Genomic DNA, 72,089 nt, shown 5'->3' on the forward strand with positions numbered 1-72,089 from the left:
ACTGCAGTGTCCATCAGATCCTCTCACAGACTGCAGTGTTCATCAGATCCCCACACAGACTGCAGTGTCCATCGGATCGTCTCTCAGGCTGCAGTATCCATCAGATACTCACACACAAACTGCTGTGTCCAGCAGATCATCACACACGCACTGAAGTGTCAATCAGATCCTCACACAAAGTGCTGTGTCCATCAGATCCTCACACACAGGCTGCAGTGTCCATCAGATCCTCACACACAGACTGCAGTGTCCATCTGATCCTCACACTCAGGCTGCAGTGTCCATCAGATCCTCACACAAAGGTTGCAGTGTCCATCAGATCCTCACACACAGGCTGCAGTGTCCATCAGATCCTCACACACAGACTGCAGTGTCCTTCAGATCCTCACGCACAGACTGCAGTGTCCATCAGATCCTCACACACAGGCTGCAGTGTGCATCAGTTCCTCACACACAGGCTGCAGTGTCCATCAGATCCTCACACACAGACTGTAGTGTCCGTCAGATCCTCACACAGGCTGCAGTGTCCTTCAGATGCTCACACACAAACTGCAGTGTCCATCAGATCCTCACACACAGGCTGCAGTGTCCATCAGATCCTCACACACAGGCTGCAGTTTCCATCAGATCCTCAAGCACAGATTGTAGTGTCCATCAGATCCTCAGACGGGCTGCAGTGTCCATGAGATCCTCACACACAGACTGTAGTGTCAATCAGATCCTGCGACAACCTGCAGGGTCAATCAGATCCTCACACACAGGCTGCAGTGTCCATCGGATCCTCACACACAGGCTGCAGTGTCCATCAGATCCTCACTCATTTGGCAGTGTCCATCACATCCTCACACAGGCTGCAGTGTCCATCAGATCCTCAGACAGACTGCAGTGCCCATCGGATCCCCACACAGGCTACAGCCTCCATCAGATCCTCACACACAGACTGCAGTTTCCATCAGATCCTCACACACACACTGCAATATCCATCAGATCCTCACACAGGGACTGCAGTGTCCATCAGATCCTCACACAGGCTTCAGTGTCCATCAGATCCTCACACACAGACTGCAGTGTCCATCAGATCGTCACACACAGACCGCAGTGTTGATCACATCCTCACAGAGGCTGCACTGTCCATCAGATCCTCACACACAGGCTGCAATGTCCATCAGATTCTCACACACAGGCTGCAGTTTCCATCAGATGCTCAGACACAGAGTGCAGTTTACATCAGATCCTCACACACAGACTGCAGTTTCCATCAGATCCTCAAACACAGGCTGCAGTGTACATCAGATCCTCAAACACTGACTGCAGTGTACATCAGATCCTCACACACAGGCTGCAGATTCCATCAGATCCTCACACACAGAGTGCAGTTTACATCTGATCCTCGCACACAGGCTGCAGTGTCCATCAGTTACTCACACACAGACTGCAGTGTCCATCAGTTCCTCACACACAGACTGCAGTGTCCATCAGATCCTCACACAGGCTGCAGTGTCCATCAGATCCTCACACACAGGCTGCAGTGTCCATCAGGTCCTCACACACAGGCTGCAGTGTCCATCAGATCCTCACACACAGTCTGCAGTGTCCATCAGATCATCACACAGGCTGCAGTGTCCATCAGATCCTCACAAAGGCTGCAGTGTCCATCAGATCCTCACACACAGGCTGCAGTGTCCATCAGATCCACACACACAGGCTGCAGTGTCCATCAGATCCTCACACAAAGACTGCAGTGTCCATCAGATCCTCACATAGGCTGCAGTGTCCAGCAGATCCTCCCACAGTCTGCAGTGTTCATCAGATCCTCACACACAGGCTGCAGTGTCCATCAGATCCTCACACTCAGACTGCAGTGTCCATCAGATCCTCAAACACAGACTGCAGTGTCAATCAGATCCTCACACACAGACTGCAGTGTCCACCAGATCCACACACAGGCTGCAGTGTCCATCAGATCCTCACATACAGAATGCAGTGCCCATCAGATCCTCACACAAAGACTGCAGTGTCCATCAGATCCTCACATAGGCTGCAGTGTCCATCAGATCCTCCCACAGTCTGCAGTGTTCATCAGATCCTCACACACAGGCTGCAGTGTCCATCAGATCCTCACACTCAGACTGCAGTGTCCATCAGATCCTCAAACACAGACTGCAGTGTCAATCAGATCCTCACACACAGACTGCAGTGTCCACCAGATCCACACACAGGCTGCCGTGTTGATCAGATCCACCCACAGACTGTAGTGTCCATCAGATCTTCACACACAGACTGCAGTGTCCATCAGAGCCTCACACAGGATGCAGTGTCCATCAGATCCTCACACACAGACTGCAGTGTCCATCAGATCCTCACACACAGGCTGCAGTGTCCATCAGATCATCACACACAGAATGCAGTGTCCATCAGATCCTCACACACAGACTGCAGTGTCCATCAGATCCTCTCACAGGCTGCCGTGTCCATCAGATCCACCCACAGACTGCAGTGTCCATCAGATCCTCACACAGGCTGCAGTGACCATCAAATTCTTACACACAGACTGCAGCGTCCAACAGATCCTCACACATAGACTGCAGTGTCCATCAGATCCTCACACAGGCTGCATTGTCCATCAGATCCTCACACACAGACTGCAGTGTGCATCAGATTCTTACACACAGACTGCAGTGTGCATCAGATCCTCATACACAGACTTTAGTGTCCATCAGATCCTCAGACACAGGCTGCAGTGTTCATCAGATACTCACACACAGGCTGCAGTGTCCATCAGATCCTCACACACAGGCTGCAGTGTCCATCAGATCATCACACACAGGCTGCAGGGTCCATCAGATCCTCACACAGAGGCTGCAGTGTCCAACAGATCCTCACACACAGACTGCAGTGTCCATCAGATCCTCACACAGGCTGCAGTGTGCATTAGATCCTCACACACAGACTTATGTGTCCATCAGATCCCCACACGCAGACTGCAGTGTCCATCAGATACTCACACAGGCTGCAGTGTCCATCAGATCCTCACACACAGACTGCAGAGTACATCAGATCCTCACACACAGGCTGCAGTGTGCATCAGATCCTCACACAGAGACTGCATTGTCCATCAGATCCTCACACACAGACTGCAGTGTCCATCAGATCCTCAGACTCAGGCTGCAGTGTCCATCAGATCCTCACACACAGACTGCAGTGTCCATCAGATCCTCACAAAGACTGCAGTGTCCATCATATTCTCAGACACAGACTGCAGTGTACATCAGATCCTCACACACAAACTGCAGTGTCCATCAGATCCTACCACAGACTGCAGTGTCCATCAGATCCTCACACACAGTGTGCAGTGTCCATCAGACCCACACACAGAGACTGCAGTGTCTATCAGATACTCACATAGAGACTGCAGTGTCAATCAGATCCTCGCACACAGACTGCAGTGTCCATCTGATCCTCACTCACAGAATGCAGTGTCGATCAGATCCTCACACAGACTACAGTGTCCATCAGATCCTCCCACACAGACTGCAGTATCCATCAGATACTCACACAGACTGGAGTGGCCATCAGATCCTCACACAGACTGCTGTGTCCAGCAGATTCTCACACACAGACTGCACTGTCCATCAGATCCTCACACAGGCTGCAGTGTCCAACAGATCCTCCCATAGACTGCAGTGTCCATCAGATCCTCACACGCATGCTGCAGTGTCCATCACATCCTCACATACAGAATGCAGTGTCCATCAGATCCCCACACACAGGCTGCAGTGTCCATCAGATCCTCACACACAGAATGCAGTGTCAATCAGATCCTCACATAGGCTGCCGTGTTGATCAGATCCACCCACAGACTGCAGTGTCCATCAGATCTTCACACACAGTCTGCAGTGTCCATCAGATCCTCACACAGGCTGCAGTGTCCATCAGATCCTCACACACAGACTGCAGTGTCCATCAGATCCTCACACACAGGCTGCAGTGTCCATCAGATCCTCACACACAGAATGCAGTGTCCATCAGATCCTCACACACAGACTGCAGTGTCCATCAGATCCTCGCACACAGACTGCAGTGTCCATCTGATCCTCTCAGAGGCTACCGTGTCCACCAGATCCTCCCACAGACTGTTGTGTCCATCAGATCCTCTCACAGAGATTGCAGTGTCCATCAGATCCTCACACAGAATGCAGCGTCCATGAGATCTTCACATAGAGACTGCAGTGTCCATCAGATCCCCACACAGGCTGCAGTGTCCATCAGATCCTCACACACAGACTGCAGTGTACATCTGATCCTCACACACAGACTGCAGTGTCCATCAGATCATCCCACGGACTGCAGTGTCCATCAGATCATCCAACAGACTGCAGGGTGCATCAGACCCTCACACACAGGATGCAGTGTCCTCAGATCCTCACATACTGACTGCATTGTCCATCAGATCCTCACAGAAAAGCTGCAGTGTCAATCAGATCCTCACACAGGCTGCAGTGTCCATCAGATCCACACACAGGCTGCTGTGTCCATCAGATCCTCACACACAGACTGCAGTGTCCAACAGAAACTCACACACAGACTGCAGTATCCATCAGATACTCACACAGACTGGAGTGTCCATCAGATCCTCACACAGACTGCTGTGTCCAGCAGATTCTCACACACAGACTGCACTGTCCATCAGATCCTCACACAGGCTGCAGTGTCCAACAGATCCTCCCATAGACTGCAGTGTCCATCAGATCCTCACACGCATGCTGCAGTGTCCATCACATCCTCACATACAGAATGCAGTGTCCATCAGATCCTGACACACAGCCTGCAGTGTCCATCAGATCCTCACACAAGCTGCAGTGTCCAGCAGATCCTCCCACAGACTGCAGTGTCCATCAGATCCTCACACACAGAATGCAGTGTTCATCAGATCCTCACACACAGACTGCAGTGTCCATCAGATCCTCACACACAGACTGCAGTGTCAATCAGATCCTCACATAGGCTGCCGTGTTGATTAGATCCACCCACAGACTGCAGTGTCCATCAGATCTTCACACACAGACTGCAGTGTTCATCAGATCCTCACACAGGCTGCAGTGTCCATCAGATCCTCACACACAGACTGAAGTGTCCATCAGATCCTCACACACAGGCTGCAGTGTCCATCAGATCCTCAGACACAGAATGCAGTGTCCATCAGATCCTCACACACAGACTGCAGTGTCCATCAGATCCTCACACACAGACTGCAGTGTCAATCAGATCCTCACATAGGCTGCCGTGTTGATCAGATCCACCCACAGACTGCAGTGTCCATCAGATCTTCACACACAGACTGCAGTGTCCATCAGATCCTCACACAGGCTGCAGTGTCCATCAGATCCCCACACACAGACTGAAGTGTCCATCAGATCCTCACACACAGGCTGCAGTGACCATCAGATCCTCACACACAGAATGCAGTGTCCATCAGATCCTCACACACAGACTGCAGTGTCCATCAGATCCTCACACACAGACTGCAGTGTCCATCAGATCCTCTCACAGGCTACCGTGTCCATCAGATCCTCCCACAGACTGTTGTGTCCATCAGATCCTCAAACAGAGATTGCAGTGTCCATCAGATCCTCACACACAGACTGCAGAGTACATCAGATCCTCACACACAGGCTGCAGTGTGCATCAGATCCTCACACAGAGACTGCATTGTCCATCAGATCCTCACACACAGACTGCAGTGTCCATCAGATCCTCAGACTCAGGCTGCAGTGTCCATCAGATCCTCACACACAGACTGCAGTGTCCATCAGATCCTCACAAAGACTGCAGTGTCCATCATATTCTCAGACACAGACTGCAGTGTACATCAGATCCTCACACACAAACTGCAGTGTCCATCAGATCCTCCCACAGACTGCAGTGTCCATCAGATCCTCACACACAGTGTGCAGTGTCCATCAGACCCACACACAGAGACTGCAGTGTCTATCAGATACTCACATAGAGACTGCAGTGTCAATCAGATCCTCGCACACAGACTGCAGTGTCCATCTGATCCTCACTCACAGAATGCAGTGTCGATCAGATCCTCACACAGACTACAGTGTCCATCAGATCCTCCCACACAGACTGCAGTATCCATCAGATACTCACACAGACTGGAGTGGCCATCAGATCCTCACACAGACTGCTGTGTCCAGCAGATTCTCACACACAGACTGCACTGTCCATCAGATCCTCACACAGGCTGCAGTGTCCAACAGATCCTCCCATAGACTGCAGTGTCCATCAGATCCTCACACGCATGCTGCAGTGTCCATCACATCCTCACATACAGAATGCAGTGTCCATCAGATCCCCACACACAGGCTGCAGTGTCCATCAGATCCTCACACACAGAATGCAGTGTCAATCAGATCCTCACATAGGCTGCCGTGTTGATCAGATCCACCCACAGACTGCAGTGTCCATCAGATCTTCACACACAGTCTGCAGTGTCCATCAGATCCTCACACAGGCTGCAGTGTCCATCAGATCCTCACACACAGACTGCAGTGTCCATCAGATCCTCACACACAGGCTGCAGTGTCCATCAGATCCTCACACACAGAATGCAGTGTCCATCAGATCCTCACACACAGACTGCAGTGTCCATCAGATCCTCGCACACAGACTGCAGTGTCCATCTGATCCTCTCAGAGGCTACCGTGTCCACCAGATCCTCCCACAGACTGTTGTGTCCATCAGATCCTCACACAGAGATTGCAGTGTCCATCAGATCCTCACACAGAATGCAGCGTCCATGAGATCTTCACATAGAGACTGCTGTGTCCATCAGATCCCCACACAGGCTGCAGTGTCCATCAGATCCTCACACACAGACTGCAGTGTACATCTGATCCTCACACACAGACTGCAGTGTCCATCAGATCATCCCACGGACTGCAGTGTCCATCAGATCATCCAACAGACTGCAGGGTGCATCAGACCCTCACACACAGGATGCAGTGTCCATCAGATCCTCACATACTGACTGCATTGTCCATCAGATCCTCACAGAAAAGCTGCAGTGTCAATCAGATCCTCACACAGGCTGCAGTGTCCATCAGATCCACACACAGGCTGCTGTGTCCATCAGATCCTCACACACAGACTGCAGTGTCCAACAGATCCTCACACACAGACTGCAGTATCCATCAGATCCTCACACAGACTGGAGTGTCCATCAGATCCTCACACAGACTGCTGTGTCCAGCAGATTCTCACACACAGACTGCACTGTCCATCAGATCCTCACACAGGCTGCAGTGTCCAACAGATCCTCCCATAGACTGCAGTGTCCATCAGATCCTCACACGCATGCTGCAGTGTCCATCACATCCTCACATACAGAATGCAGTGTCCATCAGATCCTGACACACAGCCTGCAGTGTCCATCAGATCCTCACACAAGCTGCAGTGTCCAGCAGATCCTCCCACAGACTGCAGTGTCCATCAGATCCTCACACACAGAATGCAGTGTTCATCAGATCCTCACACACAGACTGCAGTGTCCATCAGATCCTCACACACAGACTGCAGTGTCAATCAGATCCTCACATAGGCTGCCGTGTTGATTAGATCCACCCACAGACTGCAGTGTCCATCAGATCTTCACACACAGACTGCAGTGTTCATCAGATCCTCACACAGGCTGCAGTGTCCATCAGATCCTCACACACAGACTGAAGTGTCCATCAGATCCTCACACACAGGCTGCAGTGTCCATCAGATCCTCAGACACAGAATGCAGTGTCCATCAGATCCTCACACACAGACTGCAGTGTCCATCAGATCCTCACACACAGACTGCAGTGTCAATCAGATCCTCACATAGGCTGCCGTGTTGATCAGATCCACCCACAGACTGCAGTGTCCATCAGATCTTCACACACAGACTGCAGTGTCCATCAGATCCTCACACAGGCTGCAGTGTCCATCAGATCCTCACACACAGACTGAAGTGTCCATCAGATCCTCACACACAGGCTGCAGTGACCATCAGATCCTCACACACAGAATGCAGTGTCCATCAGATCCTCACACACAGACTGCAGTGTCCATCAGATCCTCACACACAGACTGCAGTGTCCATCAGATCCTCTCACAGGCTACCGTGTCCATCAGATCCTCCCACAGACTGTTGTGTCCATCAGATCCTCAAACAGAGATTGCAGTGTCCATCAGATCCTCACACAGACTGCAGTGTCCATGAGATCTTGACACAGAGACTGCAGTGTCCATCAGATCCCCACACACAGACTGCAGTGTACATCTGATCCTCACACACAGACTGCAGTGTCCATCAGATCATCCCACAGACTGCAGTGTCCATCAGATCATCCCACAGACTGCAGGATGCATCAGACCCTCACACACAGGATGCAGTGTCCATCAGATCCTCACCCACTGACTGCATTGTCCATCAGATCCTCACAGAAAAGCTGCAGTGTCAATCAGATCCGCACACAGGCTGCAGTGTCCATCAGATCCACACACAGGCTGCTGTGTCCATCAGATACTCACACACAGACAGCAGTGTCCATCAGAACCTCACACACAGGCTGCAGTGTCGATCAGATCCGCACACAGGCTGCAGTGTCCATCAGATACTCACACACAGACTGCAGTGTCCATCAGATCCTCACACAGGCTGCAGTGTCCATCAGATCCTCACACACAGACTGAAGTGTCCATCAGATCCTCACACACAGGCTGCAGTGACCATCAGATCCTCACACACAGAATGCAGTGTCCATCAGATCCTCACACACAGACTGCAGTGTCCATCAGATCCTCACACACAGACTGCAGTGTCCATCAGATCCTCTCACAGGCTACCGTGTCCATCAGATCCTCCCACAGACTGTTGTGTCCATCAGATCCTCAAACAGAGATTGCAGTGTCCATCAGATCCTCACACACAGACTGCAGAGTACATCAGATCCTCACACACAGGCTGCAGTGTGCATCAGATCCTCACACAGAGACTGCATTGTCCATCAGATCCTCACACACAGACTGCAGTGTCCATCAGATCCTCAGACTCAGGCTGCAGTGTCCATCAGATCCTCACACACAGACTGCAGTGTCCATCAGATCCTCACAAAGACTGCAGTGTCCATCATATTCTCAGACACAGACTGCAGTGTACATCAGATCCTCACACACAAACTGCAGTGTCCATCAGATCCTCCCACAGACTGCAGTGTCCATCAGATCCTCACACACAGTGTGCAGTGTCCATCAGACCCACACACAGAGACTGCAGTGTCTATCAGATACTCACATAGAGACTGCAGTGTCAATCAGATCCTCGCACACAGACTGCAGTGTCCATCTGATCCTCACTCACAGAATGCAGTGTCGATCAGATCCTCACACAGACTACAGTGTCCATCAGATCCTCCCACACAGACTGCAGTATCCATCAGATACTCACACAGACTGGAGTGGCCATCAGATCCTCACACAGACTGCTGTGTCCAGCAGATTCTCACACACAGACTGCACTGTCCATCAGATCCTCACACAGGCTGCAGTGTCCAACAGATCCTCCCATAGACTGCAGTGTCCATCAGATCCTCACACGCATGCTGCAGTGTCCATCACATCCTCACATACAGAATGCAGTGTCCATCAGATCCCCACACACAGGCTGCAGTGTCCATCAGATCCTCACACACAGAATGCAGTGTCAATCAGATCCTCACATAGGCTGCCGTGTTGATCAGATCCACCCACAGACTGCAGTGTCCATCAGATCTTCACACACAGTCTGCAGTGTCCATCAGATCCTCACACAGGCTGCAGTGTCCATCAGATCCTCACACACAGACTGCAGTGTCCATCAGATCCTCACACACAGGCTGCAGTGTCCATCAGATCCTCACACACAGAATGCAGTGTCCATCAGATCCTCACACACAGACTGCAGTGTCCATCAGATCCTCGCACACAGACTGCAGTGTCCATCTGATCCTCTCAGAGGCTACCGTGTCCACCAGATCCTCCCACAGACTGTTGTGTCCATCAGATCCTCACACAGAGATTGCAGTGTCCATCAGATCCTCACACAGAATGCAGCGTCCATGAGATCTTCACATAGAGACTGCTGTGTCCATCAGATCCCCACACAGGCTGCAGTGTCCATCAGATCCTCACACACAGACTGCAGTGTACATCTGATCCTCACACACAGACTGCAGTGTCCATCAGATCATCCCACGGACTGCAGTGTCCATCAGATCATCCAACAGACTGCAGGGTGCATCAGACCCTCACACACAGGATGCAGTGTCCATCAGATCCTCACATACTGACTGCATTGTCCATCAGATCCTCACAGAAAAGCTGCAGTGTCAATCAGATCCTCACACAGGCTGCAGTGTCCATCAGATCCACACACAGGCTGCTGTGTCCATCAGATCCTCACACACAGACTGCAGTGTCCAACAGATCCTCACACACAGACTGCAGTATCCATCAGATCCTCACACAGACTGGAGTGTCCATCAGATCCTCACACAGACTGCTGTGTCCAGCAGATTCTCACACACAGACTGCACTGTCCATCAGATCCTCACACAGGCTGCAGTGTCCAACAGATCCTCCCATAGACTGCAGTGTCCATCAGATCCTCACACGCATGCTGCAGTGTCCATCACATCCTCACATACAGAATGCAGTGTCCATCAGATCCTGACACACAGCCTGCAGTGTCCATCAGATCCTCACACAAGCTGCAGTGTCCAGCAGATCCTCCCACAGACTGCAGTGTCCATCAGATCCTCACACACAGAATGCAGTGTTCATCAGATCCTCACACACAGACTGCAGTGTCCATCAGATCCTCACACACAGACTGCAGTGTCAATCAGATCCTCACATAGGCTGCCGTGTTGATTAGATCCACCCACAGACTGCAGTGTCCATCAGATCTTCACACACAGACTGCAGTGTTCATCAGATCCTCACACAGGCTGCAGTGTCCATCAGATCCTCACACACAGACTGAAGTGTCCATCAGATCCTCACACACAGGCTGCAGTGTCCATCAGATCCTCAGACACAGAATGCAGTGTCCATCAGATCCTCACACACAGACTGCAGTGTCCATCAGATCCTCACACACAGACTGCAGTGTCAATCAGATCCTCACATAGGCTGCCGTGTTGATCAGATCCACCCACAGACTGCAGTGTCCATCAGATCTTCACACACAGACTGCAGTGTCCATCAGATCCTCACACAGGCTGCAGTGTCCATCAGATCCTCACACACAGACTGAAGTGTCCATCAGATCCTCACACAGTGACTGCAGTGTATATCAGATCCTCACACACACACTGCAGTGTCCATCAGTTCCTCACACAGGGACTGCAGTGCCAATCTGATCCTCACACTCAAACTGCAGATTCCATCAGATCCTCACACACATACTACAGTGTACATCAGAGCCACACACTCTCACTGTAGTGTCCATCAGATCCTCACACAGTGACTGCAGTGTATATCAGATCCTCACACACACACTGCAGTGTCCATCAGTTCCTCACACAGGGACTGCAGTGCCAATCTGATCCTCACACACAAACTGCAGATTCCATCAGATCCTCACACACATACTACAGTGTACATCAGAGCCACACACTCTCACTGTAGTGTCCATTAGTTCCTCACACACAGACTGCAGTGTCCATCAGATCCTCACACAGGGACTCAGTGTCCATCAGTTCCTCACACAGGGACTGCAGTGCCAAGCTGATCCTCACACACAAACTGCAGATTCCATCAGATCCTCACACACATACTACAGTGTACATCAGAGCCACACACTCTCACTGTAGTGTCCATTAGTTCCTCACACACAGACTGCAGTGTCCATCAGATCCTCACACAGGGACTCAGTGTCCATCAGTTCCTCACACACAGACTGCAGGATCCATCAGATCCTCACACACAGACTGCAGTGTACATCAGATCCTCACACAGACTGCAGTGTCCATCAGATCCTCACAGAGGCTGTAGTGTCCAACAGATCCTCACACAGACTGCAGTGTCCATCAGATCCTCACGCACAGGCTGCAGTGTCCATCAGATCCTAACACTGGCTGCAGTGTCCATCAGATCCTCACACAGACTGCAGTGCCCATCAGATCCTCACACAGGCTGCAGTGTCCATCAGATCCTCACACACAGGCTGCAGTGTCCATGCGATCCTCACACACAGGCTGCAGTGTCCATCAGATACTCTCCCACAGGCTGCAGTTTCCATCAGATTATCTCACACAGTCTGCAGTGTCCATCAGATCCTCACACAGGCTGCAGTTTCCATCAGATCCTCAAACAGGCTGCAGTGTCCATCAGAACTTCAGACACATGCTGCTGTGTCCTGCAGATCCTCGCAGACAGACTGCAGTGTCCATCAGATACTCACACACAGTCTTCAGTGTGCATCAGATCCTCACACACAGGCTGCATTGTCCATCAGATGCTTACACAGACTGCAGTGTCCATCACATCCTCACACACAGGCTGCAGTGTCCATCAGATCCTCACACAGGGACTCAGTGTCCATCAGTTCCTCACACACAGACTGCAGTGTCCATCAGATCATCCCACAGACTGCAGTGTCCATCAGATCATCCCACAGACTGCAGGATGCATCAGACCCTCACACACAGGATGCAGTGTCCATCAGATCCTCACCCACTGACTGCATTGTCCATCAGATCCTCACAGAAAAGCTGCAGTGTCAATCAGATCCGCACACAGGCTGCAGTGTCCATCAGATCCACACACAGGCTGCTGTGTCCATCAGATACTCACACACAGACAGCAGTGTCCATCAGAACCTCACACACAGGCTGCAGTGTCGATCAGATCCGCACACAGGCTGCAGTGTCCATCAGATACTCACACACAGACTGCTGTTTCCATCAGATACACACACAGAATGCAGTGTCCATCAGATCCTCGCACACAGGCTGCAGTGTCCATCAGATCCTCACACAGGCTGCAGTGTGCATCAGAGCCTCACACACAGTCTGCAGTGTCCAACAGATCCACACACAGACTGCAGTGTCCATCAGATCCTCCAACAGACTGCAGGGTCCATCAGATCCTCACACACAGGCTGCAGTGTCCATCAGATCCTTACACAGACTGCAGTGTCCATCAGATCCTCCCACAGACTGCAGGGTCCATCAGATCCTCACACAGGGACTGAAGTGTCCATCTGATCCTCACACACAGACTGCAGATTCCATCAGATCCTCACACACATACTACAGTGTACATCAGAGCCTCACACACTCACTGTAGTGTCCATTAGTTCCTCACACACAGACTGCAGTGTCCATCAGATCCTCACACAGGGACTCAGTGTCCATCAGTTCCTCACACACAGACTGCAGGATCCATCAGATCCTCACACACAGACTGGAGTGTACATCAGATCCTCACACAGACTGCAGTGTCCATCAGATCCTCACAGAGGCTGCAGTGTCCAACAGATCCTCACACACAGGCTGCAGTGTCCTTCAGATCCTCACACAGTGACTGCAGTGTATATCAGATCCTCACACACACACTGCAGTGTCCATCAGTTCCTCACACAGGGACTGCAGTGCCAATCTGATCCTCACACACAAACTGCAGATTCCATCAGATCCTCACACACATACTACAGTGTACATCAGAGCCACACACTCTCACTGTAGTGTCCATCAGTTCCTCACACACAGACTGCAGTGTCCATCAGATCCTCACACAGGGACTCAGTGTCCATCAGTTCCTCACACACAGACTGCAGGATCCATCAGATCCTCACACACAGACTGGAGTGTACATCAGATCCTCACACAGACTGCAGTGTCCATCAGATCCTCACAGAGGCTGCAGTGTCCAACAGATCCTCACACACAGGCTGCAGTGTCCCTCAGATCCTCACACACAGGCTGCAGTGTCCATCAGATCCTCACACAGTGACTGCAGTGCCAATCTGATCCTCACACACAAACTGCAGATTCCATCAGATCCTCACACACATACTACAGTGTACATCAGAGCCACACACTCTCACTGTAGTGTCCATCAGATCCTCACACAGTGACTGCAGTGTATATCAGATCCTCACACACACACTGCAGTGTCCATCAGTTCCTCACACAGGGACTGCAGTGCCAATCTGATCCTCACACACAAACTGCAGATTCCATCAGATCCTCACACACATACTACAGTGTACATCAGAGCCACACACTCTCACTGTAGTGTCCATTAGTTCCTCACACACAGACTGCAGTGTCCATCAGATCCTCACACAGGGACTCAGTGTCCATCAGTTCCTCACACAGGGACTGCAGTGCCAATCTGATCCTCACACACAAACTGCAGATTCCATCAGATCCTCACACACATACTACAGTGTACATCAGAGCCACACACTCTCACTGTAGTGTCCATTAGTTCCTCACACACAGACTGCAGTGTCCATCAGATCCTCACACAGGGACTCAGTGTCCATCAGTTCCTCACACAGGGACTGCAGTGCCAAGCTGATCCTCACACACAAACTGCAGATTCCATCAGATCCTCACACACATACTACAGTGTACATCAGAGCCACACACTCTCACTGTAGTGTCCATTAGTTCCTCACACACAGACTGCAGTGTCCATCAGATCCTCACACAGGGACTCAGTGTCCATCAGTTCCTCACACACAGACTGCAGGATCCATCAGATCCTCACACACAGACTGCAGTGTACATCAGATCCTCACACAGACTGCAGTGTCCATCAGATCCTCACCGAGGCTGTAGTGTCCAACAGATCCTCACACAGACTGCAGTGTCCATCAGATCCTCACGCACAGGCTGCAGTGTCCATCAGATCCTAACACTGGCTGCAGTGTCCATCAGATCCTCACACAGACTGCAGTGCCCATCAGATCCTCACACAGGCTGCAGTGTCCATCAGATCCTCACACACAGGCTGCAGTGTCCATGCGATCCTCACACACAGGCTGCAGTGTCCATCAGATACTCTCCCACAGGCTGCAGTTTCCATCAGATTATCTCACACAGTCTGCAGTGTCCATCAGATCCTCACACAGGCTGCAGTTTCCATCAGATCCTCAAACAGGCTGCAGTGTCCATCAGAACTTCAGACACATGCTGCTGTGTCCTGCAGATCCTCGCAGACAGACTGCAGTGTCCATCAGATACTCACACACAGTCTTCAGTGTGCATCAGATCCTCACACACAGGCTGCATTGTCCATCAGATGCTTACACAGACTGCAGTGTCCATCACATCCTCACACACAGGCTGCAGTGTCCATCAGATCCTCACACACAGGCTGCAGTGTCCATCAGATCCTCACACACAGATTGCAGTGCCCAACAGATCCTCACAAACAGACTGCAGTGTAAATCAGATCTTCACACACAGACTGCAGTGTCCATCAGATCCTCGCACACAGACTGCAGTGTCCATCAGATCCTCACACACAGGCTGCAGTGTCCAACAGATCCTCTCACAGACTGCAGTGTCCATCAGATCCACACATACAGGCTGCAGTGTCCATCAGATCCTCACACACAGAATGCAGTGCCCATCAGATCCTCGCACACAGACTGCAGTGTCCATCAGATCCTCACACACAGGCTGCAGTGTCCAACAGATCCTCTCGCAGACTGCAGTGTCCATCAGATCCTCACACACAGGCTGCAGTGTCCATCAGATCCTCACACACAGGCTGCAGTGTCTATCAGATCCTCACACACAGACTGTAGTGTCCATCAGTTCCTCTGACAGGCTGCAGTGTCCATGAGATCCTCACACACAGACTGTAGTGTCAATAAGATCCTGCCACAGACTGCAGGGTCCATCAGATCCTCACACACAGGCTGCAGTGTCCATCAGAACCTCACACACAGGCTGCAGTGTCCATCAGATCCTCACACACAGACTGTAGTGTCCATCAGATCCTCAGACAGGCTGCAGTGACCATGAGATCCTCACACACAGACTGTAGTGTCAATCTGATCCTGCTTCACACTGCAGGGTCCATCAGATCGTCAGACGCAGGCTGCAGTGTCCATCAGATCCTCACACACAGGCTGCAGTGTCCATCAGATCCTCACACACCGGCTGCAGTGTCCTTCAGATCCTCACACAGGTGGCAGTGTCCATCACATCCTCACACAGGCTGCAGTGTCCATCAGATCCTCACACAGACTGCAGTGCCCATCATATCCTCTCACAGGCTACAGCCTCCATCAGATCCTCACACACAGAATGCAGTGTACATCAGATCCTCACACACAGACTGCAATGTCCATCAGATCCTCACACAGGGACTGCACTGTCCATTAGATCCTCACACAGGCTGCAGTGTCCATCAGATCCTCACACACAGACTGCAGTGTCGATCAGATCCTCACACACAGACTGCAGTGTCGAATTGATCCTCACAGAGGCTGCAGTGTCCATCAGATCCTCACACACAGCCTGCAGTGTCCATCAGATTCTCACACACAGGCTGCAGTGTCCATCAGATGCTCACGCACAGACTGCAGTGTCCATCAGATCCTCACACACAGGCTGCAGTGTCCATCAGTTCCTCACACACTGACTGCAGTGTCCATCAGATCCTCACACAGGGACTGCAGAGTCTATTGGATACTCATACAGGCTGCAGTGTCCATCACATCCTCACACACAGACTGCAGTTTACATCAGATCCTCGCACACAGGCTGCAGTGTCCATCAGTTCCTCACACACTGACTGCAGTGTCCATCAGATCCTCACACAGACTGCAGTGTCCATCAGATCCTCACACTCAGGCTGCAGTGTCCATCAGATCCTCACACACAGGCTGCAGTGTCCATCAGATCCTCACACACAGGCTGCAGTGTGCATCAGATCCTCACACACAGGCTGCAGTGTCCATCAGATCCTCACACACAGACTGCAGTGTCCATCAGATCCTCACGCACAGACTGCAGTGTCCATCAGATCCTCACACACAGGCTGCAGTGTGCATCAGATCCTCACACACAGGCTGCAGTGTCCATCAGATCCTCACACAGAGACTGCAGTGTCTATCAGATACTCACACAGGCTGCAGTGTCCATCAGATCCTCACACAGGCTGCAGTGTCCATCAGATCCTCACACACGGGCTGCAGTGTCCATCAGATACTCATACACAGGCTGCAGTGTCCATCAGATCATCACACAGAGATGCAGTGTCTATCAGGTCCTCACACAGGATGCAGTGTCCATCAGATCCTCACACAGGCTGCAGTGTCCATCAGAACCTCACACACTGGCTGCAGTGTCCATCAGATCCTCACACACAAACTGCAGTGTCCGTCAGATCCTCACACACAGACTGCAGTGTCCATCAGATACTCACAAAGGCTGCAGGGTCCAACAGATCCTCACACAGGCTGCAGATTCCAACAGATCCTCACACACAGACTGCAGTGTCCAGCTGATCCTCACACTCAGAATGCAGTGTCCATCAGATTCCAAAACACACAGACTGCAGTGTCCATCAGATCCTCACACACAGGCTGAAGTGTCCATCAGATCGTCGCACACAGACTGCAGTGTCCATCAAATCCTCACACAGACTGCAGTGTCCATCAGATCCTCGCAAACTGACTGCAGTTTCCATCAGATCCTCACACAGGCTGCAGTGACCATCAGATCCTCACACACAGACTGCAGTGTCCATCAGATCCTCACGCACAGACTGCAGAGTCCATCAGATCCTCACAGACAGAATTTAGTGTCCATCAGACTCTCACACACAGACTGCAGAGTCCATCAGATCCTCATACACATACTGCAGTGTCCATCAGTTCCTCCCACAGACTGCCGTGTCCATCTGATCCTCACACAGAGACTGCAGCGTCCATCAGATCGTCACACACGCTGCAGTGTCCATCAGATCCTCTCACAGGATGCAGTGCCTATCAGATCCTCACACGCACACTGCAGTGTCCATCAGATCCTCACACAGAGACTGCAGTGTCTATCAGATACTGACACATACACTGCAGTGTCCATCAGAACCTCACACACAGACTGCAGTGTCCGTCAGATCATCACACACAGACGGCAGTGTCCATCAGATCATCACACAGGCTGCAGGGTCCATCAGATCTTCACACAGCCTGCAGTGTCCATCAGATCCTCACACACAGACTGCAGTGTCCATTAGATCCACACACAGGCTGCAGTATCCATCAGATCCTCCCACAGAATGCAGTGTCCATCAGATCCTCAGACAATGGCTGCAGTGTCCATCAGATCCTCACACACAGACTGCAGTGCCCATCAGATCCTCACACACAGACTGCAGTGTCCATCAGATCCTCACACACAGACTGCAGTATCCAACAGATCCTCACACACAGACTGCAGTGTCCATCAGATCCTCACACATAGGCTGCAGTGTCCAACAGATCCTCTCACAGACTGCAGTGTCCATCAGATCCTCACACAGACTGCAGTGCTCATCAGATCCCCACACAGACTGCAGTGTCCATCGGATCCTCTCAAAGGCTGCAGTGTCCATCCGATACTCACACACAAACTGCTGTGTCCATCAGATCATCACACACGCAATGAAGTGTCCATCAGATCCTCACACAAAGTGCTGTGTCCATCAGATCGTCACACACAGGCTGCAGTGTCCATCCGATCCTCACACACAGACTGCAGTGTCCGTCAGATCCTCACACACAGGCTGCAGTGTCCATCAGTTCCTCACACACAGGCTGCAGTGTGCATCAGATCCTCACACACAGGCTGCAGTGTCCAACAGATCCTCACACAAAGACTGCAGTGTCCATCAGATCCTCACGCACAGACAGCAGTGTCCATCAGATTCTCACACACAGGCTGCAGTGTGCATCACATCCTCACACACAGGCTGCAGTGTCCATCAGATCCTCACACAGAGACTGCAGTGTCTATCAGATACCGACACAGGCTGCAGTGTCCATCAGATCCTCACACACAGGCTGCAGTGTCCATCAGATACTCACACAGAGATGCAATGTCTATCAGGTCCTCACACAGGCTGCAGTGTCCATCAGATCCTCACACAGGCTGCAGTGTCCATCAGAACCTCACACACTGGTTGCAGTGTCCATCAGATCCTCACACACAGACTGCAGTGTCCATCAGATCCTCACACACAGACTGCAGTGTCCATCAGATTCTCACAAAGGCTGCAGGGTCCATCAGATCCTCACACAGGCTGCAGATTCCAACAGATCCTCACACACAGACTGCAGTGTCCGGCTGATCCTCACACTCAGACCGCAGTGTCCATCAGATCCCCACACACAGACTTCAGTGTCCATCAGATCCTCACACACAGGCTGCATTGTCCATCACATCCTCACACAGACTGCAGGGTCCATCACATCCTCATACAACGACTGCAGTGTCCATCAGAGCCTCACACACAGACTGCATTGTCCATCAGATCGTCACACACAGACTGCAGTGTCCATCAATATCCTCACACAGACTGCAGTGTCCATCAGATCCTCACATACAGACTGCAGTTTCCATCAGATCCTCACACAGGCTGCAGTGTCCATCAGATCCTCACACACAGGCTGCAGTGTCCATCAGATCCTCACACACAGGCTGCAGTGACCATCAGATCCTCACATACAGACTGCAGTGTCCATCAGATCCTCACACACAGACTGCAGTGTCCATCAGATCCTCTCAGACAGAATGTAGTGTCCATCAGACTCTCACACACAGACTGCAGAGTCCATCAGATCCTCATACACATACTGCAGTGTCCATCAGTTCCTCCCACAGCCTGCCGTGTCCATCTGATACTTACAAAGAGACTGCAGCGTCCATCAGATCGTCACACATGCTGCAGTGTCCATCAGATCCTCTCACAGGCTGCAGTGACTATCAGATCCTCACACACACACTGCAGTGTCCATCAGATCCTCACACAGAGACTGCAGTGTCTATCAGATACTGACACACACACTGCAGTGTCCATCAGAACCTCACACACTGACTGCAGTGTCCATCAGATCCTCACACAGACTGCAGTGTCCATCAGATCCTCACACTCAGGCTGCAGTGTCCATCAGATCCTCACACACAGGCTGCAGTGTCCATCAGATCCTCACACACAGGCTGCAGTGTGCATCAGATCCTCACACACAGGCTGCAGTGTCCATCAGATCCTCACACACAGACTGCAGTGTCCATCAGATCCTCACGCACAGACTGCAGTATCCATCAGATCCTCACACACAGGCTGCAGTGTGCATCAGATCCTCACACACAGGCTGCAGTGTCCATCAGATCCTCACACAGAGACTGCAGTGTCTATCAGATACTCACACAGGCTGCAGTGTCCATCAGATCCTCACACAGGCTGCAGTGTCCATCAGATCCTCACACACGGGCTGCAGTGTCCATCAGATACTCATACACAGGCTGCAGTGTCCATCAGATCATCACACAGAGATGCAGTGTCTATCAGGTCCTCACACAGGCTGCAGTGTCCATCAGATCCTCACACAGGCTGCAGTGTCCATCAGAACCTCACACACTGGCTGCAGTGTCCATCAGATCCTCACACACAAACTGCAGTGTCCGTCAGATCCTCACACACAGACTGCAGTGTCCATCAGATACTCACAAAGGCTGCAGGGTCCAACAGATCCTCACACAGGCTGCAGATTCCAACAGATCCTCACACACAGACTGCAGTGTCCAGCTGATCCTCACACTCAGACTGCAGTGTCCATCAGATCCCAACACACAGACTGCAGTGTCCATCAGATCCTCACACACAGGCTGAAGTGTCCATCAGATCGTCGCACACAGACTGCAGTGTCCATCAAATCCTCACACAGACTGCAGTGTCCATCAGATCCTCGCAAACAGACTGCAGTTTCCATCAGATCCTCACACAGGCTGCAGTGACCATCAGATCCTAACACACAGACTGCAGTGTCCATCAGATCCTCACGCACAGACTGCAGAGTCCATCAGATCCTCACAGACAGAATTTAGTGTCCATCAGACTCTCACACACAGACTGCAGAGTCCATCAGATCCTCATACACATACTGCAGTGTCCATCAGTTCCTCCCACAGACTGCCGTGTCCATCTGATCCTCACACAGAGACTGCAGCGTCCATCAGATCGTCACACACGCTGCAGTGTCCATCAGATCCTCTCACAGGATGCAGTGCCTATCAGATCCTCACACGCACACTGCAGTGTCCATCAGATCCTCACACAGAGACTGCAGTGTCTATCAGATACTGACACATACACTGCAGTGTCCATCAGAACCTCACACACAGACTGCAGTGTCCGTCAGATCATCACACACAGACGGCAGTGTCCATCAGATCATCACACAGGCTGCAGGGTCCATCAGATCTTCACACAGCCTGCAGTGTCCATCAGATCCTCACACACAGACTGCAGTGTCCATCAGATCCACACACAGGCTGCAGTATCCATCAGATCCTCCCACAGAATGCAGTGTCCATCAGATCCTCAGACAATGGCTGCAGTGTCCATCAGATCCTCACACACAGACTGCAGTGCCCATCAGATCCTCACACACAGACTGCAGTGTCCATCAGTTCCTCACACACAGACTGCAGTATCCAACTGATCCTCACACACAGACTGCAGTGTCCATCAGATCCTCACACATAGGCTGCAGTGTCCAACAGATCCTCTCACAGACTGCAGTGTCCATCAGATCCTCACACAGACTGCAGTGCTCATCAGATCCCCACACAGACTGCAGTGTCCATCGGATCCTCTCAAAGGCTGCAGTGTCCATCCGATACTCACACACAAACTGCTGTGTCCATCAGATCATCACACACGCAATGAAGTGTCCATCAGATCCTCACACAAAGTGCTGTGTCCATCAGATCGTCACACACAGGCTGCAGTGTCCATCCGATCCTCACACACAGACTGCAGTGTCCGTCAGATCCTCACACACAGGCTGCAGTGTCCATCAGTTCCTCACACACAGGCTGCAGTGTGCATCAGATCCTCACACACAGGCTGCAGTGTCCAACAGATCCTCACACAAAGACTGCAGTGTCCATCAGATCCTCACGCACAGACAGCAGTGTCCATCAGATTCTCACACACAGGCTGCAGTGTGCATCACATCCTCACACACAGGCTGCAGTGTCCATCAGATCCTCACACAGAGACTGCAGTGTCTATCAGATAACGACACAGGCTGCAGTGTCCATCAGATCCTCACACACAGGCTGCAGTGTCCATCAGATACTCACACAGAGATGCAATGTCTATCAGGTCCTCACACAGGCTGCAGTGTCCATCAGATCGTCACACAGGCTGCAGTGTCCATCAGAACCTCACACACTGGTTGCAGTGTCCATCAGATCCTCACACACAGACTGCAGTGTCCATCAGATCCTCACACACAGACTGCAGTGTCCATCAGATTCTCACAAAGGCTGCAGGGTCCATCAGATCCGCACACAGGCTGCAGATTCCAACAGATCCTCACACACAGACTGCAGTGTCCGGCTGATCCTCACACTCAGACCGCAGTGTCCATCAGATCCCCACACACAGACTTCAGTGTCCATCAGATCCTCACACACAGGCTGCATTGTCCATCACATCCTCACACAGACTGCAGGGTCCATCACATCCTCATACAACGACTGCAGTGTCCATCAGATCCTCACACACAGACTGCATTGTCCATCAGATCGTCACACACAGACTGCAGTGTCCATCAATATCCTCACACAGACTGCAGTGTCCATCAGATCCTCACATACAGACTGCAGTTTCCATCAGATCCTCACACAGGCTGCAGTGTCCATCAGATCCTCACACACAGGCTGCAGTGTCCATCAGATCCTCACACACAGGCTGCAGTGACCATCAGATCCTCACACACAGACTGCAGTGTCCATCAGATCCTCACACACAGACTGCAGTGTCCATCAGATCCTCTCAGACAGAATGTAGTGTCCATCAGACTCTCACACACAGACTGCAGAGTCCATCAGATCCTCATACACATACTGCAGTGTCCATCAGTTCCTCCCACAGCCTGCCGTGTCCATCTGATACTTACAAAGAGACTGCAGCGTCCATCAGATCGTCACACATGCTGCAGTGTCCATCAGATCCTCTCACAGGCTGCAGTGCCTATCACATCCTCACACACACACTGCAGTGTCCATCAGATCCTCACACAGAGACTGCAGTGTCTATCAGATACTGACACACACACTGCAGTGTCCATCAGAACCTCACACACAGACTGCAGTGACCGTCAGATCCTCACACACAGACAGCAGTGTCCATCAGATCATCACACAGGCTGCAGGGTCCATCAGATCTTCACACAGCCTGCAGTGTCCATCAGATCCTCACACACAGACTGCAGTGTCCATCAGATCCACACACAGGCTGCAGTATCCATCAGATACTCCCACAGAATGCAGTGTCCATCAGATCCTCACACAATGGCTGCAGTGTCCATCAGATCCTCACACACAGGCTGCAGTGTCCATCAGATCCTCCCACAGTCTGCAGTGTCCAACAGATCCTCACACACAGACTGCAGTGTCCTTCAGATCCTCACACAGACTGCAGTGTCCATGAGATCTTCACACACAGACTGCAGTGTCCATCGGATCCTCACACACAGACTGCAGTGTACATCAGATCGTCACACACAGACTGCAGTGTCCAACAGATCATCCCACAGACAGCAGTGTCCATCTGATCCTCCCACAGAATGCAGGTTAAATCAGAACCTCACACACAGGCTGCAGTGTCCATCAGATCCTCACACACTGACTGCAGTGTCCAGCAGTTCATCCCACAGACTGCAGTGTCCATCTGATCCTCCCACAAACTGCCGGGACCATCAGACCCTCACACACAGTCTGCAGTGTCCATCACATCCTCACACACAGACTGCAATGTCCATCAGATCCACGCACAGGCTGCAGTGTCCATCAGATCCTCACACGCAGACTGCAGTGTCCATCAGATCCAAACACAGACTGCAGTGTGCATCAGATCTTCGCACACAGGCTGCAGTGTCCATCAGATCCACACACAGGCTGCAGTGTCCATCAGACCCTCACACAGGGACTGCAGTGTCCATCAGATCCTCACACACAGACTGCAGGTTCCATCAGATCCTCACACACAGACTACAGTGTACATCAGTTCCTCACACATACACTGCAGTGTCCATCAGTTCCTCAAACACTGACTGCAGTGTCCATCAGATCCTCACACAGTGACTAGGTGTCCATCAGATCCACACACACAGGCTGCAGTGTCCATCAGATCCTCACACACAGGCTGAACTGTCCATCAGATCCTCACACACAGACTGCAGCATCCATCAGATCCTCACACACAGGCAGCAGTGTCCATCAGATCCTCACACAGAGACTGCAGTGTCCATCATATTCTCACACAGGCTGCTGTGTCCATCCGATCCTCACAAACAGACTTCAGTGTCCATCAGATCCTCCCACAGACTGCCTTGTCCATCAGATCCTCACACAGAGACTGCAGTGTCTATCAGATACTGACACAGGCTGCAGTGTCCATCAGATCCTCACACAGGCTGCAGTGTCCATCAGATCCTCACACAGAGACTGCAGTGTCTATCAGATACTGACACATACACTGCAGTGTCCATCAGAACCTCACACACAGACTGCAGTGTCCGTCAGATCATCACACACAGACGGCAGTGTCCATCAGATCATCACACAGGCTGCAGGGTCCATCAGATCTTCACACAGCCTGCAGTGTCCATCAGATCCTCACACACAGACTGCAGTGTCCATCAGATCCACACACAGGCTGCAGTATCCATCAGATCCTCCCACAGAATGCAGTGTCCATCAGATCCTCAGACAATGGCTGCAGTGTCCATCAGATCCTCACACACAGACTGCAGTGCCCATCAGATCCTCACACACAGACTGCAGTGTCCATCAGATCCTCACACACAGACTGCAGTATCCAACTGATCCTCACACACAGACTGCAGTGTCCATCAGATCCTCACACATAGGCTGCAGTGTCCAACAGATCCTCTCACAGACTGCAGTGTCCATCAGATCCTCACACAGACTGCAGTGCTCATCAGATCCCCACACAGGCTGCAGTGTCCATCGGATCCTCTCAAAGGCTGCAGTGTCCATCCGATACTCACACACAAACTGCTGTGTCCATCAGATCATCACACACGCAATGAAGTGTCCATCAGATCCTCACACAAAGTGCTGTGTCCATCAGATCGTCACACACAGGCTGCAGTGTCCATCCGATCCTCACACACAGACTGCCGTGTCCGTCAGATCCTCACACACAGGCTGCAGTGTCCATCAGTTCCTCACACACAGGCTGCAGTGTGCATCAGATCCTCACACACAGGCTGCAGTGTCCAACAGATCCTCACACAAAGACTGCAGTGTCCATCAGATCCTCACGCACAGACAGCAGTGTCCATCAGATTCTCACACACAGGCTGCAGTGTGCATCACATCCTCACACACAGGCTGCAGTGTCCATCAGATCCTCACACAGAGACTGCAGTGTCTATCAGATACCGACACAGGCTGCAGTGTCCATCAGATCCTCACACACAGGCTGCAGTGTCCATCAGATACTCACACAGAGATGCAATGTCTATCAGGTCCTCACACAGGCTGCAGTGTCCATCAGATCCTCACACAGGCTGCAGTGTCCATCAGAACCTCACACACTGGTTGCAGTGTCCATCAGATCCTCACACACAGACTGCAGTGTCCATCAGATCCTCACACACAGACTGCAGTGTCCATCAGATTCTCACAAAGGCTGCAGGGTCCATCAGATCCGCACACAGGCTGCAGATTCCAACAGATCCTCACACACAGACTGCAGTGTCCGGCTGATCCTCACACTCAGACCGCAGTGTCCATCAGATCCCCACACACAGACTTCAGTGTCCATCAGATCCTCACACACAGGCTGCATTGTCCATCACATCCTCACACAGACTGCAGGGTCCATCACATCCTCATACAACGACTGCAGTGTCCATCAGATCCTCACACACAGACTGCATTGTCCATCAGATCGTCACACACAGACTGCAGTGTCCATCAATATCCTCACACAGACTGCAGTGTCCATCAGATCCTCACATACAGACTGCAGTTTCCATCAGATCCTCACACAGGCTGCAGTGTCCATCAGATCCTCACACACAGGCTGCAGTGTCCATCAGATCCTCACACACAGGCTGCAGTGACCATCAGATCCTCACACACAGACTGCAGTGTCCATCAGATCCTCACACACAGACTGCAGTGTCCATCAGATCCTCTCAGACAGAATGTAGTGTCCATCAGACTCTCACACACAGACTGCAGAGTCCATCAGATCCTCATACACATACTGCAGTGTCCATCAGTTCCTCCCACAGCCTGCCGTGTCCATCTGATACTTACAAAGAGACTGCAGCGTCCATCAGATCGTCACACATGCTGCAGTGTCCATCAGATCCTCTCACAGGCTGCAGTGCCTATCAGATCCTCACACACACACTGCAGTGTCCATCAGATCCTCACACAGAGACTGCAGTGTCTATCAGATACTGACACACACACTGCAGTGTCCATCTGAACCTCACACACTGACTGCAGTGATTGTCAGATCCTCACACATAGACAGCAGTGTCCACCAGATCATCACACAGGCTGCAGGGTCCATCAGATCTTCACACAGCCTGCAGTGTCAATCAGATCCTCACACACAGACTGCAGTGTCCATCAGATCCACACACAGGTTGCGGTATCCATCAGATACTCCCACAGAATGCAGTGTCCATCAGATCCTCACACAATGGCTGCAGTGTCCATCAGATCCTCACACACAGGCTGCAGTGTCCATCAGATCCTCCCACAGACTGCAGTGTCCAACAGATCCTCACACGCAGACTGCAGTGTCCTTCAGATCCTCACACAGACTGCAGTGTCCATCAGATCCTCCCACAGACTGCAGTGTCCAACAGATCCTCACACACAGACTGCAGTGTCCTTCAGATCCTCACACAGACTGCAGTGTCCATGAGATCTTCACACACAGACTGCAGTGTCCATCGGATCCTCACACACAGACTGCAGTGTACATCAGATCGTCACACACAGACTGCAGTGTCCAACAGATCATCCCACAGACAGCAGTGTCCATCTGATCCTCCCACAGAATGCAGGTTAAATCAGAACCTCACACACAGGCTGCAGTGTCCATCAGATCCTCACACACTGACTGCAGTGTCCAGCAGTTCATCCCACAGACTGCAGTGTCCATCTGATCCTCCCACAAACTGCCGGGACCATCAGACCCTCACACACAGTCTGCAGTGTCCATCACATCCTCACACACAGACTGCAATGTCCATCAGATCCACGCACAGGCTGCAGTGTCCATCAGATCTTCGCACACAGGCTGCAGTGTCCATCAGATCCACACACAGGCTGCAGTGTCCATCAGACCCTCACACAGGGACTGCAGTGTCCATCAGATCCTCACACACAGACTGCAGGTTCCATCAGATCCTCACACACAGACTACAGTGTACATCAGTTCCTCACACATACACTGCAGTGTCCATCAGTTCCTCAAACACTGACTGCAGTGTCCATCAGATCCTCACACAGTGACTAGGTGTCCATCAGATCCACACACACAGGCTGCAGTGTCCATCAGATCCTCACACACAGGCTGAACTGTCCATCAGATCCTCACACACAGACTGCAGCATCCATCAGATCCTCACACACAGGCAGCAGTGTCCATCAGATCCTCACACAGAGACTGCAGTGTCCATCATATTCTCACACAGGCTGCTGTGTCCATCCGATCCTCACAAACAGACTTCAGTGTCCATCAGATCCTCCCACAGACTGCCGTGTCCATCTGATCCTCACACAGAGACTTCAGCGTCCATCAGATAGTTTCACACGCTGCAGTGTCCATCTGATCCTCTCACAGGATGCAGTGCCTATCAGATCCTCACACGCACACTGCAGTGTCCATCAGATCCTCACACAGAGACTGCAGTGTCTAACAGATACTGACACATACACTGCAGTGTCCATCAGAACCTCACACACAGACTGCAGTGTCCGTCAGATCATCACACACAGACGGCAGTGTCCATCAGATCATCACACAGGCTGCAGCGTCCATCAGATCTTCACACAGCCTGCAGTGTCCATCAGATCCTCACACACAGACTGCAGTGTCCATCAGATCCACACACAGGCTGCAGTATCCATCAGATCCTCCCACAGAATGCATTGTCCATCAGATCCTCACACAATGGCTGCAGTGTCCATCAGATCCTCTCACACAGACTGCAGTGCCCATCAGATCCTCACACACAGACTGCAGTGTCCATCAGATCCTCACACACAGACTGCAGTATCCAACAGATCCTCACACACAGACTGCAGTGTCCATCAGATCCTCACACACAGGCTGCAGTGTCCAACAGATCCTCTCACAGACTGCAGTGTCCATCAGATCCTCACACAGACTGCAGTGTTCATCAGATCCCCACACAGACTGCAGTGTCCATCGGATCCTCTCAAAGGCTGCAGTGTCCATCCGATACTCACACACAAACTGCTGTGTCCATCAGATCATCACACACGCAATGAAGTGTCCATCAGATCCTCACACAAAGTGCTGTGTCCATCAGATCGTCACACACAGGCTGCAGTGTCCATCCGATCCTCACACACAGACTGCAGTGTCCATCAGATCCTCACATTCAGGCTGCAGGGTCCATCAGATCCTCACACACAGGCTGCAGTGTCCATCAGTTCCTCACACACAGGCTGCAGTGTGCATCAGATCCTCACACACAGGCTGCAGTGTCCAACAGATCCTCACACAAAGACTGCAGTGTCCATCAGATCCTCACGCACAGACAGCAGTGTCCATCAGATCCTCACACACAGGCTGCAGTGTGCATCAGATCCTCACACACAGGCTGCAGTGTCCATCAGATCCTCACACAGAGACTGCAGTGTCTATCAGATACTGACACAGGCTGCAGTGTCCATCAGATCCTCACACAGGCTGCAGTGTCCATCAGATCCTCACACAGAGACTGCAGTGTCTATCAGATACTGACACATACACTGCAGTGTCCATCAGAACCTCACACACAGACTGCAGTGTCCGTCAGATCATCACACACAGACGGCAGTGTCCATCAGATCATCACACAGGCTGCAGGGTCCATCAGATCTTCACACAGCCTGCAGTGTCCATCAGATCCTCACACACAGACTGCAGTGTCCATCAGATCCACACACAGGCTGCAGTATCCATCAGATCCTCCCACAGAATGCAGTGTCCATCAGATCCTCAGACAATGGCTGCAGTGTCCATCAGATCCTCACACACAGACTGCAGTGCCCATCAGATCCTCACACACAGACTGCAGTGTCCATCAGATCCTCACACACAGACTGCAGTATCCAACTGATCCTCACACACAGACTGCAGTGTCCATCAGATCCTCACACATAGGCTGCAGTGTCCAACAGATCCTCTCACAGACTGCAGTGTCCATCAGATCCTCACACAGACTGCAGTGCTCATCAGATCCCCACACAGGCTGCAGTGTCCATCGGATCCTCTCAAAGGCTGCAGTGTCCATCCGATACTCACACACAAACTGCTGTGTCCATCAGATCATCACACACGCAATGAAGTGTCCATCAGATCCTCACACAAAGTGCTGTGTCCATCAGATCGTCACACACAGGCTGCAGTGTCCATCCGATCCTCACACACAGACTGCCGTGTCCGTCAGATCCTCACACACAGGCTGCAGTGTCCATCAGTTCCTCACACACAGGCTGCAGTGTGCATCAGATCCTCACACACAGGCTGCAGTGTCCAACAGATCCTCACACAAAGACTGCAGTGTCCATCAGATCCTCACGCACAGACAGCAGTGTCCATCAGATTCTCACACACAGGCTGCAGTGTGCATCACATCCTCACACACAGGCTGCAGTGTCCATCAGATCCTCACACAGAGACTGCAGTGTCTATCAGATACCGACACAGGCTGCAGTGTCCATCAGATCCTCACACACAGGCTGCAGTGTCCATCAGATACTCACACAGAGATGCAATGTCTATCAAGTCCTCACACAGGCTGCAGTGTCCATCAGATCCTCACACAGGCTGCAGTGTCCATCAGAACCTCACACACTGGTTGCAGTGTCCATCAGATCCTCACACACAGACTGCAGTGTCCATCAGATCCTCACACACAGACTGCAGTGTCCATCAGATTCTCACAAAGGCTGCAGGGTCCATCAGATCCGCACACAGGCTGCAGATTCCAACAGATCCTCACACACAGACTGCAGTGTCCGGCTGATCCTCACACTCAGACCGCAGTGTCCATCAGATCCCCACACACAGACTTCAGTGTCCATCAGATCCTCACACACAGGCTGCATTGTCCATCACATCCTCACACAGACTGCAGGGTCCATCACATCCTCATACAACGACTGCAGTGTCCATCAGATCCTCACACACAGACTGCATTGTCCATCAGATCGTCACACACAGACTGCAGTGTCCATCAATATCCTCACACAGACTGCGGTGTCCATCAGATCCTCACATACAGACTGCAGTTTCCATCAGATCCTCACACAGGCTGCAGTGTCCATCAGATCCTCACACACAGGCTGCAGTGTCCATCAGATCCTCACACACAGGCTGCAGTGACCATCAGATCCTCACACACAGACTGCAGTGTCCATCAGATCCTCACACACAGACTGCAGTGTCCATCAGATCCTCTCAGACAGAATGTAGTGTCCATCAGACTCTCACACACAGACTGCAGAGTCCATCAGATCCTCATACACATACTGCAGTGTCCATCAGTTCCTCCCACAGCCTGCCGTGTCCATCTGATACTTACAAAGAGACTGCAGCGTCCATCAGATCGTCACACATGCTGCAGTGTCCATCAGATCCTCTCACAGGCTGCAGTGCCTATCAGATCCTCACACACACACTGCAGTGTCCATCAGATCCTCACACAGAGACTGCAGTGTCTATCAGATACTGACACACACACTGCAGTGTCCATCAGAACCTCACACACTGACTGCAGTGTCCATCAGATCCTCACACAGACTGCAGTGTCCATCAGATCCTCACACTCAGGCTGCAGTGTCCATCAGATCCTCACACACAGGCTGCAGTGTCCATCAGATCCTCACACACAGGCTGCAGTGTGCATCAGATCCTCACACACAGGCTGCAGTGTCCATCAGATCCTCACACACAGACTGCAGTGTCCATCAGATCCTCACGCACAGACTGCAGTGTCCATCAGATCCTCACACACAGGCTGCAGTGTGCATCAGATCCTCACACACAGGCTGCAGTGTCCATCAGATCCTCACACAGAGACTGCAGTGTCTATCAGATACTCACACAGGCTGCAGTGTCCATCAGATCCTCACACAGGCTGCAGTGTCCATCAGATCCTCACACACGGGCTGCAGTGTCCATCAGATACTCATACACAGGCTGCAGTGTCCATCAGATCATCACACAGAGATGCAGTGTCTATCAGGTCCTCACACAGGCTGCAGTGTCCATCAGATCCTCACACAGGCTGCAGTGTCCATCAGAACCTCACACACTGGCTGCAGTGTCCATCAGATCCTCACACACAAACTGCAGTGTCCGTCAGATCCTCACACACAGACTGCAGTGTCCATCAGATACTCACAAAGGCTGCAGGGTCCAACAGATCCTCACACAGGCTGCAGATTCCAACAGATCCTCACACACAGACTGCAGTGTCCAGCTGATCCTCACACTCAGACTGCAGTGTCCATCAGATCCCAACACACAGACTGCAGTGTCCATCAGATCCTCACACACAGGCTGAAGTGTCCATCAGATCGTCGCACACAGACTGCAGTGTCCATCAAATCCTCACACAGACTGCAGTGTCCATCAGATCCTCGCAAACAGACTGCAGTTTCCATCAGATCCTCACACAGGCTGCAGTGACCATCAGATCCTAACACACAGACTGCAGTGTCCATCAGATCCTCACGCACAGACTGCAGAGTCCATCAGATCCTCACAGACAGAATTTAGTGTCCATCAGACTCTCACACACAGACTGCAGAGTCCATCAGATCCTCATACACATACTGCAGTGTCCATCAGTTCCTCCCACAGACTGCCGTGTCCATCTGATCCTCACACAGAGACTGCAGCGTCCATCAGATCGTCACACACGCTGCAGTGTCCATCAGATCCTCTCACAGGATGCAGTGCCTATCAGATCCTCACACGCACACTGCAGTGTCCATCAGATCCTCACACAGAGACTGCAGTGTCTATCAGATACTGACACATACACTGCAGTGTCCATCAGAACCTCACACACAGACTGCAGTGTCCGTCAGATCATCACACACAGACGGCAGTGTCCATCAGATCATCACACAGGCTGCAGGGTCCATCAGATCTTCACACAGCCTGCAGTGTCCATCAGATCCTCACACACAGACTGCAGTGTCCATCAGATCCACACACAGGCTGCAGTATCCATCAGATCCTCCCACAGAATGCAGTGTCCATCAGATCCTCAGACAATGGCTGCAGTGTCCATCAGATCCTCACACACAGACTGCAGTGCCCATCAGATCCTCACACACAGACTGCAGTGTCCATCAGATCCTCACACACAGACTGCAGTATCCAACTGATCCTCACACACAGACTGCAGTGTCCATCAGATCCTCACACATAGGCTGCAGTGTCCAACAGATCCTCTCACAGACTGCAGTGTCCATCAGATCCTCACATACAGACTGCAGTTTCCATCAGATCCTCACACAGGCTGCAGTGTCCATCAGATCCTCACACACAGGCTGCAGTGTCCATCAGATCCTCACACACAGGCTGCAGTGACCATCAGATCCTCACACACAGACTGCAGTGTCCATCAGATCCTCACACACAGACTGCAGTGTCCATCAGATCCTCTCAGACAGAATGTAGTGTCCATCAGACTCTCACACACAGACTGCAGAGTCCATCAGATCCTCATACACATACTGCAGTGTCCATCAGTTCCTCCCACAGCCTGCCGTGTCCATCTGATACTTACAAAGAGACTGCAGCGTCCATCAGATCGTCACACATGCTGCAGTGTCCATCAGATCCTCTCACAGGCTGCAGTGCCTATCACATCCTCACACACACACTGCAGTGTCCATCAGATCCTCACACAGAGACTGCAGTGTCTATCAGATACTGACACACACACTGCAGTGTCCATCAGAACCTCACACACAGACTGCAGTGACCGTCAGATCCTCACACACAGTCAGCAGTGTCCATCAGATCATCACACAGGCTGCAGGGTCCATCAGATCTTCACACAGCCTGCAGTGTCAATCAGATCCTCACACACAGACTGCAGTGTCCATCAGATCCACACACAGGTTGCAGTATCCATCAGAAACTCCCACAGAATGCAGTGTCCATCAGATCCTCACACAATGGCTGCAGTGTCCATCAGATCCTCACACACAGGCTGCAGTGTCCATCAGATCCTCCCACAGTCTGCAGTGTCCAACAGATCCTCACACACAGACTGCAGTGTCCTTCAGATCCTCACACAGACTGCAGTGTCCATGAGATCTTCACACACAGACTGCAGTGTCCATCGGATCCTCACACACAGACTGCAGTGTACATCAGATCGTCACACACAGACTGCAGTGTCCAACAGATCATCCCACAGACAGCAGTGTCCATCTGATCCTCCCACAGAATGCAGGTTAAATCAGAACCTCACACACAGGCTGCAGTGTCCATCAGATCCTCACACACTGACTGCAGTGTCCAGCAGTTCATCCCACAGACTGCAGTGTCCATCTGATCCTCCCACAAACTGCCGGGACCATCAGACCCTCACACACAGTCTGCAGTGTCCATCACATCCTCACACACAGACTGCAATGTCCATCAGATCCACGCACAGGCTGCAGTGTCCATCAGATCCTCACACGCAGACTGCAGTGTCCATCAGATCCAAACACAGACTGCAGTGTGCATCAGATCTTCGCACACAGGCTGCAGTGTCCATCAGATCCACACACAGGCTGCAGTGTCCATCAGACCCTCACACAGGGACTGCAGTGTCCATCAGATCCTCACACACAGACTGCAGGTTCCATCAGATCCTCACACACAGACTACAGTGTACATCAGTTCCTCACACATACACTGCAGTGTCCATCAGTTCCTCAAACACTGACTGCAGTGTCCATCAGATCCTCACACAGTGACTAGGTGTCCATCAGATCCACACACACAGGCTGCAGTGTCCATCAGATCCTCACACACAGGCTGAACTGTCCATCAGATCCTCACACAGAGGCTGCAATGTCCATCAGATCCTCACACACAGGCTGCAGTGTCCATCAGATCCTCACACAGAGACTGCAGTGTCCATCAGATCCTCACACACAGGCAGCAGTGTCCATCAGATCCTCACACAGAGACTGCAGTGTCCATCATATTCTCACACAGGCTGCTGTGTCCATCCGATCCTCACAAACAGACTTCAGTGTCCATCAGATCCTCCCACAGACTGCCGTGTCCATCTGATCCTCACACAGAGACTTCAGCGTCCATCATATCGTTTCACACGCTGCAGTGTCCATCTGATCCTCTCACAGGATGCAGTGCCTATCAGATCCTCACACGCACACTGCAGTGTCCATCAGATCCTCACACAGAGACTGCAGTGTCTAACTGATACTGACACATACACTGCAGTGTCCATCAGAACCTCACACACAGACTGCAGTGTCCGTCAGATCATCACACACAGACGGCAGTGTCCATCAGATCATCACACAGGCTGCAGGGTCCATCAGATCTTCACACAGCCTGCAGTGTCCATCAGATCCTCACACACAGACTGCAGTGTCCATCAGATCCACACACAGGCTGCAGTATCCATCAGATCCTCCCACAGAATGCATTGTCCATCAGATCCTCACACAATGGCTGCAGTGTCCATCAGATCCTCTCACACAGACTGCAGTGCCCATCAGATCCTCACACACAGACTGCAGTGTCCATCAGATCCTCACACACAGACTGCAGTATCCAACAGATCCTCACACACAGACTGCAGTGTCCATCAGATCCTCACACACAGGCTGCAGTGTCCAACAGATCCTCTCACAGACTGCAGTGTCCATCAGATCCTCACACAGACTGCAGTGTTCATCAGATCCCCACACAGACTGCAGTGTCCATCGGATCCTCTCAAAGGCTGCAGTGTCCATCCGATACTCACACACAAACTGCTGTGTCCATCAGATCATCACACACGCAATGAAGTGTCCATCAGATCCTCACACAAAGTGCTGTGTCCATCAGATCGTCACACACAGGCTGCAGTGTCCATCCGATCCTCACACACAGACTGCAGTGTCCATCAGATCCTCACATTCAGGCTGCAGGGTCCATCAGATCCTCACACACAGGCTGCAGTGTCCATCAGTTCCTCACACACAGGCTGCAGTGTGCATCAGATCCTCACACACAGGCTGCAGTGTCCAACAGATCCTCACACAAAGACTGCAGTGTCCATCAGATCCTCACGCACAGACAGCAGTGTCCATCAGATCCTCACACACAGGCTGCAGTGTGCATCAGATCCTCACACACAGGCTGCAGTGTCCATCAGATCCTCACACAGAGACTGCAGTGTCTATCAGATACTGACACAGGCTGCAGTGTCCATCAGATCCTCACACAGGCTGCAGTGTCCATCAGATCCTCACACAGAGACTGCAGTGTCTATCAGATACTGACACATACACTGCAGTGTCCATCAGAACCTCACACACAGACTGCAGTGTCCGTCAGATCATCACACACAGACGGCAGTGTCCATCAGATCATCACACAGGCTGCAGGGTCCATCAGATCTTCACACAGCCTGCAGTGTCCATCAGATCCTCACACACAGACTGCAGTGTCCATCAGATCCACACACAGGCTGCAGTATCCATCAGATCCTCCCACAGAATGCAGTGTCCATCAGATCCTCAGACAATGGCTGCAGTGTCCATCAGATCCTCACACACAGACTGCAGTGCCCATCAGATCCTCACACACAGACTGCAGTGTCCATCAGATCCTCACACACAGACTGCAGTATCCAACTGATCCTCACACACAGACTGCAGTGTCCATCAGATCCTCACACATAGGCTGCAGTGTCCAACAGATCCTCTCACAGACTGCAGTGTCCATCAGATCCTCACACAGACTGCAGTGCTCATCAGATCCCCACACAGGCTGCAGTGTCCATCGGATCCTCTCAAAGGCTGCAGTGTCCATCCGATACTCACACACAAACTGCTGTGTCCATCAGATCATCACACACGCAATGAAGTGTCCATCAGATCCTCACACAAAGTGCTGTGTCCATCAGATCGTCACACACAGGCTGCAGTGTCCATCCGATCCTCACACACAGACTGCCGTGTCCGTCAGATCCTCACACACAGGCTGCAGTGTCCATCAGTTCCTCACACACAGGCTGCAGTGTGCATCAGATCCTCACACACAGGCTGCAGTGTCCAACAGATCCTCACACAAAGACTGCAGTGTCCATCAGATCCTCACGCACAGACAGCAGTGTCCATCAGATTCTCACACACAGGCTGCAGTGTGCATCACATCCTCACACACAGGCTGCAGTGTCCATCAGATCCTCACACAGAGACTGCAGTGTCTATCAGATACCGACACAGGCTGCAGTGTCCATCAGATCCTCACACACAGGCTGCAGTGTCCATCAGATACTCACACAGAGATGCAATGTCTATCAGGTCCTCACACAGGCTGCAGTGTCCATCAGATCCTCACACAGGCTGCAGTGTCCATCAGAACCTCACACACTGGTTGCAGTGTCCATCAGATCCTCACACACAGACTGCAGTGTCCATCAGATCCTCACACACAGACTGCAGTGTCCATCAGATTCTCACAAAGGCTGCAGGGTCCATCAGATCCGCACACAGGCTGCAGATTCCAACAGATCCTCACACACAGACTGCAGTGTCCGGCTGATCCTCACACTCAGACCGCAGTGTCCATCAGATCCCCACACACAGACTTCAGTGTCCATCAGATCCTCACACACAGGCTGCATTGTCCATCACATCCTCACACAGACTGCAGGGTCCATCACATCCTCATACAACGACTGCAGTGTCCATCAGATCCTCACACACAGACTGCATTGTCCATCAGATCGTCACACACAGACTGCAGTGTCCATCAATATCCTCACACAGACTGCGGTGTCCATCAGATCCTCACATACAGACTGCAGTTTCCATCAGATCCTCACACAGGCTGCAGTGTCCATCAGATCCTCACACACAGGCTGCAGTGTCCATCAGATCCTCACACACAGGCTGCAGTGACCATCAGATCCTCACACACAGACTGCAGTGTCCATCAGATCCTCACACACAGACTGCAGTGTCCATCAGATCCTCTCAGACAGAATGTAGTGTCCATCAGACTCTCACACACAGACTGCAGAGTCCATCAGATCCTCATACACATACTGCAGTGTCCATCAGTTCCTCCCACAGCCTGCCGTGTCCATCTGATACTTACAAAGAGACTGCAGCGTCCATCAGATCGTCACACATGCTGCAGTGTCCATCAGATCCTCTCACAGGCTGCAGTGCCTATCAGATCCTCACACACACACTGCAGTGTCCATCAGATCCTCACACAGAGACTGCAGTGTCTATCAGATACTGACACACACACTGCAGTGTCCATCAGAACCTCACACACAGACTGCAGTGACCGTCAGATCCTCACACACAGACAGCAGTGTCCATCAGATCATCACACAGGCTGCAGGGTCCTTCAGATCTTCACACAGCCTGCAGTGTCAATCAGATCCTCACACACAGACTGCAGTGTCCATCAGATCCACACACAGGTTGCAGTATCCATCAGATACTCCCACAGAATGCAGTGTCCATCAGATCCTCACACAATGGCTGCAGTGTCCATCAGATCCTCACACACAGGCTGCAGTGTCCATCAGATCCTCCCACAGACTGCAGTGTCCAACAGATCCTCACACACAGACTGCAGTGTCCTTCAGATCCTCACACAGACTGCAGTGTCCATCAGATCCTCCCACAGACTGCAGTGTCCAACAGATCCTCACACACAGACTGCAGTGTCCTTCAGATCCTCACACAGACTGCAGTGTCCATGAGATCTTCACACACAGACTGCAGTGTCCATCGGATCCTCACACACAGACTGCAGTGTACATCAGATCGTCACACACAGACTGCAGTGTCCAACAGATCATCCCACAGACAGCAGTGTCCATCTGATCCTCCCACAGAATGCAGGTTAAATCAGAACCTCACACACAGGCTGCAGTGTCCATCAGATCCTCACACACTGATTGCAGTGTCCAGCAGTTCATCCCACAGACTGCAGTGTCCATCTGATCCTCCCACAAACTGCCGGGACCATCAGACCCTCACACACAGTCTGCAGTGTCCATCACATCCTCACACACAGACTGCAATGTCCATCAGATCCACGCACAGGCTGCAGTGTCCATCAGATCCTCACACGCAGACTGCAGTGTCCATCAGATCCAAACACAGACTGCAGTGTGCATCAGATCTTCGCACACAGGCTGCAGTGTCCATCAGATCCATACACAGGCTGCAGTGTCCATCAGACCCTCACACAGGGACTGCAGTGTCCATCAGATCCTCACACACAGACTGCAGGTTCCATCAGATCCTCACACACAGACTACAGTGTACATCAGTTCCTCACACATACACTGCAGTGTCCATCAGTTCCTCAAACACTGACTGCAGTGTCCATCAGATCCTCACACAGTGACTAGGTGTCCATCAGATCCACACACACAGGCTGCAGTGTCCATCAGATCCTCACACACAGGCTGAACTGTCCATCAGATCCTCACACACAGACTGCAGCATCCATCAGATCCTCACACACAGGCAGCAGTGTCCATCAGATCCTCACACAGAGACTGCAGTGTCCATCATATTCTCACACAGGCTGCTGTGTCCATCCGATCCTCACAAACAGACTTCAGTGTCCATCAGATCCTCCCACAGACTGCCGTGTCCATCTGATCCTCACACAGAGACTTCAGCGTCCATCAGATCGTTTCACACGCTGCAGTGTCCATCTGATCCTCTCACAGGATGCAGTGCCCATCAGATCCTCACACGCACACTGCAGTGTCCATCAGATCCTCACACAGAGACTGCAGTGTCTAACAGATACTGACACATACACTGCAGTGTCCATCAGAACCTCACACACAGACTGCAGTGTCCGTCAGATCATCACACACAGACGGCAGTGTCCATCAGATCATCACACAGGCTGCAGCGTCCATCAGATCTTCACACAGCCTGCAGTGTCCATCAGATCCTCACACACAGACTGCAGTGTCCATCAGATCCACACACAGGCTGCAGTATCCATCAGATCCTCCCACAGAATGCATTGTCCATCAGATCCTCACACAATGGCTGCAGTGTCCATCAGATCCTCTCACACAGACTGCAGTGCCCATCAGATCCTCACACACAGACTGCAGTGTCCATCAGATCCTCACACACAGACTGCAGTATCCAACAGATCCTCACACACAGACTGCAGTGTCCATCAGATCCTCACACACAGGCTGCAGTGTCCAACAGATCCTCTCACAGACTGCAGTGTCCATCAGATCCTCACACAGACTGCAGTGTTCATCAGATCCCCAAACAGACTGCAGTGTCCATCGGATCCTCTCAAAGGCTGCAGTGTCCATCCGATACTCACACACAAACTGCTGTGTCCATCAGATCATCACACACGCAATGAAGTGTCCATCAGATCCTCACACAAAGTGCTGTGTCCATCAGATCGTCACACACAGGCTGCAGTGTCCATCCGATCCTCACACACAGACTGCAGTGTCCATCAGATCCTCACATTCAGGCTGCAGGGTCCATCAGATCCTCACACACAGGCTGCAGTGTCCATCAGTTCCTCACACAGAGGCTGCAGTGTGCATCAGATCCTCACACACAGGCTGCAGTGTCCAACAGATCCTCACACAAAGACTGCAGTGTCCATCAGATCCTCACGCACAGACAGCAGTGTCCATCAGATCCTCACACACAGGCTGCAGTGTGCATCAGATCCTCACACACAGGCTGCAGTGTCCATCAGATCCTCACACAGAGACTGCAGTGTCTATCAGATACTGACACAGGCTGCAGTGTCCATCAGATCCTCACACAGGCTGCAGTGTCCATCAGATCCTCACACAGAGACTGCAGTGTCTATCAGATACTGACACATACACTGCAGTGTCCATCAGAACCTCACACACAGACTGCAGTGTCCGTCAGATCATCACACACAGACGGCAGTGTCCATCAGATCCACACACAGGCTGCAGTATCCATCAGATCCTCCCACAGAATGCAGTGTCCATCAGATCCTCAGACAATGGCTGCAGTGTCCATCAGATCCTCACACACAGACTGCAGTGCCCATCAGATCCTCACACACAGACTGCAGTGTCCATCAGATCCTCACACACAGACTGCAGTATCCAACTGATCCTCACACACAGACTGCAGTGTCCATCAGATCCTCACACATAGGCTGCAGTGTCCAACAGATCCTCTCACAGACTGCAGTGTCCATCAGATCCTCACACAGACTGCAGTGCTCATCAGATCCCCACACAGGCTGCAGTGTCCATCGGATCCTCTCAAAGGCTGCAGTGTCCATCCGATACTCACACACAAACTGCTGTGTCCATCAGATCATCACACACGCAATGAAGTGTCCATCAGATCCTCACACAAAGTGCTGTGTCCATCAGATCGTCACACACAGGCTGCAGTGTCCATCCGATCCTCACACACAGACTGCCGTGTCCGTCAGATCCTCACACACAGGCTGCAGTGTCCATCAGTTCCTCACACACAGGCTGCAGTGTGCATCAGATCCTCACACACAGGCTGCAGTGTCCAACAGATCCTCACACAAAGACTGCAGTGTCCATCAGATCCTCACGCACAGACAGCAGTGTCCATCAGATTCTCACACACAGGCTGCAGTGTGCATCACATCCTCACACACAGGCTGCAGTGTCCATCAGATCCTCACACAGAGACTGCAGTGTCTATCAGATACCGACACAGGCTGCAGTGTCCATCAGATCCTCACACACAGGCTGCAGTGTCCATCAGATACTCACACAGAGATGCAATGTCTATCAGGTCCTCACACAGGCTGCAGTGTCCATCAGATCCTCACACAGGCTGCAGTGTCCATCAGAACCTCACACACTGGTTGCAGTGTCCATCAGATCCTCACACACAGACTGCAGTGTCCATCAGATCCTCACACACAGACTGCAGTGTCCATCAGATTCTCACAAAGGCTGCAGGGTCCATCAGATCCGCACACAGGCTGTAGATTCCAACAGATCCTCACACACAGACTGCAGTGTCCGGCTGATCCTCACACTCAGACCGCAGTGTCCATCAGATCCCCACACACAGACTTCAGTGTCCATCAGATCCTCACACACAGGCTGCATTGTCCATCACATCCTCACACAGACTGCAGGGTCCATCACATCCTCATACAACGACTGCAGTGTCCATCAGATCCTCACACACAGACTGCATTGTCCATCAGATCGTCACACACAGACTGCAGTGTCCATCAATATCCTCACACAGACTGCGGTGTCCATCAGATCCTCACATACAGACTGCAGTTTCCATCAGATCCTCACACAGGCTGCAGTGTCCATCAGATCCTCACACACAGGCTGCAGTGTCCATCAGATCCTCACACACAGGCTGCAGTGACCATCAGATCCTCACACACAGACTGCAGTGTCCATCAGATCCTCACACACAGACTGCAGTGTCCATCAGATCCTCTCAGACAGAATGTAGTGTCCATCAGACTCTCACACACAGACTGCAGAGTCCATCAGATCCTCATACACATACTGCAGTGTCCATCAGTTCCTCCCACAGCCTGCCGTGTCCATCTGATACTTACAAAGAGACTGCAGCGTCCATCAGATCGTCACACATGCTGCAGTGTCCATCAGATCCTCTCACAGGCTGCAGTGCCTATCAGATCCTCACACACACACTGCAGTGTCCATCAGATCCTCACACAGAGACTGCAGTGTCTATCAGATACTGACACACACACTGCAGTGTCCATCAGAACCTCACACACAGACTGCAGTGACCGTCAGATCCTCACACACAGACAGCAGTGTCCATCAGATCATCACACAGGCTGCAGGGTCCATCAGATCTTCACACAGCCTGCAGTGTCAATCAGATCCTCACACACAGACTGCAGTGTCCATCAGATCCACACACAGGTTGCAGTATCCATCAGATACTCCCACAGAATGCAGTGTCCATCAGATCCTCACACAATGGCTGCAGTGTCCATCAGATCCTCACACACAGGCTGCAGTGTCCATCAGATCCTCCCACAGACTGCAGTGTCCAACAGATCCTCACACACAGACTGCAGTGTCCTTCAGATCCTCACACAGACTGCAGTGTCCATCAGATCCTCCCACAGACTGCAGTGTCCAACAGATCCTCACACACAGACTGCAGTGTCCTTCAGATCCTCACACAGACTGCAGTGTCCATGAGATCTTCACACACAGACTGCAGTGTCCATCGGATCCTCACACACAGACTGCAGTGTACATCAGATCGTCACACACAGACTGCAGTGTCCAACAGATCATCCCACAGACAGCAGTGTCCATCTGATCCTCCCACAGAATGCAGGTTAAATCAGAACCTCACACACAGGCTGCAGTGTCCATCAGATCCTCACACACTGACTGCAGTGTCCAGCAGTTCATCCCACAGACTGCAGTGTCCATCTGATCCTCCCACAAACTGCCGGGACCATCAGACCCTCACACACAGTCTGCAGTGTCCATCACATCCTCACACACAGACTGCAATGTCCATCAGATCCACGCACAGGCTGCAGTGTCCATCAGATCCTCACACGCAGACTGCAGTGTCCATCAGATCCAAACACAGACTGCAGTGTGCATCAGATCTTCGCACACAGGCTGCAGTGTCCATCAGATCCATACACAGGCTGCAGTGTCCATCAGACCCTCACACAGGGACTGCAGTGTCCATCAGATCCTCACACACAGACTGCAGGTTCCATCAGATCCTCACACACAGACTACAGTGTACATCAGTTCCTCACACATACACTGCAGTGTCCATCAGTTCCTCAAACACTGACTGCAGTGTCCATCAGATCCTCACACAGTGACTAGGTGTCCATCAGATCCACACACACAGGCTGCAGTGTCCATCAGATCCTCACACACAGGCTGAACTGTCCATCAGATCCTCACACACAGACTGCAGCATCCATCAGATCCTCACACACAGGCAGCAGTGTCCATCAGATCCTCACACAGAGACTGCAGTGTCCATCATATTCTCACACAGGCTGCTGTGTCCATCCGATCCTCACAAACAGACTTCAGTGTCCATCAGATCCTCCCACAGACTGCCGTGTCCATCTGATCCTCACACAGAGACTTCAGCGTCCATCAGATCGTTTCACACGCTGCAGTGTCCATCTGATCCTCTCACAGGATGCAGTGCCTATCAGATCCTCACACGCACACTGCAGTGTCCATCAGATCCTCACACAGAGACTGCAGTGTCTAACAGATACTGACACATACACTGCAGTGTCCATCAGAACCTCACACACAGACTGCAGTGTCCGTCAGATCATCACACACAGACGGCAGTGTCCATCAGATCATCACACAGGCTGCAGGGTCCATCAGATCTTCACACAGCCTGCAGTGTCCATCAGATCCTCACACACAGACTGCAGTGTCCATCAGATGCACACACAGGCTGCAGTATCCATCAGATCCTCCCACAGAATGCATTGTCCATCAGATCCTCACACAATGGCTGCAGTGTCCATCAGATCCTCTCACACAGACTGCAGTGCCCATCAGATCCTCACACACAGACTGCAGTGTCCATCAGATCCTCACACACTGACTGCAGTATCCAACAGATCCTCACACACAGACTGCAGTGTCCATCAGATCCTCACACACAGGCTGCAGTGTCCAACAGATCCTCTCACAGACTGCAGTGTCCATCAGATCCTCACACAGACTGCAGTGTTCATCAGATCCCCACACAGACTGCAGTGTCCATCGGATCCTCTCAAAGGCTGCAGTGTCCATCCGATACTCACACACAAACTGCTGTGTCCATCAGATCATCACACACGCAATGAAGTGTCCATCAGATCCTCACACAAAGTGCTGTGTCCATCAGATCGTCACACACAGGCTGCAGTGTCCATCCGATCCTCACACACAGACTGCAGTGTCCATCAGATCCTCACATTCAGGCTGCAGGGTCCATCAGATCCTCACACACAGGCTGCAGTGTCCATCAGTTCCTCACACACAGGCTGCAGTGTGCATCAGATCCTCACACACAGGCTGCAGTGTCCAACAGATCCTCACACAAAGACTGCAGTGTCCATCAGATCCTCACGCACAGACAGCAGTGTCCATCAGATCCTCACACACAGGCTGCAGTGTGCATCAGATCCTCACACACAGGCTGCAGTGTCCATCAGATCCTCACACAGAGACTGCAGTGTCTATCAGATACTGACACAGGCTGCAGTGTCCATCAGATCCTCACACAGGCTGCAGTGTCCATCAGATCCTCACACAGAGACTGCAGTGTCTATCAGATACTGACACATACACTGCAGTGTCCATCAGAACCTCACACACAGACTGCAGTGTCCGTCAGATCATCACACACAGACGGCAGTGTCCATCAGATCATCACACAGGCTGCAGGGTCCATCAGATCTTCACACAGCCTGCAGTGTCCATCAGATCCTCACACACAGACTGCAGTGTCCATCAGATCCACACACAGGCTGCAGTATCCATCAGATCCTCCCACAGAATGCAGTGTCCATCAGATCCTCAGACAATGGCTGCAGTGTCCATCAGATCCTCACACACAGACTGCAGTGCCCATCAGATCCTCACACACAGACTGCAGTGTCCATCAGATCCTCACACACAGACTGCAGTATCCAACTGATCCTCACACACAGACTGCAGTGTCCATCAGATCCTCACACATAGGCTGCAGTGTCCAACAGATCCTCTCACAGACTGCAGTGTCCATCAGATCCTCACACAGACTGCAGTGCTCATCAGATCCCCACACAGGCTGCAGTGTCCATCGGATCCTCTCAAAGGCTGCAGTGTCCATCCGATACTCACACACAAACTGCTGTGTCCATCAGATCATCACACACGCAATGAAGTGTCCATCAGATCCTCACACAAAGTGCTGTGTCCATCAGATCGTCACACACAGGCTGCAGTGTCCATCCGATCCTCACACACAGACTGCCGTGTCCGTCAGATCCTCACACACAGGCTGCAGTGTCCATCAGTTCCTCACACACAGGCTGCAGTGTGCATCAGATCCTCACACACAGGCTGCAGTGTCCAACAGATCCTCACACAAAGACTGCAGTGTCCATCAGATCCTCACGCACAGACAGCAGTGTCCATCAGATTCTCACACACAGGCTGCAGTGTGCATCACATCCTCACACACAGGCTGCAGTGTCCATCAGATCCTCACACAGAGACTGCAGTGTCTATCAGATACCGACACAGGCTGCAGTGTCCATCAGATCCTCACACACAGGCTGCAGTGTCCATCAGATACTCACACAGAGATGCAATGTCTATCAGGTCCTCACACAGGCTGCAGTGTCCATCAGATCCTCACACAGGCTGCAGTGTCCATCAGAACCTCACACACTGGTTGCAGTGTCCATCAGATCCTCACACACAGACTGCAGTGTCCATCAGATCCTCACACACAGACTGCAGTGTCCATCAGATTCTCACAAAGGCTGCAGGGTCCATCAGATCCGCACACAGGCTGCAGATTCCAACAGATCCTCACACACAGACTGCAGTGTCCGGCTGATCCTCACACTCAGACCGCAGTGTCCATCAGATCCCCACACACAGACTTCAGTGTCCATCAGATCCTCACACACAGGCTGCATTGTCCATCACATCCTCACACAGACTGCAGGGTCCATCACATCCTCATACAACGACTGCAGTGTCCATCAGATCCTCACACACAGACTGCATTGTCCATCAGATCGTCACACACAGACTGCAGTGTCCATCAATATCCTCACACAGACTGCGGTGTCCATCAGATCCTCACATACAGACTGCAGTTTCCATCAGATCCTCACACAGGCTGCAGTGTCCATCAGATCCTCACACACAGGCTGCAGTGTCCATCAGATCCTCACACACAGGCTGCAGTGACCATCAGATCCTCACACACAGACTGCAGTGTCCATCAGATCCTCACACACAGACTGCAGTGTCCATCAGATCCTCTCAGACAGAATGTAGTGTCCATCAGACTCTCACACACAGACTGCAGAGTCCATCAGATCCTCATACACATACTGCAGTGTCCATCAGTTCCTCCCACAGCCTGCCGTGTCCATCTGATACTTACAAAGAGACTGCAGCGTCCATCAGATCGTCACACATGCTGCAGTGTCCATCAGATCCTCTCACAGGCTGCAGTGCCTATCAGATCCTCACACACACACTGCAGTGTCCATCAGATCCTCACACAGAGACTGCAGTGTCTATCAGATACTGACACACACACTGCAGTGTCCATCAGAACCTCACACACAGACTGCAGTGACCGTCAGATCCTCACACACAGACAGCAGTGTCCATCAGATCATCACACAGGCTGCAGGGTCCATCAGATCTTCACACAGCCTGCAGTGTCAATCAGATCCTCACACACAGACTGCAGTGTCCATCAGATCCACACACAGGTTGCAGTATCCATCAGATACTCCCACAGAATGCAGTGTCCATCAGATCCTCACACAATGGCTGCAGTGTCCATCAGATCCTCACACACAGGCTGCAGTGTCCATCAGATCCTCCCACAGACTGCAGTGTCCAACAGATCCTCACACACAGACTGCAGTGTCCTTCAGATCCTCACACAGACTGCAGTGTCCATGAGATCTTCACACACAGACTGCAGTGTCCATCGGATCCTCACACACAGACTGCAGTGTACATCAGATCGTCACACACAGACCGCAGTGTCCAACAGATCATCCCACAGACAGCAGTGTCCATCTGATCCTCCCACAGAATGCAGGTTAAATCAGAACCTCACACACAGGCTGCAGTGTCCATCAGATCCTCACACACTGATTGCAGTGTCCAGCAGTTCATCCCACAGACTGCAGTGTCCATCTGATCCTCCCACAAACTGCCGGGACCATCAGACCCTCACACACAGTCTGCAGTGTCCATCACATCCTCACACACAGACTGCAATGTCCATCAGATCCACGCACAGGCTGCAGTGTCCATCAGATCCTCACACGCAGACTGCAGTGTCCATCAGATCCAAACACAGACTGCAGTGTGCATCAGATCTTCGCACACAGGCTGCAGTGTCCATCAGATCCACACACAGGCTGCAGTGTCCATCAGACCCACACACAGGGACTGCAGTGTCCATCAGATCCTCACACACAGACTGCAGGTTCCATCAGATCCTCACACACAGACTACAGTGTACATCAGTTCCTCACACATACACTGCAGTGTCCATCAGTTCCTCAAACACTGACTGCAGTGTCCATCAGATCCTCACACAGTGACTAGGTGTCCATCAGATCCACACACACAGGCTGCAGTGTCCATCAGATCCTCACACACAGGCTGAACTGTCCATCAGATCCTCACACACAGACTGCAGCATCCATCAGATCCTCACACACAGGCAGCAGTGTCCATCAGATCCTCACACAGAGACTGCAGTGTCCATCATATTCTCACACAGGCTGCTGTGTCCATCCGATCCTCACAAACAGACTTCAGTGTCCATCAGATCCTCTCACAGACTGCCGTGTCCATCTGATCCTCACACAGAGACTTCAGCGTCCATCAGATCGTTTCACACGCTGCAGTGTCCATCTGATCCTCTCACAGGATGCAGTGCCTATCAGATCCTCACACGCACACTGCAGTGTCCATCAGATCCTCACACAGAGACTGCAGTGTCTAACAGATACTGACACATACACTGCAGTGTCCATCAGAACCTCACACACAGACTGCAGTGTCCGTCAGATCATCACACACAGACGGCAGTGTCCATCAGATCATCACACAGGCTGCAGGGTCCATCAGATCTTCACACAGCCTGCAGTGTCCATCAGATCCTCACACACAGACTGCAGTGTCCATCAGATCCACACACAGGCTGCAGTATCCATCAGATCCTCCCACAGAATGCATTGTCCATCAGATCCTCACACAATGGCTGCAGTGTCCATCAGATCCTCTCACACAGACTGCAGTGCCCATCAGATCCTCACACACAGGCTGCAGTGTCCATCAGATACTCACTCAGAGATGCAGTGTATATCAGGTCCTCACACAGGCTGCAGTGTCCATCAGATCCTCACACAGGCTGCAGTGTCCATCAGAACCTCACACACTGGTTGCAGTGTCCATCAGATCCTCACACACAGACTGCAGTGTCCATCAGATCCTCACACACAGACTGCAGTGTCCATCAGATCCTCACAAAGGCTGCAGGGTCCATCAGATCCTCACACAGGCTGCAGATTCCAACAGATCCTCACACACAGACTGCAGTGTCCGGCTGATCCTCACACTCAGTCCGCAGTGTCCATCAGATCCCCACACACAGACTTCAGTGTCCATCAGATCCTCACACACAGGCTGCATTGTCCATCACATCCTCACACAGACTGCAGGGTCCATCACATCCTCATACAACGACTGCAGTGCCCATCAGATCCTCACACACAGACTGCAGTGTCCATCAGATCGTCACACACAGACTGCAGTGTCCATCAAATCCTCACACACTGACTGCAGTGTCCATCAGATCCTCACATACAGACTGCAGTTTCCATCAGATCCTCACACAGGCTGCAGTGTCCATCAGATCCTCACACACAGGCTGCAGTGTCCATCAGATCCTCACACACAGGCTGCAGTGACCATCAGATCCTCACACACAGACTGCAGTGTCCATCAGAACCTCACACACAGACTGCAGTGTCCATCAGATCCTCTCAGACAGAATGTAGTGTCCATCAGACTCTCACACACAGACTGCAGAGTCCATCAGATCCTCATACACATACTGCAGTGCCCATCAGTTCCTCCCACAGCCTGCCGTGTCCATCTGATCCTTACACAGAGACTGCAGCGTCCATCAGATCGTCACACATGCTGCAGTGTCCATCAGATCCTCTCACAGGCTGCAGTGCCTATCACATCCTCACACACACACTGCAGTGTTTATCAGATCCTCACACAGAGACTGCAGTGTCTATCAGATACTGACACACACACTGCAGTGTCCATCAGAACCTCACACACAGACTGCAGTGACCGTCAGATCCTCACACACAGACAGCAGTGTCCATCAGATCATCACACAGGCTGCAGGGTCCATCAGATCTTCACACAGCCTGCAGTGTCCATCAGATCCTCACACACAGACTGCAGTGTCCATCAGATCCACACACAGGCTGCAGTATCCATCAGATACTCCCACAGAATGCAGTGTCCATGAGATCCTCACACAATGGCTGCAGTGTCCATCAGATCCTCACACACAGGCTGCAGTGTCCATCAGATCCTCCCACAGACTGCAGTGTCCAACAGATCCTCACACACAGACTGCAGTGTCCTTCAGATCCTCACACAGACTGCAGTGTCCATGAGATCTTCACACACAGACTGCAGTGTCCATCGGATCCTCACGCACAGACTGCAGTGTACATCAGATCGTCACACACACACTGCAGTGTCCAACAGATCATCCCACAGGCAGCAGTGTCCATCTGATCCTCCCACAGAATGCAGGTTCCATCAGAACCTCACACACAGGCTGCAGTGTCCATCAGATCCTCACACACTGACTGCAGTGTCCATCAGATCCTCACAGACAGGCTGCAGTGTCCATCAGATCCTCACACACAGACTCCAGTGTCCATCATATCCTCACACACAGACTCCAGTGTCCATCAGATCCTCACACAGACTGCAGTTACCATCAGATCCTCACACAGACTGCAGTGTCCTTCAGATGCTCACACATAAACTGCAGTGTCCATCAGATCCTCACACACAGACTGCAGTGTCCATCAGATCCTCACACACAGTCTGCAGTGTCCATCAGATCCTCACAAAGGCTGCAGTGTCCATCAGATCCTCACACACAGACTGCAGTGTCCATCAGATCCTCAGACAGGCTGCAGTGTTCATCAGATTCTCACACACAGACTGTAGTGTCCATCAGATCCTCAGACAGGCTGCAGTGTCCGTCAGGTCCTCACACACAGACTGTAGTGTCCATCCGATCCTCCCACAGACAGCAGGGTCCATCAGATCCTCACACACACTCTGCAGTGTCCTTCAGATCCTCACACACAGACTGCAGTGTCCATCAGATCCTCACACACAGGCTGCAGTGTCCATCAGATCCTCACACACAGACTGTAGTGTCCCTCAGATCCTCACAAAGGCTGCAGTGTCCTTCAGATGCTCACACACATACTGCAGTGTCCATCAGATCCTCACACACAGGCTGCAGTGTCCGTCAGATCCTCACACACAGGCTGCAGTGTCCATCAGATCCTCACACGCAGATTGTAGTGTCCATCAGATCCTCAGACAGGCTGCAGTGTCCATGAGATCCTCACACACAGACTGTAGTGTCAATCAGATCCTGCCACATCCTGCATGGTCAATCAGATCCTCACACACAGGCTGCAGTGTCCATCAGATCCTCACACACAGACTACAGTGTACATCAGTTCTTCACACACACACTGCATTGTCCATCAGTTCCTCAAACACTGACTGCAGTGTCCATCAGATCCTCACACAGTGACTAGGTGTCCATCAGATCCACACACACAGGCTGCAGTGTCCATCAGATCCTCACACACAGGCTGAACTGTCCATCAGATCCTCACACAGAGGCTGCAATGTCCATCAGATCCTCACACACAGGCTGCAGTGTCCATCAGATCCTCACACAGAGACTGCAGTGTCCATCATATTCTCACACAGGCTGCTGTGTCCATCCGATCCTCACAAACAGACTTCAGTGTCCATCAGATCCTCGCACAGACTGCAGTGTCCATCAGATCCTCACACACGGGCTGCAGGGCCCATCATATCCTCACACACAGGCAGCAGTGTCCATCAGATCCTCACACACAGACTGCAGTGCCCATCAGATCCTCACACACAGACTGCGGTGTCCATCAGATCCTCACACACAGACTGCAGTGTCCATCAGATCCTCACACACAGGCTGCAGTGTCCATCAAATCCTCACACGGACTGCAGTGTCCATCAGATCCTCACATACAGACTGCAGTTTCCATCAGATCCTCACACAGGCTGCAGTGTCCATCAGATCCTCACACACAGGCTGCAGTGTCCATCAGATCCTCACACACAGGCTGCAGTGACCATCAGATCCTCACACACAGACTGCAGTGTCCATCAGAACCTCACACACAGACTGCAGTGTCCATCAGATCCTCTCAGACAGAATGTAGTGTCCATCAGACTCTCACACACAGACTGCAGAGTCCATCAGATCCTCATACACATACTGCAGTGCCCATCAGTTCCTCCCACAGCCTGCCGTGTCCATCTGATCCTTACACAGAGACTGCAGCGTCCATCAGATCGTCACACATGCTGCAGTGTCCATCAGATCCTCTCACAGGCTGCAGTGCCTATCACATCCTCACACACACACTGCAGTGTCCATCAGATCCTCACACAGATACTGCAGTGTCTATCAGATACTGACACACACACTGCAGTGTCCATCAGAACCTCACACACAGACTGCAGTGACCGTCAGATCCTCACACACAGACAGCAGTGTCCATCAGATCATCACACAGGCTGCAGGGTCCATCAGATCTTCACACAGCCTGCAGTGTCCATCAGATCCTCACACACAGACTGCAGTGTCCATCAGATCCACACACAGGCTGCAGTATCCATCAGATACTCCCACAGAATGCAGTGTCCATGAGATCCTCACACAATGGCTGCAGTGTCCATCAGATCCTCACACACAGGCTGCAGTGTCCATCAGATCCTCCCACAGACTGCAGTGTCCAACAGATCCTCACACACAGACTGCAGTGTCCTTCAGATCCTCACACAGACTGCAGTGTCCATGAGATCTTCACACACAGACTGCAGTGTCCATCGTATCCTCACGCACAGACTGCAGTGTACATCAGATCGTCACACACACACTGCAGTGTCCAACAGATCATCCCACAGGCAGCAGTGTCCATCTGATCCTCCCACAGAATGCAGGTTCCATCAGAACCTCACACACAGGCTGCAGTGTCCATCAGATCCTCACACACTGACTGCAGTGTCCATCAGATCCTCACAGACAGGCTGCAGTGTCCATCAGATCCTCACACAGGCTGCAGTGTCCATCAGATCCTCACACACAGGCTGCAGTGTCCATCAGATCCTCACACACAGGCTGCAGTGACCATCAGATCCTCACACACAGACTGCAGTGTCCATCAGAACCTCACACACAGACTGCAGTGTCCATCAGATCCTCTCAGACAGAATGTAGTGTCCATCAGACTCTCACACACAGACTGCAGAGTCCATCAGATCCTCATACACATACTGCAGTGCCCATCAGTTCCTCCCACAGCCTGCCGTGTCCATCTGATCCTTACACAGAGACTGCAGCGTCCATCAGATCGTCACACATGCTGCAGTGTCCATCAGATCCTCTCACAGGCTGCAGTGCCTATCACATCCTCACACACACACTGCAGTGTTTATCAGATCCTCACACAGAGACTGCAGTGTCTATCAGATACTGACACACACACTGCAGTGTCCATCAGAACCTCACACACAGACTGCAGTGACCGTCAGATCCTCACACACAGACAGCAGTGTCCATCAGATCATCACACAGGCTGCAGGGTCCATCAGATCTTCACACAGCCTGCAGTGTCCATCAGATCCTCACACACAGACTGCAGTGTCCATCAGATCCACACACAGGCTGCAGTATCCATCAGATACTCCCACAGAATGCAGTGTCCATGAGATCCTCACACAATGGCTGCAGTGTCCATCAGATCCTCACACACAGGCTGCAGTGTCCATCAGATCCTCCCACAGACTGCAGTGTCCAACAGATCCTCACACACAGACTGCAGTGTCCTTCAGATCCTCACACAGACTGCAGTGTCCATGAGATCTTCACACACAGACTGCAGTGTCCATCGGATCCTCACGCACAGACTGCAGTGTACATCAGATCGTCACACACACACTGCAGTGTCCAACAGATCATCCCACAGGCAGCAGTGTCCATCTGATCCTCCCACAGAATGCAGGTTCCATCAGAACCTCACACACAGGCTGCAGTGTCCATCAGATCCTCACACACTGACTGCAGTGTCCATCAGATCCTCACAGACAGGCTGCAGTGTCCATCAGATCCTCACACACAGACTCCAGTGTCCATCATATCCTCACACACAGACTCCAGTGTCCATCAGATCCTCACACAGACTGCAGTTACCATCAGATCCTCACACAGACTGCAGTGTCCTTCAGATGCTCACACATAAACTGCAGTGTCCATCAGATCCTCACACACAGACTGCAGTGTCCATCAGATCCTCACACACAGTCTGCAGTGTCCATCAGATCCTCACAAAGGCTGCAGTGTCCATCAGATCCTCACACACAGACTGCAGTGTCCATCAGATCCTCAGACAGGCTGCAGTGTTCATCAGATTCTCACACACAGACTGTAGTGTCCATCAGATCCTCAGACAGGCTGCAGTGTCCGTCAGGTCCTCACACACAGACTGTAGTGTCCATCCGATCCTCCCACAGACAGCAGGGTCCATCAGATCCTCACACACACTCTGCAGTGTCCTTCAGATCCTCACACACAGACTGCAGTGTCCATCAGATCCTCACACACAGGCTGCAGTGTCCATCAGATCCTCACACACAGACTGTAGTGTCCCTCAGATCCTCACAAAGGCTGCAGTGTCCTTCAGATGCTCACACACATACTGCAGTGTCCATCAGATCCTCACACACAGGCTGCAGTGTCCGTCAGATCCTCACACACAGGCTGCAGTGTCCATCAGATCCTCACACGCAGATTGTAGTGTCCATCAGATCCTCAGACAGGCTGCAGTGTCCATGAGATCCTCACACACAGACTGTAGTGTCAATCAGATCCTGCCACATCCTGCATGGTCAATCAGATCCTCACACACAGGCTGCAGTGTCCATCAGATCCTCACACACAGACTACAGTGTACATCAGTTCTTCACACACACACTGCATTGTCCATCAGTTCCTCAAACACTGACTGCAGTGTCCATCAGATCCTCACACAGTGACTAGGTGTCCATCAGATCCACACACACAGGCTGCAGTGTCCATCAGATCCTCACACACAGGCTGAACTGTCCATCAGATCCTCACACAGAGGCTGCAATGTCCATCAGATCCTCACACACAGGCTGCAGTGTCCATCAGATCCTCACACAGAGACTGCAGTGTCCATCATATTCTCACACAGGCTGCTGTGTCCATCCGATCCTCACAAACAGACTTCAGTGTCCATCAGATCCTCGCACAGACTGCAGTGTCCATCAGATCCTCACACACGGGCTGCAGGGCCCATCATATCCTCACACACAGGCAGCAGTGTCCATCAGATCCTCACACACAGACTGCAGTGCCCATCAGCTCCTCACACACAGACTGCGGTGTCCATCAGATCCTCACACACAGACTGCAGTGTCCATCAGATCCTCACACACAGGCTGCAGTGTCCATCAAATCCTCACACGGACTGCAGTGTCCATCAGATCCTCACATACAGACTGCAGTTTCCATCAGATCCTCACACAGGCTGCAGTGTCCATCAGATCCTCACACACAGGCTGCAGTGTCCATCAGATCCTCACACACAGGCTGCAGTGACCATCAGATCCTCACACACAGACTGCAGTGTCCATCAGAACCTCACACACAGACTGCAGTGTCCATCAGATCCTCTCAGACAGAATGTAGTGTCCATCAGACTCTCACACACAGACTGCAGAGTCCATCAGATCCTCATACACATACTGCAGTGCCCATCAGTTCCTCCCACAGCCTGCCGTGTCCATCTGATCCTTACACAGAGACTGCAGCGTCCATCAGATCGTCACACATGCTGCAGTGTCCATCAGATCCTCTCACAGGCTGCAGTGCCTATCACATCCTCACACACACACTGCAGTGTCCATCAGATCCTCACACAGATACTGCAGTGTCTATCAGATACTGACACACACACTGCAGTGTCCATCAGAACCTCACACACAGACTGCAGTGACCGTCAGATCCTCACACACAGACAGCAGTGTCCATCAGATCATCACACAGGCTGCAGGGTCCATCAGATCTTCACACAGCCTGCAGTGTCCATCAGATCCTCACACACAGACTGCAGTGTCCATCAGATCCACACACAGGCTGCAGTATCCATCAGATACTCCCACAGAATGCAGTGTCCATGAGATCCTCACACAATGGCTGCAGTGTCCATCAGATCCTCACACACAGGCTGCAGTGTCCATCAGATCCTCCCACAGACTGCAGTGTCCAACAGATCCTCACACACAGACTGCAGTGTCCTTCAGATCCTCACACAGACTGCAGTGTCCATGAGATCTTCACACACAGACTGCAGTGTCCATCATATCCTCACGCACAGACTGCAGTGTACATCAGATCGTCACACACACACTGCAGTGTCCAACAGATCATCCCACAGGCAGCAGTGTCCATCTGATCCTCCCACAGAATGCAGGTTCCATCAGAACCTCACACACAGGCTGCAGTGTCCATCAGATCCTCACACACTGACTGCAGTGTCCATCAGATCCTCACAGACAGGCTGCAGTGTCCATCAGATCCTCACACACAGACTCCAGTGTCCATCATATCCTCACACACAGACTCCAGTGTCCATCAGATCCTCACACAGACTGCAGTTACCATCATATCCTCACACAGACTGCAGTGTCCTTCAGATGCTCACACATAAACTGCAGTGTCCATCAGATCCTCACACACAGACTGCAGTGTCCATCAGATCCTCACACACAGTCTGCAGTGTCCATCAGATCCTCACAAAGGCTGCAGTGTCCATCAGATCCTCACACACAGACTGCAGTGTCCATCAGATCCTCAGACTGGCTGCAGTGTTCATCAGATTCTCACACACAGACTGTAGTGTCCATCAGATCCTCAGACAGGCTGCAGTGTCCGTCAGGTCCTCACACACAGACTGTAGTGTCCATCCGATCCTCCCACAGACAGCAGGGTCCATCAGATCCTCACACACACTCTGCAGTGTCCTTCAGATCCTCACACACAGACTGCAGTGTCCATCAGATCCTCACATACAGGCTGCAGTGTCCATCAGATCCTCACACACAGACTGTAGTGTCCCTCAGATCCTCACAAAGGCTGCAGTGTCCTTCAGATGCTCACACACATACTGCAGTGTCCATCAGATCCTCACACACAGGCTGCAGTGTCCGTCAGATCCTCACACACAGGCTGCAGTGTCCATCAGATCCTCACACGCAGATTGTAGTGTCCATCAGATCCTCAGACAGGCTGCAGTGTCCATGAGATCCTCACACACAGACTGTAGTGTCAATCAGATCCTGCCACATCCTGCATGGTCAATCAGATCCTCACACACAGGCTGCAGTGTCCATCAGATCCTCACACACAGACTACAGTGTACATCAGTTCTTCACACACACACTGCAGTGTCCATCAGTTCCTCAAACACTGACTGCAGTGTCCATCAGATCCTCACACAGTGACTAGGTGTCCATCAGATCCACACACACAGGCTGCAGTGTCCATCAGAACCTCACACACAGGCTGCAGTGTCCATCAGATCCTCACACACTGACTGCAGTGTCCATCAGATCCTCACAGACAGGCTGCAGTGTCCATCAGATCCTCACACACAGACTCCAGTGTCCATCATATCCTCACACACAGACTCCAGTGTCCATCAGATCCTCACACAGACTGCAGTTACCATCAGATCCTCACACAGACTGCAGTGTCCTTCAGATGCTCACACATAAACTGCAGTGTCCATCAGATCCTCACACACAGACTGCAGTGTCCATCAGATCCTCACACACAGTCTGCAGTGTCCATCAGATCCTCACAAAGGCTGCAGTGTCCATCAGATCCTCACACACAGACTGCAGTGTCCATCAGATCCTCAGACAGGCTGCAGTGTTCATCAGATTCTCACACACAGACTGTAGTGTCCATCAGATCCTCAGACAGGCTGCAGTGTCCGTCAGGTCCTCACACACAGACTGTAGTGTCCATCCGATCCTCCCACAGACAGCAGGGTCCATCAGATCCTCACACACACTCTGCAGTGTCCTTCAGATCCTCACACACAGACTGCAGTGTCCATCAGATCCTCACACACAGGCTGCAGTGTCCATCAGATCCTCACACACAGACTGTAGTGTCCCTCAGATCCTCACAAAGGCTGCAGTGTCCTTCAGATGCTCACACACATACTGCAGTGTCCATCAGATCCTCACACACAGGCTGCAGTGTCCGTCAGATCCTCACACACAGGCTGCAGTGTCCATCAGATCCTCACACGCAGATTGTAGTGTCCATCAGATCCTCAGACAGGCTGCAGTGTCCATGAGATCCTCACACACAGACTGTAGTGTCAATCAGATCCTGCCACATCCTGCATGGTCAATCAGATCCTCACACACAGGCTGCAGTGTCCATCAGATCCTCACACACAGACTACAGTGTACATCAGTTCTTCACACACACACTGCAGTGTCCATCAGTTCCTCAAACACTGACTGCAGTGTCCATCAGATCCTCACACAGTGACTAGGTGTCCATCAGATCCACACACACAGGCTGCAGTGTCCATCAGATCCTCACACACAGGCTGAACTGTCCATCAGATCCTCACACAGAGGCTGCAATGTCCATCAGATCCTCACACACAGGCTGCAGTGTCCATCAGATCCTCACACAGAGACTGCAGTGTCCATCATATTCTCACACAGGCTGCTGTGTCCATCCGATCCTCACAAACAGACTTCAGTGTCCATCAGATCCTCGCACAGACTGCAGTGTCCATCAGATCCTCACACACGGGCTGCAGGGCCCATCATATCCTCACACACAGGCATCAGTGTCCATCAGATCCTCACACACAGACTGCAGTGCCCATCAGATCCTCACACACAGACTGCGGTGTCCATCAGATCCTCACACACAGACTGCAGTGTCCATCAGATCCTCACACACAGGCTGCAGTGTCCAACAGATCCTCTCACAGACTGCAGTGTCCATCAGAACCTCACACAGACTGCAGTGTTCATCAGATCCCCACACAGACTGCAGTGTTGATCAGATCCTCTCACAGGCTGCAGTGTCCTTCAGATACGCACACACAAACTGCAGTGTCCATCAGATCATCACACACGCACCGAAGTGTTCATCAGATCCTCACACAGACTGCTGTGTCCATCAGATCCTCACACTCAGGCTGCAGTGTCCATCAGATCCTCACACACAGACTGCAGGTTCCATCAGATCCTCACACACAGACTACAGTGTACATCAGTTCTTCACACACACACTGCAGTGTCCATCAGTTCCTCAAACACTGACTGCAGTGTCCATCAGATCCTCACACAGTGACTAGGTGTCCATCAGATCCACACACACAGGCTGCAGTGTCCATCAGATCCTCACACACAGGCTGAACTGTCCATCAGATCCTCACACACAGATTGCAGTGTCCATCAGATCCTCACACACAGGCTGCAGTGTCCATCAGATCCTCACACAGAGACTGCAGTGTCCATCATATTCTCACACAGGCTGCTGTGTCCATCCGATCCTCACAAACAGACTGCAGTGTCCATCAGATCCTCACACACGGGCTGCAGGGCCCATCATATCCTCACGCACAGGCAGCAGTGTCCATCAGATCCTCACACACAGACTGCAGTGCCCATCAGATCCTCACACACAGACTGCGGTGTCCATCAGATCCTCACACACAGACTGCAGTGTCCATCAGATCCTCACACACAGGCCGCAGTGTCCAACAGATCCTCTCACAGACTGCAGTGTCCATCAGAACCTCACACAGACTGCAGTGTTCATCAGATCCCCACACAGACTGCAGTGTTGATCAGATCCTCTCACAGGCTGCAGTGTCCTTCAGATACACACACACAAACTGCAGTGTCCATCAGATCATCACACACGCACCGAAGTGTTCATCAGATCCTCACACAGACTGCTGTGTCCATCAGATCGTCACACACAGGCTGCAATGTCGAACAGATCCTCACACACAGACTGCAGTGTCGATCAGATCCTCACACTCAGGCTGCAGGGTCCATCAGATCCTCACACACAGGCTGCAGTGTCCATCAGTTCCTCACGCACAGACAGCAGTGTCCATCAGATCCTCACACACAGTCTGCAGTGTGCATCAGATCCTCACACACAGGCTGCAGTGTCCATCAGATCCTCACACAGAGACTGCAGTGTCTATCAGATGCTGACAGAGGCTGCAGTGTCCATCAGATCCTCACACAGGCTGCAGTGTCCATCAGATCCTCACACACGGGCTGCAGTGTCCATCAGATCCTCACACACAGGCTGCAGTTTCCATCAGATACTCACACAGAGATGCAGTGTCTATCAGGTCCTCACACACGCTGCATTGTCCATCAGATCCTCACACAGGCTGCAGTGTCCATCAGAACCTCACACACTGGTTGCAGTGTCCATCAGATCCTCACACACAGTCTGCAGTGTCCATCAGATCCTCACACACAGACTGCAGTGTCCATCAGATCCTCACAAAGGCTGCAGGGTCCATCAGATCCTCACACAGGCTGCAGATTCTAACGGATCCTCACACACAGACTGCAGTGTCCAGCTGATCCTCACACTCAGACTGCAGTGTCCTTCAGATCCCCACACACAGACTTCAGTGTCCATCAGATCCTCACACACAGGCTGCATTGTCCATCACATCCTCACACAGACTGCAGGGTCCATCACATCCTCATACAACGACTGCAGTGTCCATCAGATCCTCACACACAGACTGCAGTGTCCATCAGATCGTCACACACAGACTGCAGTGTCCATCAAATCCTCACACAGACTGCAGTGTCCATCAGATCCTCACATACAGACTGCAGTTTCCATCAGATCCTCACACAGGCTGCAGTGTCCATCAGATCCTCACACACAGGCTGCATTGTCCATCACATCCTCACACAGACTGCAGGGTCCATCACATCCTCATACAACGACTGCAGTGTCCATCAGATCCTCACACACAGACTGCAGTGTCCATCAGATCCTCACACACAGGCTGCAGTGTCCATCAGATCCTCACACACAGACTGTAGTGTCCCTCAGATCCTCACAAAGGCTGCAGTGTCCTTCAGATGCTCACACACATACTGCAGTGTCCATCAGATCCTCACACACAGGCTGCAGTGTCCGTCAGATCCTCACACACAGGCTGCAGTGTCCATCAGATCCTCACACGCAGATTGTAGTGTCCATCAGATCCTCAGACAGGCTGCAGTGTCCATGAGATCCTCACACACAGACTGTAGTGTCAATCAGATCCTGCCACATCCTGCATGGTCAATCAGATCCTCACACACAGGCTGCAGTGTCCATCAGATCCTCACACACAGACTACAGTGTACATCAGTTCTTCACACACACACTGCAGTGTCCATCAGTTCCTCAAACACTGACTGCAGTGTCCATCAGATCCTCACACAGTGACTAGGTGTCCATCAGATCCACACACACAGGCTGCAGTGTCCATCAGATCCTCACACACAGGCTGAACTGTCCATCAGATCCTCACACAGAGGCTGCAATGTCCATCAGATCCTCACACACAGGCTGCAGTGTCCATCAGATCCTCACACAGAGACTGCAGTGTCCATCATATTCTCACACAGGCTGCTGTGTCCATCCGATCCTCACAAACAGACTTCAGTGTCCATCAGATCCTCGCACAGACTGCAGTGTCCATCAGATCCTCACACACGGGCTGCAGGGCCCATCATATCCTCACACACAGGCATCAGTGTCCATCAGATCCTCACACACAGACTGCAGTGCCCATCAGATCCTCACACACAGACTGCGGTGTCCATCAGATCCTCACACACAGACTGCAGTGTCCATCAGATCCTCACACACAGGCTGCAGTGTCCAACAGATCCTCTCACAGACTGCAGTGTCCATCAGAACCTCACACAGACTGCAGTGTTCATCAGATCCCCACACAGACTGCAGTGTTGATCAGATCCTCTCACAGGCTGCAGTGTCCTTCAGATACGCACACACAAACTGCAGTGTCCATCAGATCATCACACACGCACCGAAGTGTTCATCAGATCCTCACACAGACTGCTGTGTCCATCAGATCCTCACACTCAGGCTGCAGTGTCCATCAGATCCTCACACACAGACTGCAGGTTCCATCAGATCCTCACACACAGACTACAGTGTACATCAGTTCTTCACACACACACTGCAGTGTCCATCAGTTCCTCAAACACTGACTGCAGTGTCCATCAGATCCTCACACAGTGACTAGGTGTCCATCAGATCCACACACACAGGCTGCAGTGTCCATCAGATCCTCACATACAGGCTGAACTGTCCATCAGATCCTCACACACAGATTGCAGTGTCCATCAGATCCTCACACACAGGCTGCAGTGTCCATCAGATCCTCACACAGAGACTGCAGTGTCCATCATATTCTCACACAGGCTGCTGTGTCCATCCGATCCTCACAAACAGACTTCAGTGTCCATCAGATCCTCGCACAGACTGCAGTGTCCATCAGATCCTCACACACGGGCTGCAGGGCCCATCATATCCTCACGCACAGGCAGCAGTGTCCATCAGATCCTCACACACAGACTGCAGTGCCCATCAGATCCTCACACACAGACTGCGGTGTCCATCAGATCCTCACACACAGACTGCAGTGTCCATCAGATCCTCACACACAGGCCGCAGTGTCCAACAGATCCTCTCACAGACTGCAGTGTCCATCAGAACCTCACACAGACTGCAGTGTTCATCAGATCCCCACACAGACTGCAGTGTTGATCAGATCCTCTCACAGGCTGCAGTGTCCTTCAGATACACACACACAAACTGCAGTGTCCATCAGATCATCACACACGCACCGAAGTGTTCATCAGATCCTCACACAGACTGCTGTGTCCATCAGATCGTCACACACAGGCTGCAATGTCGAACAGATCCTCACACACAGACTGCAGTGTCGATCAGATCCTCACACTCAGGCTGCAGGGTCCATCAGATCCTCACACACAGGCTGCAGTGTCCATCAGTTCCTCACGCACAGACAGCAGTGTCCATCAGATCCTCACACACAGTCTGCAGTGTGCATCAGATCCTCACACACAGGCTGCAGTGTCCATCAGATCCTCACACAGAGACTGCAGTGTCTATCAGATGCTGACAGAGGCTGCAGTGTCCATCAGATCCTCACACAGGCTGCAGTGTCCATCAGATCCTCACACACGGGCTGCAGTGTCCATCAGATCCTCACACACAGGCTGCAGTTTCCATCAGATACTCACACAGAGATGCAGTGTCTATCAGGTCCTCACACACGCTGCATTGTCCATCAGATCCTCACACAGGCTGCAGTGTCCATCAGAACCTCACACACTGGTTGCAGTGTCCATCAGATCCTCACACACAGTCTGCAGTGTCCATCAGATCCTCACACACAGACTGCAGTGTCCATCAGATCCTCACAAAGGCTGCAGGGTCCATCAGATCCTCACACAGGCTGCAGATTCTAACGGATCCTCACACACAGACTGCAGTGTCCAGCTGATCCTCACACTCAGACTGCAGTGTCCTTCAGATCCCCACACACAGACTTCAGTGTCCATCAGATCCTCACACACAGGCTGCATTGTCCATCACATCCTCACACAGACTGCAGGGTCCATCACATCCTCATACAACGACTGCAGTGTCCATCAGATCCTCACACACAGACTGCAGTGTCCATCAGATCGTCACACACAGACTGCAGTGTCCATCAAATCCTCACACAGACTGCAGTGTCCATCAGATCCTCACATACAGACTGCAGTTTCCATCAGATCCTCACACAGGCTGCAGTGTCCATCAGATCCTCACACACAGGCTGCATTGTCCATCACATCCTCACACAGACTGCAGGGTCCATCACATCCTCATACAACGACTGCAGTGTCCATCAGATCCTCACACACAGACTGCAGTGTCCATCAGATCGTCACACACAGACTGCAGTGTCCATCAAATCCTCACACAGACTGCAGTGTCCATCAGATCCTCACATACAGACTGCAGTTTCCATCAGATCCTCACACAGGATGCAGTGTCCATCAGATCCTCACACACAGGCTGCAGTGACCATCAGATACTCACACACAGACTGCAGTGTCCATCAGATCCTCACACACAGACTGCAGTGTCCATCAGATCCTCTCAGACAGAATGTAGTGTCCATCAGACTCTCACACACAGACTGCAGAGTCCATCAGATCCTCATGCACATACTGCAGTGTCCATCAGTTCCTCCCACGGCCTGCCGTGTCCATCTGATCCTTACACAGAAACTGCAGCGTCCATCAGATCGTCATACATGCTGCAGTGTCCATCAGATCCTCTCACAGGCTGCAGTGCCTATCAGATCCTCACACACACACTGCAGTGTCCATTAGATCCTCACACAGAGACTGCAGTGTCTATCAGATACTGACACACACACTGCAGTGTCCATCAGAACCTCACACACAGACTGCAGTGACCGTCAGATCCTCACACACAGACTGCAGTGTCCATCAGATCATCACACAGGCTGCAGGGTCCATCAGATCTTCACACAGCCTGCAGTGTCCATCAGATCCTCACACACAGACTGCAGTGTCCATCAGATCCACACACAGGCTGCAGTATCCATCAGATACTCCCACAGAATGCAGTGTCCATCAGATCCTCATACAATGGCTGCAGTGTCCATCAGATCCTCACACACAGGCTGCATTGTCCATCAGATCCTCCCACAGACTGCAGTGTCCAACAGATCCTCACACACAGACTGCAGTGTCCTTCAGATCCTCACACAGACTGCAGTGTCCATGAGATCTTCACACACAGACTGCAGTGTCCATCGGAACCTCACACACAGACTGCAGTGTACATCAGATCCTCACACACAGACTGCAGTGTCCAACAGATCATCCCACAGACAGCAGTGTCCATCTGATCCTCCCACAGAATGCAGGTTCCATCAGAACCTCACACACAGGCTGCAGTGTCCATCAGATCCTCACACACTGACTGCAGTGTCCATCAGATCCTCACAGACAGACTGCAGTGTCCATCAGATCGTCACACACAGACTGCAGTGTCCAACAGATCATCCCACAGACTGCAGTGTCCATCTAATCCTCCCAGAAACTGCAGGGACCATCAGACCCTCACACACAGTCTGCAGTGTCCATCACATCCTCACACACAGACTGCAATGTCCATCAGATCCACGCACAGGCTCCAGTGTCCATCAGATCCTCACACGCAGACTGCAGTGTCCATCAGATCCAAACACAGACTGCAGTGTCCATCAGATCTTCGCACACAGGCTGCAGTGTCCATCAGATCCACACACAGGCTGCAGTGTCCATCAGACCCTCACACAGGGACTGCAGTGTCCATCAGATCCTCACACACAGACTGCAGGTTCCATCAGATCCTCACACACAGACTGCAGTGTACATCAGTTCCTCACACACACACTGCAGTGTCCATCAGTTCCTCAAACACTGACTGCAGTGTCCATCAGATCATCACACAGTGACTAGGTGTCCATCAGATCCACACACACAGGCTGCAGTGTCCATCAGGTCCTCACACACAGGCTGAACTGTCCATCAGATCCTCACACGCAGACTGCAGTGTCCATCAGATCCTCACACACAGGCTGCAGTGTCCATCAGATCCTCACACAGAGACTGCAGTGTCCATCATATTCTCACACAGGCTGCAGTGTCCATCCGATCCTCACAAACAGACTTCAGTGTCCATCAGATCCTCGCACAGACTGCAGCGTCCATCAGATCCTCACACATGGGCTGCAGGGCCCATCAGATCCTCACACACAGGCAGCAGTGTCCATCAGATCCTCACACACAGACTGCAGTGCCCATCAGATCCTCACACACAGACTGCAGTGTCCATCAGATCCTCACACACAGACTGCAGTGTCCATCAGATCCTCACACACAGACTGCAATGTCCATCAGATCCTCACACACAGGCTGCAGTGTCCAACAGATCCTCTCACAGACTGCAGTGTCCATCAGAACCTCACACAGACTGCAGTGTTCATCACATCCCCACACAGACTGCAGTGTTCATCGGATCCTCTTGCAGGCTGCAGTGTCCTTCAGATACACACACACAAACTGCAGTTTCCATCAGATCATCACACACGCACCGAAGTGTCCATCAGATCCTCACACAGACTGCTGTGTCCATCAGATCGTCACACACAGGCTGCTGTGTCGATCAGATCCTCACACGCAGACTGCAGTGTCCATCAGATCCTCACACTCAGGCTGCAGTGTCCATCAGATCCTCACACACAGGCTGCAGTGTCCATCAGATCCTCACACACAGGCTGCAGTGTCCATCATATCCTCACACACAGGCTGCAGTGTCCATCAGATCCTCACACACAGACTGCAGTGTCCATCACATCCTCACGCACAGACTGCAGTGTCAATCAGATCCTCACACACAGGCTTCAGTGTCCATCAGATCCTCACACACAGGCTGCAGTGTCCATCAGGTCCTCACACAGAGGCTGCAGTGTCCATCAGATCCTCCCGCAGACTGCAGTGTCCAACAGATCCTCGCACACAGACTGCAGTGTCTTTCAGATCCTCACACAGACTGCAGTGTCCATCGGATCCTCACACACAGACTGCAGTGTACATCAGATCGTCACACACATACTGCAGTGTCCTGCAGATAATCCCACAGACTGCAGTGTCCATCTGATCCTCCCACAGAATGCAGGGTCCATCAGACCCTCACACACAGGCTGCAGTTTCCATCAGATCCTCACACACTGACTGCAGTGTCCATCAGATCCTCAAAGACAGGCTGCATTGTCCATCAGATCATCACACACAGACTGCAGTGTCCATCAGATCGTCACACACAGACTGCAGTGTCCAACAGATCATCCCACAGACTGCAGTGTCCATCTGATCCTCACACGCAGACTGCAGTGTCCATCAGATCCTCACACACAGACTGCAGTGTCCATCAGATTTTCGCACACAGGTTGCAGTGTCCATCAGATCCACACACAGGCTGCAGTGTCCATCAGATCCTCAAACAGGGACTGCAGTGTCCATCAGATCCTCACACACAGACTGCAGGTTCCATCAGATCCTCACACACTGACTACAGTGTACATCAGTTCCTCACACACACACTGCAGTGTCCATCAGTTCCTCAAACAATGACTGCAGTGTCCATCAGATCCTCACACAGGGACTCAGTGTCCATCAGATCCACGCACACAGACTGTTGTGTCCATCAGAACCTCACACAGACTGCAGTGTCCATCAAATCCACACACACAGGCTGCAGTGTCCATCAGATCCTCACACACAGGCTGCACTGTCCATCAGATCCTCACATACAGGCTGCAGTTTCCATCAGATCCTAACACAGGCTGCAGTGTCCATCAGATCCTCACACACAAGCTGCAGTTTCCATCAGATCCTCACACAGGCTGCCGTGTCCATCAGATCCTCACACAGGCTGCAGATTCTAACGGATCCTCACACACAGACTGCAGTGTCCAGCTGATCCTCACACTCAGACTGCAGTGTCCTTCAGATCCCCACACACAGACTTCAGTGTCCATCAGATCCTCACACACAGGCTGCATTGTCCATCACATCCTCACACAGACAGCAGGGTCCATCACATCCTCATACAACGACTGCAGTGTCCATCAGATCCTCACACACAGACTGCAGTGTCCATCAGATCGTCACACACAGACTGCAGTGTCCATCAAATCCTCACACAGACTGCAGTGTCCATCAGATCCTCACATACAGACTGCAGTTTCCATCAGATCCTCACACACAGGCTGCAGTGTCCATCAGATCCTCACACACAGGCTGCAGTGACCATCAGATACTCACACACAGACTGCAGTGTCCATCAGATCCTCACACACAGACTGCAGTGTCCATCAGATCCTCTCAGACAGAATGTAGTGTCCATCAGACTCTCACACACAGACTGCAGAGTCCATCAGATCCTCATGCACATACTGCAGTGTCCATCAGTTCCTCCCACGGCCTGCCGTGTCCATCTGATCCTTACACAGAAACTGCAGCGTCCATCAGATCGTCATACATGCTGCAGTGTCCATCAGATCCTCTCACAGGCTGCAGTGCCTATCAGATCCTCACACACACACTGCAGTGTCCATTAGATCCTCACACAGAGACTGCAGTGTCTATCAGATACTGACACACACACTGCAGTGTCCATCAGAACCTCACACACAGACTGCAGTGACCGTCAGATCCTCACACACAGACTGCAGTGTCCATCAGATCATCACACAGGCTGCAGGGTCCATCAGATCTTCACACAGCCTGCAGTGTCCATCAGATCCTCACACACAGACTGCAGTGTCCATCAGATCCACACACAGGCTGCAGTATCCATCAGATACTCCCACAGAATGCAGTGTCCATCAGATCCTCACACAATGGCTGCAGTGTCCATCAGATCCTCACACACAGGCTGCAGTGTCCATCAGATCCTCCCACAGACTGCAGTGTCCAACAGATCCTCACACACAGACTGCAGTGTCCTTCAGATCCTCACACAGACTGCAGTGTCCATGAGATCTTCACACACAGACTGCAGTGTCCATCGGAACCTCACACACAGACTGCAGTGTACATCAGATCCTCACACACAGACTGCAGTGTCCAACAGATCATCCCACAGACAGCAGTGTCCATCTGATCCTCCCACAGAATGCAGGTTCCATCAGAACCTCACACACAGGCTGCAGTGTCCATCAGATCCTCACACACTGACTGCAGTGTCCATCAGATCCTCACAGACAGGCTGCAGTGTCCATCAGATCATCACACACAGACTGCAGTGTCCATCAGATCGTCACACACAGACTGCAGTGTCCAACAGATCATCCCACAGACTGCAGTGTCCATCTGATCCTCCCACAAACTGCAGGGACCATCAGACCCTCACACACATTCTGCAGTGTCCATCACATCCTCACACACAGACTGCAATGTCCATCAGATCCACGCACAGGCTCCAGTGTCCATCAGATCCTCACACGCAGACTGCAGTGTCCATCAGATCCAAACACAGACTGCAGTGTCCATCAGATCTTCGCACACAGGCTGCAGTGTCCATCAGATCCACACACAGGCTGCAGTGTCCATCAGACCCTCACACAGGGACTGCAGTGTCCATCAGATCCTCACACACAGACTGCAGGTTCCATCAGATCCTCACACACAGACTACAGTGTACATCAGTTCCTCACACACACACTGCAGTGTCCATCAGTTCCTCAAACACTGACTGCAGTGTCCATCAGATCATCACACAGTGACTAGGTGTCCATCAGATCCACACACACAGGCTGCAGTGTCCATCAGATCCTCACACACAGGCTGAACTGTCCATCAGATCCTCACACGCAGACTGCAGTGTCCATCAGATCCTCACACACAGGCTGCAGTGTCCATCAGATCCTCACACAGAGACTGCAGTGTCCATCATATTCTCACACAGGCTGCAGTGTCCATCCGATCCTCACAAACAGACTTCAGTGTCCATCAGATCCTCGCACAGACTGCAGCGTCCATCAGATCCTCACACATGGGCTGCAGGGCCCATCAGATCCTCACACACAGGCAGCAGTGTCCATCAGATCCTCACACACAGACTGCAGTGCCCATCAGAACCTCACACAGACTGCAGTGCCCATCAGATCCTCACACACAGACTGCAGTGTCCATCAGATCCTCACACACAGACTGCAGTGTCCATCAGATCCTCACACACAGACTGCAATGTCCATCAGATCCTCACACACAGGCTGCAGTGTCCAACAGATCCTCTCACAGACTGCAGTGTCCATCAGAACCTCACACAGACTGCAGTGTTCATCAGATCCCCACACAGACTGCAGTGTTCATCGGATCCTCTTGCAGGCTGCAGTGTCCTTCAGATACACACACACAAACTGCAGTTTCCATCAGATCATCACACACGCACCGAAGTGTCCATCAGATCCTCACACAGACTGCTGTGTCCATCAGATCGTCACACACAGGCTGCTGTGTCGATCAGATCCTCACACGCAGACTGCAGTGTCCATCAGATCCTCACACTCAGGCTGCAGTGTCCATCAGATCCTCACACACAGGCTGCAGTGTCCATCAGATCCTCACACACAGGCTGCAGTGTCCATCATATCCTCACACACAGGCTGCAGTGTCCATCAGATCCTCACACACAGACTGCAGTGTCCATCACATCCTCACGCACAGACTGCAGTGTCAATCAGATCCTCACACACAGGCTTCAGTGTCCATCAGATCCTCACACACAGGCTGCAGTGTCCATCAGGTCCTCACACAGAGGCTGCAGTGTCCATCAGATCCTCCCGCAGACTGCAGTGTCCAACAGATCCTCGCACACAGACTGCAGTGTCTTTCAGATCCTCACACAGACTGCAGTGTCCATCGGATCCTCACACACAGACTGCAGTGTACATCAGATCGTCACACACATACTGCAGTGTCCTGCAGATAATCCCACAGACTGCAGTGTCCATCTGATCCTCCCACAGAATGCAGGGTCCATCAGACCCTCACACACAGGCTGCAGTTTCCATCAGATCCTCACACACTGACTGCAGTGTCCATCAGATCCTCAAAGACAGGCTGCATTGTCCATCAGATCATCACACACAGACTGCAGTGTCCATCAGATCGTCACACACAGACTGCAGTGTCCAACAGATCATCCCACAGACTGCAGTGTCCATCTGATCCTCCCACAGAATGCAGGGACCATCAGACCCTCACACACAGGCTGCAGTGTCCATCACATCCTCACACACAGACTGCAGTGTCCATCATATCCACACACAGGCTGCAGTGTCCATCAGATCCTCACACGCAGACTGCAGTGTCCATCAGATCCTCACACACAGACTGCAGTGTCCATCAGATTTTCGCACACAGGTTGCAGTGTCCATCAGATCCACACACAGGCTGCAGTGTCCATCAGATCCTCAAACAGGGACTGCAGTGTCCATCAGATCCTCACACACAGACTGCAGGTTCCATCAGATCCTCACACACTGACTACAGTGTACATCAGTTCCTCACACACACACTGCAGTGTCCATCAGTTCCTCAAACAATGACTGCAGTGTCCATCAGATCCTCACACAGGGACTCAGTGTCCATCAGATCCACGCACACAGACTGTTGTGTCCATCAGAACCTCACACAGACTGCAGTGTCCATCAAATCCACACACACAGGCTGCAGTGTCCATCAGATCCTCACACACAGGCTGCACTGTCCATCAGATCCTCACATACAGGCTGCAGTTTCCATCAGATCCTAACACAGGCTGCAGTGTCCATCAGATCCTCACACACAAGCTGCAGTTTCCATCAGATCCTCACACAGGCTGCCGTGTCCATCAGATCCTCACACAGGCTGCAGATTCTAACGGATCCTCACACACAGACTGCAGTGTCCAGCTGATCCTCACACTCAGACTGCAGTGTCCTTCAGATCCCCACACACAGACTTCAGTGTCCATCAGATCCTCACACACAGGCTGCATTGTCCATCACATCCTCACACAGACAGCAGGGTCCATCACATCCTCATACAACGACTGCAGTGTCCATCAGATCCTCACACACAGACTGCAGTGTCCATCAGATCGTCACACACAGACTGCAGTGTCCATCAAATCCTCACACAGACTGCAGTGTCCATCAGATCCTCACATACAGACTGCAGTTTCCATCAGATCCTCACACACAGGCTGCAGTGTCCATCAGATCCTCACACACAGGCTGCAGTGACCATCAGATACTCACACACAGACTGCAGTGTCCATCAGATCCTCACACACAGACTGCAGTGTCCATCAGATCCTCTCAGACAGAATGTAGTGTCCATCAGACTCTCACACACA

The sequence above is a fragment of the Cetorhinus maximus genome, chromosome 9 (assembly GCF_964194155.1).
Source record: "Cetorhinus maximus chromosome 9, sCetMax3.hap1.1, whole genome shotgun sequence".
NCBI classification, from domain to species: domain Eukaryota; kingdom Metazoa; phylum Chordata; class Chondrichthyes; order Lamniformes; family Cetorhinidae; genus Cetorhinus; species Cetorhinus maximus.